The sequence below is a fragment of the Hydra vulgaris genome, chromosome 02 (genome assembly GCF_038396675.1).
Source record: "Hydra vulgaris chromosome 02, alternate assembly HydraT2T_AEP".
NCBI lineage: Eukaryota > Metazoa > Cnidaria > Hydrozoa > Anthoathecata > Hydridae > Hydra > Hydra vulgaris.
Window position 1 is genome coordinate 31,539,622 of NC_088921.1, and position 55,778 is coordinate 31,595,399.

A 55,778-nucleotide genomic window follows, 5' to 3' on the forward strand; every position below is an offset into this window, starting at 1 on the left:
TGTTATAAGAGCCTAAATCTTCTGAAGGTTTTGCCAGGTTCCATTTACAGCGAAGCACTCGAGTCAAACCAAACTTTTTGAACCCTATGAAAAAGAGTTTGACCCTATGAAAAAAGCCAATTTTTTTTTAAGACAAATTTTGTTTAAAATGAGCATGAATCACATTTTTATATATAAAAGCACATAGTTAAAGAATTGAAACTACTTCTTCTAATACTTAGAAAAAAAAACATGAAATATTCCGTTAACATTCCACGTTCAAAGTAATTAATTATAAATAATTTATAAAATTTAAAAAATAGTTATATTGCTTGAAAAAACAAAAGCTCCTACCCAATGTTAAATTGTTAATTTACACGTAATCTAAATCATAACGTTATGTGAAAAAAACGTTTTTCCATGAATTTAACTACAAAAAACTCAAAAAAATTTGCGAAATCTTTTTTGGGTTGCCAAACGTGTTTTACTTATTCATAATTATATATAAAAAAAATTTTATTATTATTATTTTTTTTATATTTTATAAGTATACGCCAAGTAAGGAATAATACTTTCCGATTTTCCTTATAAGTTACTAAAATAAGAAATGACATACATGATCACTTTATGAAAAAATTTTTGCATTTCGATAGATGCTATTTTTTCAAAAAATTTTTAATGTAAGGTTAGGGGTAGTCCAAAAAATACGCGATGCTAAAATTAATTAAATAAACTAAACCAAAAAGATCTCAAGTTTTTCCTTGCAGATTTTAATTGAACTAAAACTTAAAATAGCGCTTTAACTTCATAGAAAATCGCCGCGCCAAAAAGCAAATTATCTTGAAACTTATAAGTTTTAAATAAATGTAGCGCTGCAACTAATGAGAAATCGTACATAAATTACACACACGGTTGCGTAATTTATGGGCGATCCCTTATTAGTACGTAAACAAAAAATAAATGAATTTAAGGTAATTTTAAATAAAATAATTTCAGTTTTACGGAGTTTAAAAGGAAGATTTATAAGATATAAAAGCAATAATTATAATAATTTATTCGACATTTAAACTTTAAATATTAGTGAGCGGAATCACGTATGAAAAAGAGTCAAAAAATGCTGACGTAACTATAAATGTTGTAAAAGTTGTAACTGTGAGTATTACGTCATAATTGTGAGTGTATTACACCTTACATGAAGCTTATTCTTCGGAAATATCTGCAATGAATTGCCTTTTTAAACCTGCTAAATATAAACGAAGAGTTTCTTCATCTAAGCGAGAATTTTTCGCTGCTTGCAATAGTCGAGTAACGAGCCTGAATACAGCTTTCTCTCTTTTGGAGGATTCCAAAGATTTTTGGTTTTCCTTTAAAAAAAATCAAATACTATATATATATATATATATATATATATATATATATATATATATATATATATATATATATATATACTTATATAGTATAGTATTTATTAAATATATATAATAGGGTTGATACAAAGGATAGTGATGAAAAAGGTATAGATATCATTATAATTATTATACCATAATAGAAACATATATACCATATTACCATACATACCATATATACCATATTACGAACAAAACATTCGTTTTAAAAATGCGATTTCCGCTGCTATAGCAGATAACATGAGAGACTCAACGAAAAAAAAAACACACACAAACGTTTGTTCTATACTGTGTTAACAAGGTTAATATATATTTAAAAGTTACCATAAAGTAGTTTTATTTAAAGGGGTGAAGATAGAACTCCTGCTCAACAAGTAGAATCTACTTACCTAAGAGCTAAGTTGAAAAAGCGTAATGATCTTTTGAAGAAAGCAGATATCCTAGATAAGCCGTTTCGAAATGTTATCCACAAACGTACTAAAGTCATGTTGCATCAACGTCATTTTCTTCAGAGGCGAACAACGATGCACCTAGGGATCTTCTATAAAGTACGTACGCTTGGAAGAAAAGAGGGGGTCTGCAAATGGCGTATGTAAGATGTGAGGGCAGTGGGTCAATTATAAAAGTAAGGAGACACTAAATTAAAAAAAATATCATAAAATGTTGGATAAATAGGTTAAAAGCGTATGTAATTTTAGGGAGGTGGAGGGTACTCAAAAAAGCGTATAGCAACACGGGGAGGGAGATTGAAATAAAAACGTACGTAGTTTATGGACGACCCCCTATGCCTTAAACTCAGTTCTATTCACCATGCTCTCAGAATATCACAAAAATAATAAGCCTTCCAATACCGCCTATATCCAATAATCGAACACTGACCCAACTTCTACAACCTCCGTACTATTAACCAAAAGCAAACACAAAAGCAAATTCAAAAGCAAATACTTTAGACAGAAAAAAAAATCGGTTGTTTCAGGAGCGCCTTTTAGGAGGTTAACAAGTTTGATCCAAATTTCACGTTGAGAAGATTTTTTTATAGTTAGAAAAGGAAATAACTGATAAGGTAATGCACAATTACATCCAATTTCTTCTTTTTTAAATTTATGTTCTGTGCATATTTTATATTTCCATTTCATAAGTTTATAACTTCCATTTGAGCAACTTTTTATGACACAATAATATACCATTGCACCAATAACTACTTATTAAAATTAAAGCAAGAATGATACAAGTTAAAACTCTAAAAGTTTCAATTTTAAAATAATTATTTCAGTTTAAAAAAACATCTTCTATTCGAAAAATAACTTGACTCCTTCATAAATATACCATTTTTAAAGTTTGTTTACTCGAAATATTTTTTTTTTTTACATCTTTCGGGAATATCGAAAACCGTGTATTGCCGATTAAACTTACTACCAACACACGTTCGATTGGCATTAAAGTGCCTTGAAATGCTTTTAGCATTTACTGAAAAACTTTTACTGAAAAACTTATTTACTTGAAAAACTTTTAGCATTTACTATCTCAAAGTTTCCAAAACTTTGAGATAGTAAATGCTAAAAGTCGTCCACATAGGCTACCACGTGGATATTCATGTTTCTTAATGGCTGCTGTTTACATACTAGAATGGCTACCAACTAGATAGTAAAGCTTACAACTCTCTTACGCACTCAAAGATTCAGTAGCCTATTGTTCCGGTAACAATCCACCACTGATTTACATAGCTGACGGTTTTAATGGATGTGATGTTAAACCATTACGCAAGAAATAACACTTATGGCAAATAAAGCATGAACCAACTTGAGTAACGGCATTTAAATCGTCTTGCCTTGACATTATTCTAATAAACGCCACGAAGTAATATATTTTTGAAATTCTAAAACCACTGGGTCCATCCTAATCATAAATTGATCAAAATCCCAATGCTAAAGATAAAAACAAAGCCAACATTAACACAAAGCTAGGCTTAATAACCAATGCAACATCTTGGCTAACATTATTGCTTAATTTACTGCCACCCGGAAAGCATCTTGCTACAGAAATAAATATAAATATCCCACTAATAAGAAAAAGTATGTGGTCACACCTACGTCGGCTATCAACCCAAACTCCCAGCTTACCCTCAGATACTGAATTTTGTACAAAACTAAATATGAAATTCTCAGATGTAGTTTGGCAAGACATTAACAAACCAGATTTATCAGCTTTTATCGAGCCAATTTTTAATACCGGAATTGCCCAATTTTTCTAATGTCAGTGAGCAACTCAAACGCATCAAAATGACATCAGCCAGGCATAATGGCATATCTGGAAAATTACTTTCTGCTGCTTTGAAAAAGTTGAAGCTAGTTGTTATTTTTAATCATTGTAATAAATGTATTGTTCCATCTAAATAACTTTATGCAAACATCATTTCTATTCTAAAAGTTGATAAACTGTCCTACCAACCGACTACTGACTAATCTCTATAACGTGCAAATTAGTTGAACAAAACATTTTATATTGTACATCCAAGATAAACTATTATCAAATAGCCAATTCAGTTTTCTTCCTGGGAGAAGTATAACTGATGCCATCATACAAGTATTAGATGACTGGAGATATGCTATTGACCGCAATATCTCATTACTTTACGAAAGCTTTCGACCTAGTTGACCTCATTGCAAAAGCTTTCAACCTAGGTTTGACCTAGTTGACCACATTGTGAAAACTTTCGACCTAGTTACCTAGTTCAACTTAGTTGACCGCATTATTTTCATGCAAAAACTTGAGATTAATCTACTGTCTCGCTTATCATCCTGAACTGCAAAATGGCTTTCAAACCGTAAAATTTATATTTAACAATAAGTCTACTGAATGGAAAGATGTACTATCTGGAGTGATGCAAGGAAGTGTCCTTGATCCAATTCTCTTTTATTCTATGTACTAGAAATAAACATCTCTTGACAGGTGTTACCCATTAAAAAATCCAAATGATAGCTTACATAATTGGTAAAAATTCTTCCTTTCCACAAAAAGTAGCAGGTAGTATTCAATGATGATGCAATGATAATAAAATGTTTCTAAACACAGCCTAATGCAACACTCGGAATCAGGAAAAATAAGATCAGCAATAATTTGCCGACCTCAATCTTTTAGAGGTTGGCAAAAGAAATTTGATACAAAAGTCTTACTATAAAACATAGATATGGGGTCGGCAATTTTTTGCCGACCTCAAACACTTTAAGGTTGGGAATAAGGCCAGCATTGCCGAATGCCTACCTTAATTCCGAGGGCAGAGTTATTTATACAGCCCGAGGTGCTAAGTCTGTCTCAAAATTAAAGAACGAAATTCTTGAAGTTGTAAACTCATATAAATACTTTGGTATCAACCTGAACTCAATTCTAAAATTTAAAAAACAATGGTCAAGCTTGTATAATAAAATGGCCTATAACGAGCATTTTTTTAAACAAGCCTCTATAATAAAATTGCCCATAACTAACATCTTTTAAACAACTCAGAACATTTGGAGGATGGTCTACTTGGTCTAAATCTATGCTTTTATTTTACCTACATTGTAGTTGTCATCACCTCCACAAATAATAAAACAAAATCCAAGATGCAAGTCTTTTGGAACCATTTTCTAAAAGCAGCTAGTTTTGATCCTCATGATACAACCAACTATGGTATTCTTCTAATTGAGGAACATCTTGATACTGTATACATTAGTACACTTAAATTTTTTTTTTTTTTTTAGATTATTCACCTCTTTAAGGCCCAAAGGGGGCCACTACAGTCGAGGAAGCAATTCATTTTTTTGAGTTTTTATTTTTTAATTATTATTCGTGGTGCAACCCTCTCTCAACTCTTTAACTCCGAAACACGAACCTTGCCAAGCAAGGCTGTTGCGCGGAGAAACTAAGTTGAGCGCGGTACTTCCAGGGACATTCTCAATACACTCCATTAAAATACTTTATCATTAGTTTTTGTAAATTCAAATCAATAGTTATTTAAATAAAAGATTTAAATATATATATATATATATATATATATATATATATATATATATATATTTATAAATTTTTGTTACTATAAGTAACAATTGTTTTGTGCTTTTTGAAACAGGAAGTGCTAGCAAAAGGTCATACTTATGAAGTATGATATATTAAAAATAATATATCATACTTTTGTTTATGTTAATGATTTTAATAAATCCAGATGTAACCCACTAGGTAGGATTTTTAGAAAGAGAATTGTTTCTTCTAAGAAGCCAATTGAAAGACAAGCATAACTTGGTGCCAAACCTGTCCCCATGGTAATACCTGTAATTTGGCGATTTAGTTGGTTGTTTAAGAGAAAATTGGTATTTTTAAAAAAAGGATGCAGATTCTAGAAAATATTGATGGTAATTCTTTTGGATACAAGATCTTTATATTTTTTTAATCCAAGATTTTAAAGCGTCTAATCCTAGATTGTGTGGAATGGTTGTGCAGAGATTAACAATGTCACATGTAAATGTAATACAATCTAGATCAAATTTTCTTTAGATCTATAACAATAACAGACAATATTACCTATAGAAATTGGCGTAAATAAGATGTTGGTGAATCTATTCCTGCAATAATGGGTCCATTGTTTAGATGGTTTGGTGGTTCTAAATCAATGAAAAGAGAAATGGACTCAAACTTTTTTAACAATTTCTTTACATTCATAGATTTTGAGAATTATATAAAGATTGTTTCATTTTCATTCAAATTTTGTAATATAGTCAATCTCATTTTGTGCTGCAATAATTTTTTTTTTTCAACATCTTTTTTTTTTCAACATCTTCGCTTTCAACAAGGCTGCAAGTAAACACTATTAGAGTCGGAAGTAACAGGAAGTGAAAAGATTATAGTTTATAGAGCAAGATAACGATTGACAGATAACTTAAAAGATTTCAAATTATACAAATTAGGAAAGCAAGATGAAGGAAGTGAATTCCAAAGAACTGATGTTCGAGGAAAAACTTAAAAATAGTCACAGAAAAAGGATGAAACTTAATTGAATGACGAGTAACACGAGAATGAATTTTAATAGATGGCACAAGAGACGCTAGTTCTTTAGAGCAGTGCCCATTATAGTATTTAGAAAAGAGAAAGAGGAACAACATTACAACGATTTGATAATGGTTGGAGGTTAGCTGCAAGAGCAGGTCTAACTATATTTACAATCCATTTTTGCACCTTGTCTAAAACAGAAAGAGCATCATTTGAAGATCCACCCCAGATATGGCAACAGTATTCCGTACAAGGACAGATTTGAGATTGGTAGAGATAAAGAATAGAATCCGGAGTAAGAAAGTGTCAAGCAAGGTAAAAAGATGCAACCTTAGCAGATGCTAACTTTACAATGGATTTGATATATGGTTTCCAAGATCGGAAGTAAGAGTTAACTCTAGAAGAAGATGAAGGGTAGATGACTCATCAAGTACATTACCGTTCATAAACATAGGAAGATTTAAATTATTGGTTTGAAAAAACCAATAATTTAGATCTTATATTGATTATTATTGATCTTATATTGATTATTGAAACCAATAATTTGATCTTATATTAATATTGATTGGCTGAAAAAAATTGGGTTTTATCTGAATTAAGGTTCACTAGCCACTGTGAGCTCGATGCTGTAGCAGAAGTGAGATCTTTTTCAAGCAATAAGAGAGTATTGGCTTCTTATCAAGACAAGAATAAATGGTAGTATCATCAGCAAATAATGCCACCTTAGATGAGAGAATATCTGGAAGATCATTAATGTGAATTAAAAAGAGTATAAGGCCAAAGATAGAACCTTGAGGAACCCCTGAAGTTACAGGATATGAAGAAGAGTGCTGTCCCTCAAGGAAAACTTTTATACTACAATTGGAAAGGAAGGATTCAATAACCTTAAAGATGTTACTTGATACAACGTATGGAGAAGACCAGCATGCTAAACTTTATCAAAAGCTTTAGAAATGTCAAGAGCACTTGTTAAATGTTAAGTGCCTTAACCTCTCCACCTCTATCAAACCTATCAGTTATTACTGTTAGCAAATCAGCTGTAGAATGAGAAGATCAAAATCCATATTGATGATCAGAAAGTTATTAGATTCAAGATGAGAGATTAGGCGTTTATTAATTAAAGACTTAAAAACCTTGCTTATGATGGGAAGTAGACTAATGGGACAGTAGTTAGATGAGTCAGATTGCTCTCCAGAATTTTTGACAATAGGGATAACAGATGCCGGTTTCCAGCAGGCTGGAAAACAAGACTCTGATAAGCACTTGTTGAATAGTTTTGAAAGTATAGACGACAGCTCTGGAGAACACTTCTGCCAGACTATAACAGGTATGTTGTCCGGGCCACAAGCTATAGAAGAGTCTAAGCAGGAAATCACTTTACGAGTGATACGAATGTCAAGCAATGGATCAACCTGTTTGATGGCAAAATCAGGTTGAACGCAACTAGTGGAACCAAGAGATAATATTGATAAAAAGTTCTTAGCAAATAATTCAGCTTTGTCTTTAGGTGAGGTGACAAAGTCTGAACCATACAAGAGAGGTGGAATAACAGATTTGCCCTTATTATTGATACTATTAAAGATTCTCTGGAAGTCACAAGAGCCTAATTTTTGTGATGAAATATAAGATATCATGACCTGAGAATAGCGGACTTTGGCGTTAGACAAAATCTTTTTACAATGGTTTCTATCAATAGTAAACAGACATCTGTTTTCCGGAGAATTGATTTGCTGATAGATATGGAAGTAATGGTTTCAATTGGAAATTGCAGCAGCACAATGTGAGGTAAACCAAGGAGAAGAGTGAGGCTTGACTTGGAACTATTGAGAGAGAATAAAAGAATCCATGCCAGCCTGAATCCAAGAAGCTATGTAAGAAGCACATTTATCAGCAGGAAGATGAAAGATTTCTACCCAAGGGCCATCACAAAGAAAATCATTGAAAGTGTCCCAGTCAGCTTTAAGGTAGTTATAAAAGGTATGATGATAGGGGGATTCAGATGATGAAGAAGAAAGAGATAATAGTTTTAGAGAGGTCAAACCGTGATCAGAAGTACCTAAAGGTGAATGTGAAGAAACTGAACACTGACTAGAATCAGAAACAAGACATAAGTCAAGTAGAGAAAGTAAAAGATTCTGGTTATCTGGAAAACAAGTTGGAAAGTTGACTATTTGAGTTGGAGATTGAAAAAGGCAAAAATTATGGGCCTTAACGCCTGCAGAGTCACTGACACTAGAGCTAAGCCATTCAGTGTGATGAGTATTTAAGTCACCAACAACAACAATATTGGCTGATGGATAAAGTGAGAGGGCTCGGTAAATTTGATCAGAATTAACATCAAAAAGAGTGCAGTCTTGAGATGAAGGAGAGCAATATAGAACAAAGAGAAAGGCAATAGAGTGAAGTGGTGCTAAACAAAAGCACGTAAAAGAATAGTCGGTGGATTCAAACCTAGTTTCCCAACAAATGGGTGAACTCTTGAAAATGTAAATGTCCAAGCCAAACATGGGACTATTGGAGTCTTTACGAATTAAAGGATATATCTGTAACTTTTGTTAATTAAAGATCAACACTAAGATCAGAAAATGAAACAGCCTAACTCAAATTTGCGTCACAAAGAGTAAGTAGGTCTGGGTTTTTTTTTCTGAAGACCACGAAAAATAGTGAATGATAGGTATAGAGAAGGTATAGTGATGACAATGGTTTTTTGTGTTTTAAAGTTTTTGGTACTTTAGTCATTTTTAAATTTGTTAAAGAACTTAGCTCAAACACATATAGTACTCAGTACACTATTTAATAGCCCAAGCAATTGCATCTTTACTATTAATAAACTCTAAGCTGTAACAAAGGGCTCCAAATGTGGCCTTGACAATGCACACCAAAAGTATGAACAGGAACACCATCCATGCGCAACATAGTGCTTTTAGTACTCTGATATTTTACAGCTGTTGATGGAATCAGCCTCTCTGAGAGCTACCACAGAGTTCAGGAAACCTGACTCCCAGCCGGCCTTAGAACCATAAAACTGAGTTTCAGAGCTGTATCCTCATTAGGAAATAAAAGAATGAGTTACCTAGACATAAAAACAGAGACACAAGCAAAACCAATGCATTGAGTCAAGAAGATCCAGCATTCAACATCCTCAACTATAAACAATGTATTATAAATACATCTGTGCCAGCCTAATAGATGAAGAAGGGGTGCGATGCTGGTTAACAGATAGAATCTGTTTACCCCTTGAGTCTTTGCCTAAGAGGCCTTCTACAAGACAGTAGCCAGATGCATTTAACATCTGCCCAAAGGATGAGTAATTTTATCGAGACACCATCTCTAGCCTTTACTCAACCAAGAGCCCCAAAGCAGGTGGTGTTTTAAGTCGGTTTGGCTTCTCCTAGCCTTTGCCTAAAAAAGTGTATCCTACAAGGCAGCAGGACATGAAGCAGATTGTACTGGGTTACATGTTACCAGTAGCAGGATAACCTGACCTGACGTTTAATATTGTCATTCTCTTCATTAAGCCTCGTCATTATATTGATTAAGCTTGTCATCATCTTGATTAGGGCTGCTAGTTTGAACTTATTCGAGTTCTAATGTTTAAATTTTACGTAAAATTTTTTTATCATATTTATAATCTTTCTGGAAACTAACTTATTAGAGTTTCTGCTTTTTTGTATGTTGTTAAAGACGATTTAATGATATTGATTTACAAGTTTATCACAACAAAATGTTAGAGTCCACTAGAACTAAAATACTATTTGAGATTATTTGATAATTTTATTTGAAAAATAGAAACTGTATTTGTTTTATAGCAGTTAACCAGTTTTATCTATAATGAAAAGAAAGTTTGACATCATTCATTGTTGTTTGCATTTTTAATGATGGGTTTAAAATGTCAAAAAAAGTCTTCATGATAGTTAATTTTTTGTGTTTACATTCTGCAAAATATAAATGTTTATTTGAACATTGCTCTTTTATTATTTTTTATCTTATTCTTTTTAGATTTAAATAGTTCTTTTTTTTATTTGATACCTGTCTTGTAAATTTTTTTAATAAATTGTGCTAATTTTTATCCTCTCTAATTGCTTTTAAAACCACAAAACTTGAAATTTTTTCTCTAATTCTCCATTTTCCTGATAACATGTTACAGGGTTTATGCGAAATATAAAACATTTTTTAAGAAAATATAAAACAAATTTTAAGAAAATATAAAATATTTTAGTTGATTTAATAGTGCATTTATGATATATAAAGTTATTTATAAATTTCTAAAGAATAAAGTGTATTTTTTTATATAACTATAAGTCATTATATTTAAAGATATAATATAAATAATAAAGCATACACTTTAATAAAATTCTTGCCTTGCTATACCTTTCAAAATGAAAATACATTTTCTCATGCTATCATACCAACCACAAAAATCACGCCAATTGTTGGTATAAGCGAATTTAAGGTAGCCTTAACTTCATTGCTAGTTTTTGGAAACGGTCTTATAGAAGTATAATTAGCTTTAAGACAACTAAAGTATTCCTCGATCAGGTTCAATTGCAGTGAATAAGGTGGCAAAAAGTAAACTGAAACATTGGATTGGCCGAGCAAATTGATTACATCACTTCGGCGATGAAATGCACAATTACCCAATACTAGTACAGAATGGGAATTTGTTTGGAAATACGGTCTTAAATTGTAGATTATAAAATCACAAAAAAGATTGCCATTATAGACACCATCAACTATCTTAAAGCTTAGAATACCATTAACTGTTATAGTGGCCATTTGCTGGCACTGTAACAAAAAATTTTATATTCTTTATAGAATAGTCATATTGCTTAGAAGTATGTAAGTTAAAGCCTGTTTATCTAGAAACGCTAATTTATTGTCAACAATCGAATTATTTGTCCTGCAGAAACTTTGTCTCAAACCAACGTTTTGCGGCGAATTCATTTCTTTTTGTGCTAATGTAAGTCATTTTCTAGTGATTCCATCGACTTCAAATACTTAGATACTGTTGGCATAGATGCATTTATAATCCTTTCAAAGAGAATGTTTCTCAATGATGCTAAAGTATGAGATGGATCATGCTCAACTAAGAATCGAATTTCAGATCTAAGCGTCTCTTTATAAGAACTGTGCCTTCCTTTCTTTCCTGATGCAATTTCATCATCACTAAGTTCTTTACTGATTTTATCAGAAATAGAACATGTTGCAGTAACTGATATTTCAACTTCTTCCGCAATTTCTTTTAACTTCATTTCTTTAAGAATTGACTTCCTTATGGATCTTACAATATCCTTTGTAATAAGTTTTTTTTTCTTGCTCTCTGATTTTTTAATTATCGATTAAAACAACAAAAATAAAGTTTGAATAATACATTTTAATTACAAGCATAGTAAGGCATGATTGCATGTGTATCGCATTTAAAATGTTTTCTCTTGATAAAAAAAAGTGTCTATTTAATAAGGATATAGTAATTTTTCTATTTTTAATTGTACTTAATATAAATTTAAAATTATAATGAACATTATTCACCATAATAAATCTAAATATTTTATAAATATAAAACTTTTATTCCAAACTTAAAAGTATGATGAAAAGTTTGATAACAGACTCAAAAAATTATTCTTTTAAGGTACTTACAACTACCAACTAACTACCACCATTTTTTTATTTATATAGTTCTTATCTTTGTTATAAACCTCAAAAATTCCAAAGTTTTATAAAGTAATTGCGTAATTAAATATTTTATATTTTCTTAAAACTTATTTTATATTAAAAAAAAAAGTTTTATATTTTCTTACAAATTGTTTTATATTTTCTTAAAAAATGTTTTATATTTCGCATAAGCCCTGTAGTTCTCTCTTCATGTTGAAATCTGACCTTCATCATCAATTCATCATCCTCTTGAATTATCTACTAATTAAATAGTCTTAAGTTGTACTCCATTATTTGGAAGTCAGTAGATTTAACCATAAATAACCATTTTTTAATTTCTAACCATAAATGTTTAATTTCATAGTGCGATACATTTTGATTAAGTAAATAAAAAGCACATAAAAAATATATAATAAACACATAAAAATGTTGAAAAACTGAAAATTTGATTTTATAAAATTATTTATTTCAAAAAAATTAGACTTCTACATGTCTAATTCTATATTCTAGTGAGAAAAAAATAAAATAAAAGCATTTCTTATTACCAAGGGAACCAAATGAATCAATTTTAGTGCTAATTTATATATATATATATATATATATATATATATATATATATATATATATATATATATATATATATATATATATATATATACATGCAACCCTCGAAATTAGGAAAAATGAGGTCAGCAATAATTTGCCGACCTCAATCATTTAGAGGTCGGCATCAGGTCGGCAAAAATTATTTGATAGTCTTATTTGATGGTCTTATCATAAAACAGAAACGAGGTCGGAAATTTTTTGCTGAATGCCGACCCTAATTCTGAGGGTTGTATATGTATGTATATAGTGTATATAGTATATATGTATATAGTATATATATATGTATGTATATAGTATATATATATAGTATATATATATATATATATAGTATTTATATAGTATATATATAATATATATATAGTATATACATATATATATACACACAATATATATATATATATACATACAGTATATATATATATATATATATATATATATATATATATATATATATATACTATATACATATATACTATATACATATATATACATGTGTGTGTGTATATATATATATATATATATATATATATATATATATATATATATATATATATATATATATATACATATTCACATATATAATAATAGAAAATAAATATAGAAAAATATACATTTTTTCTCTGCTGAAGTTGCAATGCTATTTCTTTTGCTTTTTCAACTAATTCTACTGGTAAAGTTGACATTTCAGCCAATTTGAGCCCTTAACAAAAAATAAAATCTACACAAACTGATCACAATATTTATAGGGCCATAGCATGATGAAAATATGGTAGATGTATAATACTAGAGTAAATTTTTTTTTTTCTCAATCCTTTTTACATTTTTTTTTAATTTAAGATAAACATTTAAAAAAATATATTTTTTAGTTTTTTTATTGCTTGCTCTAATTAAAAAGTCTTAAAGTGCTTGCTCTAATTAAAAAGTTCTTAAGTCCCACCACATCCCTGGTAGTAGCACACTCAACTTGTTTCTTCGCGCAGCGGCCTTGTTTGTCAAGGTTCGTGTTTTGGAGTTATAGAGTTGAGTGAGGGTTGTAACCGCAAAAGTAGCCTCTTTGACTGTAGTGGCTCTCTCGGCCTTGGGGAGGAGAACTTAAAAAAAAAAAAATTTAAGATAAAAAAAAAGAAAGCATTTAACTGATAGTTTAAAAAACTTTTTTCTAACTCATATGTATCAATTTAATAAAAACTGATTTTTAGTTGCAAAAAAGGACTTTTTAATTAGAATAGCAATCTGTTTAAATTTATGTTACCATAGTTTTCGACAGTAGTTCTTCCCTTCACTAATACATGGGTAAATTGCATGTTTTCAGTGCTTTGAGTTTGGTCAACAACTTGCTAAAACAATTACTTATTTACTATTACAATCAAATAAAACCCTAGTACTAAGTAAAAGACTAAATCATAACAACAAAATTAAGGCATATCTATAAAAGATACTTGAGTAATGACGCAAATAATAAAAGTTACCTGAACTTCAAAGTTATAACTAAAACAAAATTTTTATAATAAAATAAAATTTTTATAATAAAAATAAAATTTTTATAATAAAATGTTAAAGAATGCTATAGTCATAAAAGAATAAAAAGTTTACAGTTGCCATAGTTATAAAAAAAATAAAAAGTTTATAGTTGTCATAGTTATAAAAAAAAATAAAAAGTTTATAGTTGCCATAGTTATAAAAAAAATAAAAAGTTTATAGTTGTCATAGTTATAAAAAAAAATAAAAAGTTTATAGTTGCCAGTTATAAAAGAACAAAAAGTTTAAAGAATATTTAAGTTATAGATTTTTTATTTGACAACTTGTTAAAACATGTTTGTATATACTATTTTTATAGTTATTAATTTACACTTATTTATGTAGAATAATTATTGTAATAATTTGAATAATTTAAGAATAATTATGAATAATTTAAGAATAATTATTGTAATTCTTGATTTAACAAAAACTATTTCTAAAAAATCAAAAAAATATTGCTAAAAGTGTTTCTAAAAATCAAATCAATACTTTTCCACATTGGGATAGAGATTTTCCAAATCGCAAAGAGAATGAAAGTGAGTAGCAAAATATGTGAATGCCTAAAAATAATCAGGAAAAGCATTTTATAATGGTCTGAATATAAAAAACCATAAAAAAAGGGGTGACACCTATATAAAAATAAAGAAGTCACCAAAATTCATGAAAATTTAAATAAAATATAAGGCAAAAAATCATACAGAAGGGTTTAAAAAAGTTATATAATTTAATTCGAGAAAAAAGGTACAACTGATAGAAAATGAAGATATGGTATCTCTGGGTTTATATTTAGAAAATTTAAAACATGAAATTTATTACAAAGAATGAAATAAAAATTACTAAATAACATTCAAATCATATTTAAAATAAAAACATGCACAAAAAAAAGAAAAAAATTCTGTACTTAAAATTCCAAAAAAAAAGTAAAAAAATGAATTATACTTTTTTAGAGAGCAAATATTCACATATACTAAAAGTAATTCCAATGCCTTCTTCAACACTGGTGCCTTAAAAACATCAGCAAAAAAAAAAATAACACAAATTTTATTTGTTGTCATTATTAACAAACATTTTATTATTGATTTTGATCATAATTACTAAAACGATGAATATTTACTATCATAGTAATATTTAATGTAAAAAAAAAAAAAACTAAACCTCGACCAAGTTCATCAACAATAAGCAAAGAGTCATCCCTGATATTCTAAGACAAAGCAAAATAACGTTATTTTAACCATATAACAATTACAAACAATAAAATGATTTAATTTTTATTACATCAATACAACAACTAAAATGAATCTTTAACAAGTTGAAGGAACAATATACTGTCATTTTCTAGCAAAATCTTATTTTGCTTTTATTGAAACTCATTGACATGATGTAGTGATACTGAATATGTTTATGTATTTGTTTGATGATGTAGTGATACTGAATATGTTTATGTTTTTTGTGCAAAAGTTTATAAACTAATTGTTACTAGTTATGCTAAAAGGTTGCTAAGTGACTGCTAAGAGGTTGCTAAGTGACTGCTGAAAATATTTGATGAGAAAATATTGTAAAAACATGTTTATTACTTTGAGTAGTCAAAAAATTTCAAAATAAAAGAAAAGCATAACCATTAGATATAAACGAACAATTATAATAACTAATAGTAACTAGATATCTAGTATGTCACTAACAAAAGTAAATAACTAGACATCTAGGCAATATTTTTCTCTGCTAAAAAATCATTATTTAATAACCTTTTTTATCATTTTAAAATATACAAAGGATAATAATTATCATATACTATTTTAAAAAAAATTTGTCCATTTACCTGAAGAATATAATTCATCTCCTTCATCTAAAGAATATGCAGAAACATATAAATCCAGTAAATAATAACTTGAACGGAAAAAAAAAAAAAGAAAAGAAAAAAATGAAACCCTTTACCAAACTGTATGAAAAATGACAGCATAATAAAATATAAAATTCTACCCTTGGTCCCATATTATTTCTCATTGACATTACGAAGATATATTATATCCCTATGAAAACCTTACTTGTGTCTCTACTTACTAATGGTACAATCATATTTTTATTTATTAAATAAATATGCTATATGCATATGTTTAATTATTATTTTCTAATGGTTTATTATACAATATTCAACTTATATTTGTTAGTGGTGATTTGTTAGTGGTGATGGCAATTATTATTTGATAATAGTCATATATACAATTATTGTTTTTCATTACTAACCTCTCATGGAAACCACACATAATCTGTTAGAAAGTTAGTATCTATTAGTACCTGAAATATTAGTATGGGACGACTGAATAAGCGCAAATTTCAAGTGCAAACTGGCATAAGTGCGAATGGCGTAAATGCAACTAAAATAACTGCGAATTGGCATAAGTGCAAAGCAGTTACAAAAACTGGCACAAGTGCAAGCTAGCATAAATTTGAATTGGCACAAGTGTGCTAAAAGAATTTGCAAACATTGGCATGAGTGTGAACTGTCATAAGTGCAAACTAGCATAAGTGCGAAGCAGTTGCAAAAACTGGTACAAGTGCAAACTGGCATAAGTGCATCAAAAGAATTTGCAAACATTGGCATAAGTGCAAATCGGCATAAGTGCGAACTAGCATAATTGCCAATTTGCAATATATTTATATATATATGTATGTATGTATGTATGTATGTATGTATGTATGTATGTATGTATGTATGTATGTATGTATGTATGTATGTATGTATTTATGTATGTATGTATGTATGTATATATATATATATATATATATATAAATTATGTTTGTGTATTCTACAAATAGAATGTTCAATTTTCTTAAAGAACAGAGCAATAATAAATTAGTAAAAACACTTATCTAATTTTTAGTTGTCTTCAACAGCATGTTTCACCATCAGTAGATTCATCAGGAAGCTTCCTGATGAACCTACTGATGGTGAAACGTGCTGTTGAAGACAACTAAAAATTAGATAAGTGTTTTTACTAATTTATATATATATATATATATATATATATATATATATATATATATATATATATATATATATATATATATATACAGACTTTCATAGTATTTGTCAAAATCTACTTTCATATAAGGAGCTTAATTGGACAAATGAATGCTCATTTATACCAAGATTTACATCTACACCAAGGTGTAAGAAACACCTGTGTTTATTAGAATATCTTTGATGCAAATGCTAAAGCCTATCTTATTCTCTTCTGACTGGTTCTGAAAAAAACTGCTCAATTTTAATTTTACTGAGGTTTACTGATTCAAAGCTGTTTTATAAATAAATTACATCATGTGTATGTAATAATTTCCAGGTGGTTTAGGAAGTATATGAGAATAAAAAGTTATTGAACATTGAAGCTTTAATGTCTGCAAAATTAAAAGTCTAATGTCTGCTAAAAAGGTATTCAGTGAACCAGTTTAGAATTTAAAAACAATTTTGAAATGACACTAGTTTTATCATGTAAAATTTTAGGAGAAATATTATTATGACCAAAAGCTTTCTAAACGTTTCTTTTTCAAAATATGATAAATTCCTGTTACACTGACTGTTTTAAACACACAAAAAAGTTAAAATAAATTAATTACAACAGCAAAAATCTTTTAGTATAATTGATTTTGACTTTATAGTTAGATTTTGACTTTATAGTTGAGGCAACAGCTAATATTTACAAACAGCTTTTGATATTTTTAATAATAATAGCTTACCAATTAAATTGAACAATTTATAAATAAAGAGTAAAATGAAAGTATATATATACACATACATATATACAAGAATTGAATTGTTATATAGTTTATTTTATCTGATACCTCTAACTTAAAAGTAGAACAGTTTGTTTCAATGTCATCATCACTTCCAATGCGAACAAATATTTGATTTGTTAAACGAAAAGATGCATACTCAGCTGGGACAAAAGAACCGCATTGAGCCATAATTTGTAACAAAGCTATTTGACGCAGGTATGTAGATTTACCACTCTAAAATAAATTTTTCAAAATGTTTTTAATAACTATATAAACCAATGTATATAATAATAAAAGTAATATAGAAATAATATAAACTTATAATACTATAACTATATTGCGCATAATATAATATGTCACACAAATGCAAACTTATAAATATTACAACTATATTTATGTTAAAAATTTTATATTATTACTAAAATAAAACTTTTAATACTAAGTGCAACTTTTTATAATACCAAACCAATAGTAAATAATAAAAACAAACTTAAATACACGTAAGCTAACCACAATACTATTAACTTAATAACTATATCATATCTTTATACCATATTTGGTCCTGTTATTAATATAAAGTTGGAAACATCAGATGCATACTAAAAAAATTAAATAAAATAATAATTATAATATTTAATTACTAAACTTACAAAAATAATTTATATAAATAATTTTATTTATTTGCATTATTCTATCTTAACTGTATTTACTTGTAATATTTAAAGATCATATCTTGTAATTAATTATTTATTTTAATGATTTAAAATTGTAAAAAATTATATTTAATAAACTGTAAATGAAATCTAATTATACCACATCATTTGGAATAATAGGCAAGGATGACATGCGATCAAGAACTGGATGGCGAGATTGTTTTAGGGCAAGAGTATCTGTAAACTCTGGCCGTACTAAAATGTTGAACATAATCATTTTTGAAACTAAAACAGATATAAATTCTTCTTCTACCTGCAGTAATTTAATTAAAACAGTTTTAGCAAACATAAACATTTTCTCACTGTAATTAGAGAGAGTGCAAGCGTGAGCTAAAGAAACAAGCAGATCCAAAGTTGATATACATTCAGCCAGCTTATATAAACAACCAATTTGATCTCTGATATTTTTCATTAGTTCTCCAACAACCCTAACAATATTTGTACAAAAATATAATTAAAAAAAAATTAGCAAGCAGCCACAAATACATTTTTATAGCTAAAAGGAAAGAAAAAAAATTTAAAAACAAAACATGTTTAAAAAATTAACACAGTATTACAAGCATTATTGAAACTGTATACTTGTTGGGATAGCAGCACTGGAGTGAGGGACTGAATAAGTTAACCCCACACATGACATGATCAAGGTTTAATAATGACAAAATTGAGTAGAACTCTTAATTGTAGTAACTTCTCTAACCAATGTAGAGTATGTAAAAAGTATGTAAAAAGAATTTACGAAGAGAATTATGGGATGTAAGTTGATAGCACAACAAATAATACAGCCACGAATATAAAATTAAAAAAATCACACATGTTTGACAAAAAGTATATTTCTTCTAATGACTCGTCCAATCTTGCTAAAGAAAAAAAATTTGAAAAATGCAACCATAAAATAGTTTTTAACTAAATAATAAATGTTAGCTAAAACTTAATGTTTAACTGGTTAAAACTAAGTTAAAACTAGTTAACTAAGACTTACTGTTTAACTTGATCTTTCACAGACCAAAAAAAGAATAGAAAAAAAATAAATAAATAAAAAAAAAAAAATTAAAAAAAAATGCATTTTAATAAAATTTATTAAACTTAACAAAAGAAAAACAAACATATCTTTTTTAATTTGAATTTTTTTTATTTAAATTTTTCGTTTTAAATCACATTTACCAAGAGAAAGTGAAAAGCATGAAATTATTACAAAAATACAAAACTTACCAAATCTTCAGTAGTGCAACTGATCACAGATTTCGCTCGAACAATTTTTATAAAATGTGAAGGAAGAGCATCAACTAAATTGTTGTTACCATTAGTGTTGAGAGTGATGTGAAAACCTCTGGTATTGTTATAACTTGGTGTTAGCATAAGACCTGTTGATGTAGCTTCTTGGTGAATCATTTCTAATCATTTTTTAAATATAATTTATCACTTAACAAGCATAATGAATAAAATTTGTACGCAGTATCTTATAAATTTATTAGCATAAATATTATTTACTGTAATGTAATTATAATGTACAATAAATAATATTTATGAAATAATCGAATAAAAGCTAGTGATAGTGTTTCAATAAAAATACTCATCTTGGGTAGATGCTAATTGCACCCAGCTATTGTCTTGTTGGAAGTGACCAGTGCCTGGCCCTGTCCAAATGTGAGGTTTTCATAACCCCGGCCTCAATTGAAAAAAAATTCTAGCAGGGGTTATTACTCAGGACTAGGACACTTAAACACATTATGTTTGTAAATTCACATTATGTTTGTAAATACATATATATATATATATATATATATATATATATATATATATATATATATATATATATATATATATATATATATATATATATATGTATTTACAAACATAATGGAATTTCAATCCAAGATAAAATATTCATTTCATTTATAGGGCTTGTCAAGATTTAGGCAACCCCAGACATAACTCTGTCCCTGGCTATGGTTTACCAAACCAGGCTCTGGCCGCGATCAAATATCAGTTCTGGTCATTACTACTGTCTTGTAAAAGACCTTCTTAGCTAAAGATTTAATGGGTAAGCAAAATAAATCTATTGACCAGACTTGCACCCCTTTATTTATTAGGTTGTGTAAATGTAAACCTGTTGTGTAAATGTAAACCTGTGTTACATTGTTTCCTGCCTAGAGTGATAAATGCTGGATCTTCTTGACTATACTCATGGGTTTTTGCTTGTGCCTCCTTGATAGTGGGTATTCTTACTATTATCTCCTAATGAGGAGGATACTACATTAAAACTCAGTTTAATGGTTCTAAGACTAGTTGATAGTAAGGTTTCTGGATCTCTATGAAGGCTCTCAGAGAGACTGATTCCACCAACAACTGGAAAATATCAGAGCATTAACAGCACCATGTTGCGCAGAGTATCCCTGTTAATGCTTTTGGTGAGCATTGTCAAGGCCATATAAGAAACCTTTCATTAGGACTATGGGTTATTTAGCAAGACTTAGAGACAACTGTATAGCTCATACTTGGGGTACCATGCTCATTCTATGATTGAATCAAGTTTTTTTATTTGAAAAAAACTTAAGCTAAAGACCACAACAACATAAAAAACCATCGTCACCACTTGTTTTAATCTATCTTTCACTAATGTTTGTGGTCTTCCAAGTAACTTTTCATTAGTTGAATCTTACATCTTGCAAAATTTATCAGATTTACTTGTTCTTTGTGAGAATAATTTGTGGCTGTTTGTGTTTGTTAATTTGTGGCATCTTTGTATCAATAGCTATTATCCTTTGTTTCACAAAGACTCCAATAGTCACAAATTTGGCCATGACATACTTATGCATCAATTCGCATATACTTAGGACATATACTAAAATCAGGAATCCTCTGAACATTCTTTTATGTGGTTCTCTTCTTTTCTGTGCTTTTATCTTCTTTTTTATTCAATCATTTTTCTCTTAGATCTTTATTGTCCTCCTACTTCTCAAGGGTGCACTCTTTTAGATATAAATTTGGATCAAGTTAACAAAGCCCTTTCTCTTTATCCCCCGGCAAAAATTGTTGTATTAGTGATTTTATTGCACATCAAACCAAACGGCTCAGCTGTAACACCCTTCTGACTGGCAGTAAAGCTCATAACTTCTGTATTTCTCAATTTTTTACTCAGATAGTTGACTTTGTGACTTATTTTATACTCCTTGATTTGTGTCTTGTCTCTGAACTTGTCTCAAATCTAGGCAGGTATGAAAGCTTTTATTTCTTCTTGTTTTGAGACAAGCTTTTTGAGACATTCTACTTTACATTTTTGAGACATTCTAAATTACATTTTTGAGACATTTATTTCTTCTTGTTTTGAGACAAGCTTTTTGAGACATTCTACTTTATGGTTTACTTCTTCTTGAGCAGTTGCTATTATTAATTGTAATCATTTTTTTACAAGAAAAATTATAAACTTTTTTTCACAAGTTGTCCAATTCTTCTGAGAAATGGACATCTTTTTATTATTAACAGAACTAAATATTAAAAAGGAGAATGGTAACCATTCTGATGCTTTATCAATACTCCCAGTTTTTCTTATCTTAGAAGTTCTAAGTGTTTTTCAGAACTCTTATCAATTTTCTCTAAACTATTTATAAGTGTTTGGCTAAATCTTGTTTTCCTGCCAGCTGGAAAAAAACATGGTCCCAATTTTTAAAAGCTCTGGAGAACACTCTGGCCACTGTAACTATCATCCAATCAGTCTTCTCTCTATTATTAGCAAGGTCTTTAAGTCTTTATTCAACAAAATTCTAAGATCTCATCTTTAGTCTAATAAAATACTCTTTGACAATCAATACAGATTTTATTCTTCTCATTTAATGACTGACTTGGTGTAACTGTTGTAATTAAAGGATTCTATTGTGAATTAGTTGGGGATGGCAAGGCAAGGGCTATTGCTCTTGACATATCAAAAGCTTTTGATAAAGTTTGGCATGCAATATTTTTAGGATTATTAAATCTTTTCTTTCTAACTGCAGTATTAGTCATCCCTAAAGGCCGACAATCTTCTTTATTTCCAGTAACTTCTGGGGTACCTCAAGGTTCTATCCTTGGTCCTGTTTTGTTTTTATCTACATTAATGATCTTCCCGACAATGTTACATCTAAAGTAGCTCTTTTTGCTGACAATTCAACTTTATACTCCTGTCTTCACAAAAAGCCTTCACTTTTTGATTGCGTAGAAAAGGCAGCCAATTTTAAATCTGATCTCTCTTCTGTAAGAGGCTTGCAGCATCTTGTTAACATTGACTCCAACAAAACTCATTTATATACTGCAAACAACTATTGCAATGTTGTTGAAATTTCTATATTGATGAATAACAACTCTCTCACCAACTTTCTCACCAACCCTCTCATTTGTTCTTCTATTTTATGTCTTCTTGGACTATCATTCACTACTGACTTCTCATGAAAACCAAATATGCATTCTATTGCAAAGTTAGCATTTGCTTAGAATGCTTCTATTTATCGTGCTTGCCATTTTCTTACTCCCAATTCCATTACTCTATCTCAACCCATCTCTTATTTGTCCCTGTATGGAATACTATTGCCATAATAGGGTTAATTCTTCTAATGATGCTCTTTCCCTTCTAGAAAAGGTCCAAAAACACAAAACAAATGCAGTTGGACCTACTCTATCTCCTTGGCTTGAGCCTTCTAGAAAAGGTCCAAAAACACAAAACAAATGTAGTTGGACCTACTCTATCTCCTTGTCCAATCGTCATAAGGTTGCTCCTTTTTCTACAAATTGCTGTCTAATCATTATAAGGTTGCTGCTCAAACAAGCTGTCATCTCTAGTACCATCAACCCAAAGTCATTTTGGTTTGAGAATTTTATCATTCAGCAAGTCACATCTTTTCACTGTATCTGTCCTTTTATGATCTAAAAACCTTTAATCGCCTAGTTTCTTTTCCTGCACATCAATGCTTAGGAACTCTATCCCATCTTTACATTTTCCTGACACATACAACCTACAAGTTTTTGTTTTCTAGTAACTCCCAACCTAATAGTGGTTGCTTGCAGCCTTGTTGGTAGTGAATTTTTTTTTTTTAAACATCTTTACTTCCAACAAGGCTGCAAGCAACCACTACTAGAGTTGGAAATTACTAGAAGAGAAAAGATCAAGTTTATAGAGCAAGATAACCATTGACAGACGACTTAAGGAAGCGAATTCAAAAGAACTGATGTTCGAGGAAAAAAACTGGATGAATAAGAATTTTTAGAGCACTTAGGAACAGTCACAGTAAAAGGATGAAACTTAAAAGAAAGCAAGTAACACCAGAATGAATTTTGTAGATGGCACAAGAGACGCTAGCTCTTTAGTGTAGTGCCTATTATAGTAATTATAGAAAACAGAAAGAGAAGCAACATTATGACAATGTGATAATGGTTGGAGGTAGGCTGCAAGAGCAGGTCCACTATGTTTACAATGCGTTTTCAGTATTCCATACAAGGATTTTGAGATTTATTGAGATACTATATATAATATATAGAATCTATTGTAGCGAAAGTGATAGTGGTAAGCACAATAAAGAGATGCAACCTTAGCAGATTCTAGATGACTTTTAAAAAAGAGAGGGCATCATTAGAAGATCTGCCCCAGATATGGCAACAGTATTCCATACAAGGCCAAATTTGAGATTTATTGAGATAGAGAATAGAATCCGAAGTAAGAAAGTATCAAGCTCGATAAAGTGGGGCAACCTTAGCAGATGTTAATTTTGCAATCTATTTGATATATGGTTTCCAAGAAAGATCAGAAGTAAGAGTTAATCTTAGAAGATGAAGGGTAGATGACTCATTGAGTACATTACCATTCATAAATAAAGGAAGATTTAGGTTATTGCGATAACAATTAGCTGAAAGTTTTTTTATCTGAGTTAAAGATCACAAGCAACTGTGAGCCCCATGCTGCAACAAAAGTGAGATCTGCTGAGATCTGATGTTGAGATATTAGTATACAAACAAAAAAACAAAACAAAAACAATAAAAAGCAATGGAAAAAATATATAAAGAACTTAATGCAATAGAAATGTATTATTTATTTTACCTGTTATATCATCAACTACCTCACAGTGAGTGCGACGTGCAACATCTAACAAACCTGTCAAAAAACCAAGATATTTTAGTTACACAATAGAACTAGTCCATCAGTGGGCCCTAAATAAACCCGCTGTAGATTTTAGAGATAAAGTTAAATAATCCCACTGTGAATTTTCTCAATTTAATATTTAACATATATATATTTTAACATGGACAATACTGAGATAAAAAAAAGGTGACTTACATTATTTGCTTAATAAAATTGATAATAAAAAGCATATCAAGAGGGAATTAAATTAAAAACTCACCATTGACGTTTGGCTAAAACATAAATGCAAAAACTACATTTAATATTATAATTGATTATTAATAAGCTTTTTTTTAAATAATAAAAAGCAAATGCGCTAAAAGAGAAGCAAAACAGATATAAAAAAATTTATATTGGCAAGTCAACCTTAACAGCAAACAGTTTTTGTGTGCGCATGTTAAGAGCACCTTTTTGGTAACGACTTTCATCATGAATGACAGTTTTGATTTGCTCCAAAAGATTTACAAATCGAGAATCATCTAATGACTAAGGTTAAAAAAAGTTGCGCTTTAAAAATTAAAAAAAAAAAAAAATTAAAAAGTTAAATACAAAAAATCCATCATCATTTGCTAACATTATCAAACAATCATTAAGCTAATCATTGTAATGTACTAACCATTATAAACTTATTGAATGTTAATTAAATATCATAAGTCAACCAATCATTTATTATGTGTTAATTAAATATCAATTAAAAGTCAACCAATCATTTTACAGTCATTATCAGCCAATCATATATTTATTCAAATTGTTCTTTTTACCTGATAATATGCTTTAAATAAACTATTTTGGCCATCAGCTAATGCATTTTGTAGTATTTGAACAAGTTCTATAGTGTGTTTTAAAAAAATTATTTCTGCTATTTTTCTTTCAAATACTTTTATGCCTTCTTTCTTTGGAATTTGAACAGTAGATGATATCAAATGATCAACATCAAGAAACTTGCCAATTACTAAAAAACAATACTCCTATTAACATACTGATAAAAAAAATTTAAAAAGATTTCTTTTTTTTATATTATGTTAGAAAAATTAATATTATCAATATTTTCATATTGTGCTAGAAAAATTTGCAACAAGAAAAAATTTCAACATATTTACAACCACTTTTAATTATTGTTATATAACTGTTACTTAAATTCCTGTAATAATTATTAAAAAATTTTTTTTTACTTCATTTATATCAATTTCAAGTTAGTGTCAAGTTATTAGCTTGCAAATTAAATTACTTTCAAGAAATTTAATTTACAAGATAGTAAATTAATTATTTAATTAGTTACTAGCTTGTAAATTAACTTCTTAAAAACTTACTAGCTTGTAAATTAAGAAAAAGTTCTTCTTTCTCTACAAGTTCCTCAATACAATCGAATCTTGTTTGTATCGTTTGAAGATCTACAGATGAGTAAAGATAAATTGTAAACACTGTTATATGTTATACTATATAGTTATGTTAGTGAATCTATTTAAACTGTGATGAAGTTGTTCATTCTTCTGTTTTTATTTTAAAAAACTACAAAATATTAATTTAATTTAAATATTATTTTCGTTTTTCCTTTTTTCTAACATGACTTTTTTGATACTTTAAATATAAAAACATACCTAAATTTTATTTTAATTTCTTTTTAATAAACTCCTTTACACAGAGTCCATTTTTATAGATGCACCTATCTGCAATCCAGAGGTCTTGAAATTTAAAAAAAAATTATATTTAAAAGCTTTGAAAATATACTTATTTCCTTTAGATAAATTAAATAAATATGAATGAAATAAATGTTTTGTAAAAACTAATTATTCTACAATGATCATAATGGTGATACACAAATTAACTATTTTCAATAGTTAATTTGTGTATCACCATTTCTATTTTTGACTTCTAACAATTAGATCTCTAATTTTAATACATTTCAATATTTTTTATTTTTCATTTTATGATACTCAATCTTTTATTATGAATACTGTTGCTACATCTGGATATATATATATATATATATATATATATATATATATATATATATATATATATATATATATATATATATATATATATATATATATATATATACAGTTATATATGTATATGTATATATGAATATATATATAACAGCTGTATCTTTGGCCATATGATACAGCTATTATATATAAATGCTATCATTTAATTAACTCAAGTTTTTATTTGATTTTTAACTTATTATTTTTTGTAACTTATATTTATATCGTACATATTTTACATATAATCTGCTTTAAAAATTTTTGTAGGATTTATAGTAAAAATATTTTTCAATAAAATATTCAACAACAATTAATTCTTACCACAAGGAGGTTGCAAAATGTTTGACCTCAACAAGCGAGCTAAAAATGAAAACACCAATTACATTTTCATTACATGTATTTCACACAAAATCAACAATAAATAATAATATTTCAAAAGTTTGTTAGTTTAGTTTTAAATAAAAACTTGAAAAAAAAAGTTGTTTTAATTTTAAAAAAATTTAACAAATTAAATATCTAACTCAATAAAAATACTAGAAATTCTTCTTTATCTTTTCCTATCTTTTTTTTCTAACATATGTTTTCCTCTTTTTTTAAAAAAATATAATATGCTTTAGTGTTTCAACCATAAATTTATGCACCACTGAATTATTAGATACTGCCGGTTACTTAGTTATTGCTTGTTACTGTTGCCATTGTTTAAACATAAATCATTTAATAGTAATGATCAAAATTAAACCACATAATTTATATGTTTGATTGGCAAACTGGTATCTTTGTTACTGAGTTGATTGTCAAACTAGTTTACTTACTAGTAAGCCTATTGTTTGCATATAATAAGTTGAACACTTATTATTATTGAATAATGCCACAAATGTCAAAAATATTTACAAGCCATTTATTAGGTGCAACAAAAAATCTATTTTGTTAGAAAAGTTGCTTTACTTTTTTTGCAGAAAAAATTTAAAGATCTAGTTTCAAAATCTAATTTCAAATATTTTTTACTTTTAAAAGTTTTACATTTTACTTTTTGACTTTTCCATATAAAAAATCTCAATCCATAAGGAGATTTATAATCACTATAAAGTATGAAATTCGGAGCTACAATTATTTGTTAAAAATATGAATATTGCATTTAATAAAAACTTTAAAACAATTAAGAATGCTTGAATAATTAGTTAATGTAATATTATTAATTATTTTGCTATTTAGTAATTATAATGGTTGAAGGTTGGCTGCAAGAGCAGGTCCAATTATGTTTACAATGCGTTTTTGTACCTTGTCTATAAGAGAAAGGGCATCATTCGAAGATCTGCTCCAGATATGGCAACAGTCTTCCATACAATGGCTTCTTATCAAGACAAGATTAAATGGCAGTATTGTCAGTCACCTTAGATGTAAGGTGGCTGACAATACTGCTAAGTATTTAAGGGTAGAACCTTGAGAAACTCCTAAAGTTATAGGAAATGAAGAGTGCTGTCCATCTAGGACAACTTTTATAATACTATTGGTAAGAAAAAATTCAATAGTCTTAAAGATGTTAGCTGATACACCATAAGAAGAGAGGTTATGGAGATTGACCAGCATGCTAAACTTTATCAAAGACTTTAAAAATGTCGAGAGCAATAGCCTTAACCTCTTAACATCTATCTAATGCATGATAAAAGCTATCTGTTATTACCCTTAGCAAATCAGCAGTAAAACAAGAATCTCAAAATCCGTATTGATGATAAGAAACTCATTTATTAGATTCAAGATTCAAGATTAATTGTTTGTTAACTAAAGACTCAAAAAATTTGTATATGATAGGAAGAAGACTAATGGGACAATAGTTAGACGAGTTGAATTGCTCTCCAGAATTATCCATAATAAAACTAAAATTTTCTTAAAATTTTACATAATGTTTTAGTGTTTGTAACATTATTTTTAACATTATATGTTTTAATGTTTGTAACATTATTTTTAACATTATATGTTTTAATATTTGTAATATTATTTTTAACATTATATGTTTTAATGTTTGTAACATTATTTTTAACATTATATGTTTTAATGTTTGTAACGTTATTTTTAACATTATATGTTTTAATGTTTGTAACATTATTTTTAACATTGTATGTTTTAATGTTTGTAACATTATTTTTAACATTATATGTTTTAATGTTTGTAACATTATTTTTAACATTGTATGTTTTAATGTTTGTAACATTACTTTTAACATTATATGTTTTAATGTTTGTAACATTATTTTTAACATTATGTTTTAATGTTTGTAACATTATTTTTAAAATTATATGTTTTAATGTTTGTAACATTATTTTTAACAATTCATTTAATTCAAACCATTCTAACTATTAATAACAAATATATTAATTAACAAATCTTATCCATGATTTCATTTTTTCATTTGTATAAAAAAATAATATTTGTACTGATGGTACACATATTTCCCATTCTTTTTTAAATGCACAAAACACCTAATATAAAATGAAACAAGAAAAAAAAGTAAAGTTTTTTAAAAGATTTTTAAATCATTTAAAATTTTGAATTCAGAACTAGATAAAAAAATTTTTTTCAAATAAATTCTAATGCTGGGCATTATGCAGATTTATGTTAATAAAAAAAAAGTTTAAAAAACCTAATTGTCAATAAATTATTAAAAACAAAGTTGGTAAAAAAAAATGACAATATAAGAAACTTCATCATTTAACTTAAAATGATGCAAAACAAAATTGTACCTCCCCCAGCTGTTTTTGTATAATTCAGTACTCCATACAAAGATTGCTTGCTTTTTGGATTTCTTAAGTTGTGAACTAGTTCCAGATGACGTGCAGCAGTCATGTCTAAATTTCAACCATTATTGAAACTTAAATTCTTTGGTATTTATAAAAACTTTCAAGTAATCAACTCTCCTGCAACTTTGTCCAAAAATTAAAAAAAATGCTTTCTCTCTTTCTGTGTAAAAAACTTTATAAGTAAAGTAGAAATGTGCAAGATATATAAAAAAAAATAGGTTCGTAAGAAATTTAAAAAATTAAATTAAAACACCATTAATTTTAATTTACATTAGTTAAATAGAACTGCTTATTTTCTGAAAAAACAAAACTTTAAGATTTTTTTTCCTGCAAGTAAAAAATTATTAAAATACTACTAGAATACACTTGGCATTACAATAAAATTACTTTGCATTATAATTTATTATTAGGAGCAATAATAATTAAATAATAACATAAACAATTAGGATTTTACCTAATAGTAAATCTTACCTATAAGTGCTGTTTTTTCACCTCCTTTGTAAGTAATTTTTAAGGAAGCAGGAGCAAAAACCACATTTTGAATGAACTCAACATATTTTAAGAGTGCCTAAATATAAAAGTAAAACATAACAATAAATATTTCTTTTAATTCTAATTATTATGATTGACTTAATAGATATGCAACTGTTATTTATCTATTTAAATAAATCTACCAAATAACATAACTTGGTGATAATTATGTTAAACAACACAAGTAACAGCTGCTGTTGTTAATAACTTACTGCTGCTGTTGCTAATAACTTACTGTTGCTGTTAATAACTTACTGAATCGCAAATAACTTACTGCTGTTGTTGCTAAACAACACAAATAACTTACTTCTGCTGTTGCTAAACAACACAAATAACTAACCACTGTTGTAGCTACACAACACAAATAACTTACTGCTGCTGTTGCTAAACAACACAAATAACTTACTTCTGCTGTTGCTAAACAACACAAATAACTTACTACTGTTGTTGCTACACAACAAAAATAACTTACTGCTGTTGTTGCTACACAACACAAATAACTTACTGCTGCTGTTGCTAAACAATAATACCTAAAGCAATTCATAAAAAACTTTAACATAAAACCATACAAAAAATATTATAAAAAAAAAATAACATAAAACCAAACATAAACTGAAAAAAAAGTCGAAATACTTTGACTGAACATCCATTTCAACAGTATTAAATTCTGGTACACAAAGCTGCCTAATGTACTGGAGACCTAAACATTTAACACAATTTTATAATATTATTATACATAAACTGTATGTATGTATATATGTATGTATGTATGTATGTATGTATGTATGTATGTATGTATGTATGTATGTATGTATGTATGTATGTATGTATGCAGTGAAGGACCCAGAGTTTATTTTGGAATACCGCTTTTTTTTTTGGCAATATTGGGTGAGGGAGGGGGGGTGAGTTTACCCTCCCCCTAGTTAAAACCGGTGTTGCAACAGTAATTTTTTATCATCATTTTCAGTAATTTTTTATTAACATTAACACAATATTCACATTAACAGTAATTTTTTATCATCATTTTTTCAACCATCATTTGTGTTTATCTTGTTTAGTTTTATCCTAAGATAAGGAGTTGATTTAAAGGCATTTTTTTGAATACATGAATTTAGCGGTGGACAATGTTACTTTAGTTACGATAAGAAAACTATTTTACTTAAGACTTTAATAAATGCTTTTGTTGCTATTAGTAAATAATTATTGAAAATTGTTCAAATTCTTAAACATTTATTAAATATATTTTAGTAAATATAGTTTTAGTAGTTAATAATGTTTTAAATAATTAGTAATTAAATGTTTAAATACTTAAAACAATTTTTAATCAATATTTACATTACATAATATATTTACATTACATAATATATTTACATATATATATCATTACATAAGATATTTACATTACATAATATATTTACATATATTAAATCGTGTTATATCAGCAAAATTAACAAAATAGTTTTACAACTTGTATTCAAATAACAATTCGAATAAAAAACATTCGCATTTAATAAATGTATTTAGTATTATTTTATTTTTAATTTTTGATTTAGACATAAGCAAATCTGTTCATTTAACTTTTACTAAAGGTTAATAATTTTTAAAGTGATTTTAAGGCACCTTTCAAATTAAAATAATTAAAGAAGAGATAATTACAGTAAACAAAAGTTTAAAAATGTTACATTTTTTTGATTAAAAAGTATATTAAATTTTAAAAAATATATCACGTTTTTTTAATCATTAAACATAATTTAAAAAATTATGTTTAATTAATAACATTTACTAAAGGTTATTTTAAACAGATCTTAATAAAACTTTTATTTAGTTATTGTAATCGTTTTTTTTACTATTTTAAAAGTCAAAAAGAATATAAAAATTTTTCTGAAAAAATTTACGTTTCATTTTTTTGTTTTCCTCATGTAAATTCAAATAGCAAGCTAAAGATCAAAAGTTCATTTATTCAAAAATTAAATATGCGTGAAAGTTATTAAGACTAAAATTTTTTACTTTTGTTCATTATTATCAAAAGCAGTTTACTATTAATTGCCAAAAAAACAAAAGTTAACTTTCCTCTGAATGGATATTTTAAAATCGTTCTATCGTTCAAAAAACCAAATTTTTTTATACATTCCATTCCTAAAAAATTTTGCTACAAGTTTTTTAAATTAAGTTTCGTAACAACATACATTTTTTAAAACTAACATTCAGTTAGTAACCCAAGGATAGTTACGTCGCTACGTAAAAAAACAATTTATCTTTAATTCATTTTATTGTCCTGAAGAAAAAATGAGGTAGCTAAAATAAACTGAAAAATAATTATTTACTACTGCATTTAAAACTGTAATTTCTTTTTTCTATTTTTAAAAAAAAAGCAAAAGAAAAATTAAAAAATAAAAAATTTTGGGCCCATATTTTTGGGCGCCTATACCGCACCAGCGGTACTAAAACATGTCTGGGTTCGTCCCTGGTATGTATGTATGTATATATGTATGTATGTATGTATGTATGTATGTATGTATGTATGTATGTATGTATGTATGTATGTATGTATTTATGTATGTATGTATGTATGTATGTATGTATGTATGTATGTATGTATGTATGTATGTATGTATGTATGTATAAATGCATGTAGGAATTGTAATTTTTCTAGTAGATTGGGTCTCTGTGATATCTGAAATATTTTTTTTCTTCCACAGCTCTAATGACCCATTAAGTGAAGAAACTTTGAAATTTACTTTTTCAAAAATTCTGTTGCTCTTCCACAAGCGCAATAAGTTGGTGCTCTTTATCATCTTGCCTGAGATTCTTCACATAGTTGGCCATCATTGCAATTCCACTTCTGCAATATAAATTGCAGAAAGTGGAATTAAAATGATGGCCAACTGCATAAATTCTGCAGGAAAGAGAAGATTTATAATAAAGAGGCTGACTTTGTGTTAGCACTCATTGTATTCTTATTCATCTAATGCTAGAAAAGAGCCATGTGAAATCTTTTTTATAGTGTGAGATAAAACAGTATTCCTGCTCTAACTTTAATAGTGTGAGATAAAACAGTATTCCTGCTCTAACTTTAATAGTGTGAGATAAAACAGTATTCCTGCTCTAACTTTAATAGTTAGAGCAGAAATACCATTTCTTTATAAAAATCAGAAGTGTAAAATTTAGAAAAACTGTATTAAGAATATTGTAACTGGTGTTTGAACAGAAACATATATGCATTCTAAAAAAAGAATGGCTAGTCAACAAACTTTGTAGAAGAAAAAGGTTTATAGAAAACAAATCCATTTGGTTGTTTCTTTCCAAGTAGAACCACTTTCAGTTTGTATTAAAGTTTCATATAGTCACTTCTTGGTTACTTTTCTTGAATGGTTGTTGATTACTGACAAAACTGCTGACATAATTCTTTTTCCGTATCAACTAAAGGTCTTAAACTTGGTGCAAAGACTTTTTGACTTGTGTTGTCAAATTTGATATATTATGTTGTAGACACTTTTAAAATCAGGAAATGTATCTTTTCCAAAAAAGAGTCTCCAAGACTTCCTTTATGATATTCTCGTTAAAACAATATCTACAAACAAAACAAAATTTTTTTTAGACACTTTTTGGTGTATGTAGCATGTCTGTCATAAGCAGTGTATCCAAAGCAGCTGTTGCTTGTGCTGTGACAGTTTTTGTGACAGTTGTATCCAAGCAACAGCAATGTTTTGTTCAAGATTCCATTGCTGCAAAAGAATAATGTATTTTTTGTTTCTTTCTGATTCGGGAATCTTTTTTTACACAAGGCATTCCTTATAGAAATGCACAATTTTGTTGCAAGCATTCTTGCAACAAAGCTTTGCATTTTCAACAATCTATGACATACCAGAAGTTAGGCCTTGACATAACTTCCAGTATCTCATAAATGGTTTTTGCTTCATCCACTTCTATAGCAATTGTTGAGATTGAAATGTTCCTGACTGGATAAAAGAAACCACAAATTTGTAATTCTCAAAAGTAAACCTTGATATGTAGGAAGACTCTTTTCTAATAATTTTTCAACTGATTGTCTAATAAGCCAATTAATTGCTTTTAAATAGCTTATATATGTGCATTTTAAAGGTTTCAGAAGGTTTAAAAAGGTTGAATAACCCACCAGAAAATTCTGATAGTTTCTACAAGTTTCCAGAATGTGGATGGTTCAGAAAGATACTAGAACATTCTGGAGGACACTTGAATTTTCTGAAAGCTTCTAGAACACTATAAAAAGTTACAATTAATAAATCAGTTCTTTAGAAAATTATTTTAGTAAAACAAATTAAAAACATTTTTTTTCTATTTGTGAAACAATACAGTTTCAATGAGGTGCAGTGTTCCACAATGTTTGTGAAGTGTTCCACAATATTTGTGCAGTGTTCCACAATGCTTGTAAAGTGTTCTAAAATGTTTTGTGCAGTGTTCCACAAAGCTTGTGAAGTGTTCCTGCAGTGTTCCCCAATGTTTGATGCTAAAACCAATACTGTTTACCTTTTTTATTAATGATGTGCCAGATTTATCTTCACTAGCTGAGCAATGAAGTTAAATTTAGACAAATGGTATGATAACTGATATGGTAATACTAAACCAATGCTCAAGCTCAATTTTTAAACGCAAAACCAAACCAAGCTCAATTTTTAATTATACATACACTCTCTGTTAGTTTTATAAATAGGTGTACCAGCTAAAGTATCATAAACATAAATTTGGTCATTAAAGATCTGGAAACATTTGGATATTTAGTTTGAGATCATTTTAATATTCAATTAGAAGACTAAAAATTAATTAGTATAAAAAACAAATATCTTTTAATTACCATTTTGATGAACTTTTTAGTTCTAAAATAACTTAACAAAAAAAAGAGTAAAAATTAGCTGCTAAGACGCATTTAATAGCCATGGTAACCATGGGTATACATATGCATGATACTGCTGATACTCAAAATTGAAATTAAATAAATTTATAATGTAAAATGTATAAATTAAAAAAATATATATTTTTCTTAAAAAACTATTTTCACCTTTGCTTTCGTTAAAATATTTTCTTTGAACAGTAGTCAGTGTAACATATGGGAATTGTTCACTTATTACTTGAAAAAGCTGTGTCATTTTGCCATTTTCATAGGAAGTGTTTGGCATTATAATCTAATAAAAAATAAAAAATTAATTATTATTATTACTTTTAATTATTAGGAAATAATAATTTACCATTTTTAAAATTTGGTGGTGGTGCCCAAAGAGACCTCCAGGTTTTATGTTTTGTTAAAGAGACTTCCAGGTTTGTATTGTGTCACATGAAAACTTTTTTTATTCAAGAGTATTTGTCTTGTAACAATGATTTTTTTAAAATCCAAACAAAGTGCTAAGTCAAATTGGGATAAAAGGGTAAAATGGAGCCCATTTAAGCATTTTTTATGTATGTTGCTTAAAAAAAATGTTTAATAGAGTATTTGTTATATAAAAATAAAAAACTGCAATGAGATCTTGGATAGATAGAAAAGAGTCTCTTAATACACCTTTATATCTCAACTTAGGTCTAAAGTCTAAGTTTTCTCAACTTAGACATATAGTTCAGTGTATAAAAGACTTTAAAATAGAAAAAGATTCTTGTCAAACTCTTGGCACTGAGCATAAGTTAGCATTTACTAAATTAAAAAACTTCCTCCGGTCTACCCAAGATTTCATTTAAGTTTTCTAAACAGTTTACAGTCGGTTTGCTGAACAGTATGAAGACTTCATTATAAATTTAAACCTACATGGAATAGATTTAAACATATAGAAAAGTATACTCAACACTGAGAGAGACTCTATAGTTACTTTTAATGAAGTTTTTAGCGTTTTCTTTTACGTGCTGTTCTAGAGCAGGCTAAAAAATTATTTGATTTTTGTTGGATTAAGTACTATATATACATAAGATTGTAAATATTTTTGTTGTTTTAAACTTTGTTTAAAATAATTGAAATTTAATTTATGTTCTTTTTTTTGTAATGAGTATTTAAAATGCTTAAATAGGCTTCAGCCCCCTCAATTTTGCCCTTTGCCCTTTTGGTGACTCTTTTTTTTTTCCAATTTTATAAACACTTTTCAATTTTTATAGAACAAATGCCCTTTCTTAAAAAAATGAAATATATTTTTTTAAGATGATGTGTTAGTATTAGGCAAATATAACAAAATTTTGGAGAAATAACTTTACAAGGCTAATGGTTTGTTTAATAACTTTGGTGATGAATAATTTTAATTTAAAAATAAAATAATAGTTATATAAAGTTTTAATATCATTGTAACAATAAATACAACATTCTTCTATATTTAATATTTTTTAATATTAAACATTTATATATTCATGCTTTTAAGAGAGAGAGAGAGAGAGAGAGAGAGAGAGAGAGAGAGAGAAAGAAAGAAAGAAAGAAAGAAAGAAAGAAAGAAAGAAAGAAAGAGAGAGTGAGAGAGACAATCCTATAATGTTCCTCACATATAAACATAAATTGTGTTATATTTTAAACTGTCTAAACATAAAAAAAATTAATTACAAACTTCAAAATTTTAAATTTTTTCAAAATTTACCCGGTTAAACTTACCTCAACTGGTTGAATTATTTGTAGTTTACACAATATTTTAACATATGTAGGACCGTCTGAAAACTAAATAGTACTATAATATCTACCATCAATAATAAACAAATACTGTATATTATACTAATTAACAAATATCAACAAAAAATATCTTACATTATTCAAAAAAATAAATTAAACTTTTGGAGTCAAAATAAAGTTATTTAAACAGTACCTGTGAAATAATCAGTTCTGCCCCCTTAAGATCAATGCAAGCCATGCCTATCTCTCCCTTTGCCATACCACGACCTTCAACAATGGCTTAAAAAAAATTAACAGTGTAAAAAATTTCTTCTAAAACAAATAAGATCCTTTCAAAAAATATTGTAAGAAAGTCAATAATAAAGATGTATTCTTTATCCATAGTTTTTTTCAATGTATATAAACTTACATTATAGCTTTTAAACAATTGAAAAGCATAATGTTCAAACTATACAAATTCTATGTATGAAAAAAAAAATCATCGAAGGAAAAATAATCAAAGGAAAAGCTGTACACAAAGATACACATTTAGTTATACAATTAACAAAAGTATTTTTATTATTTTTTCATTTTGTAGCAAATGTAAAAATAAAATCCTACCTACAACATTGCTGGTTTGAGCATTATTTCCTAATGGTGTTCTAGAAGCAGGTGTTTTTGGAGTGTGCTTTGAACCATTTGAGCTGCTCTCTTGAAAAGGAGTTTGTAGAGAGCTAAAAAAATTTAGATTCAAAAAGATTAAAAAATTTAATAAAAAAAAATTAACAAAGATTTAAAGTTATATACAGGAGCATGTAATTTTAAATTTTTGTATGAAATAAACATAACGCTAAGTAAGTTGTACACTAAGTAAACATTTTGTACAAGGTGCACATTTTTAAAATGTGTTCTTAAACACATCACATTTACTGTATTATAGTCAAACTTAAAAGTTATAATTATTTTATTAGAAATTTAACTTAATATGATTTTCTCATTTTGTGTTCATATTTTCACCTTTAACACTGGACCATGTCTTTTGAGTTAACATTAACCAGATATACAAATTTTTGTTATGTCCTAATTTTCTATAACTATATAGTCTTTTACAAAAACATACTTACACCTATGATAAAAGCTTCAGGTAAAACGTGGAATATAATATCTATAATATTTAGACTTCAAATGAAATGCATATATTACAAATCAATTTCAATATAAAAAAATATTGTGCTCAAAATTTTGAGCTTGTAGAAAAAAATATTGTGCTCAAAATTCTGAGCTTGTAAAAAAAAAAAATTATTGTCAGCAGTTGAAATTGTAAATCACTTACGTTATTTTGTTTGAAGTTGCTAATGCATGCACAAAAAGCTTACCTTGCCAGACCCCAGGATCTAATGTCATTATTGAAGGTCCCATTGAAGCAATTACAATTGCAGTATTTAACAGCCACCAATTTCACCATCTTCCAAACTCGATTTACATTCATTCAGCTTTCACACAACAAAAATATTCAGTCAATCTATGCAATCACAGGTATCATTGCTTTTAGAGAGGGTAAGGAAATGGCACAAAATGCACTAGGCACTAGTTCAACAACAATAAGTGTATAAACTTTCAGGAAACAAAAAAAGAGCAATACACAGTGTATTAAAGGGACCAATATTACAGCCAAATGTCCAGATAGCTGAAAATCTGGAACACAACACCTCACAAGCTGTGTCTAGACTGTTGGAAGAAACTTAGATTTTGCACTTCTAAAGCTAACAAGGGAATCATCCCAAATGAAGTGAAATTAAATTTAACTAAAGATGCTGAGGCCAGCAGACTGTTAAAATTGAGCTCAATTGAGCATTTAAATCAAAAAATGATGGTCAATGTAAAGCGACAGAAATAAACCATCACATATTTACCCATGATGGATGTGTCACAACTCAATCGCTTGTTCACCCTGCAATTCAGCTGCTCGTAACCACTAATAAATCAGACTACAACACATTTGGTATCCCATTTTCTCTCATTATACCAAAATATCTACAAGTCATTACAGATACCAGCCCACAGCCTTGCTTATGGTCAAGGAAAGGGTTTGACAGTACAAGTTTTAATACAAACAATTTAATACCTGTGAAATGTAGCATGTCAGCAGCCAACAAAACCCAATTTCATATCGAAGGTACAATTCTTTTATGTCTTGAAGAACAACAACCTAAGAGCAACAAAGTTGAACGTGCAGTAGTAGTCTACATAAGTTCAAGTGCAAACCGATTCTACTTATCTAAGGAAGCAACAAACCAATAGGATATCATCTCTAAAGACTTTCCAGAGATAGGCAGTGCCCTCCATGGAGCTATTAACTTAGGCCCCACAGATTAAAGGGACCAAAACATCCAGTGAAAATAATACCATACATGTGTGCAATTGCCCCAAAAGAAGTCTCCCACCAGGTGCACCCATTAAACTTCCATTTGATTGCTCTCCTTAAAACAACGAACAGATAAGCTTGGCTTCTAGAAAGATACTCTGCCTCAATGTTCAACACATGCTAAACCAGATTTTACCTGATATGGAGGGGCCTCCAGTTATTATTTTAATCCAAGACAATGTCAAACCAGTTGCTGCATTTACTCCAGTCACCATACCAACCCATTGGTAAGACCAGGTGGAAAAGAATTTAATTTATGATGAATCTCTAGGAGTTATTGAAAAGGTACCTTAGAAAAACCTAAGAACCTACGACATGGTGTCACAGGATGGTCACGGAATAGTGGGCCTCATCACACTGTTGATATATCTCCATTGAACAAATACGGCTACAGAGAAACTCATTCAGTCCCAAGAAATTCATAGAAAACTGTAACCGACGCATGGAACGGTTATCATTGCAGTTGGATACGCATTGAAGATAGGCATCATACCATCTTCATTTCCTCTTTTGGACGCTATAGATACATCTAAGCTCCTAAGTTTTGTATCCAGCGGGGATGGCTACAACAGACATTTTGACAAAATTGAGGCAAACTTCAGTGACAAGCAAAGATGCATAGATAACACCCCCCACTACGATGAACTAATTAAACATTGGTGGCAAACAATTAAATTCATTGAGCTCATTAGTAAAGCTGGAATCATTTTAAATCCACAAAAATTCTAATTTGCTAAAGGAATAGTAGACTTTGGAAGTTTTAGAATATCTGAAAATGGAGTTAAACCACTGCCTAAATTATTGACGCTATTAGATCACTCTCAACACCATCCTCAATAACAGACATAGGATCTTGGTTCGGCTTAGTGAACCAAGTATCACATTATGCCAACTTTGATAAATTCAGAATTCTCCTCAGTCCTAAATCAAAATTCTGTTGGTTTGATGAACTAAACACTTCATTTATTGTGTTGAAGGAAAAGATCATCAATACAATTAATTTGGGGTCCAACTATTTAACATTATCATGAAGACCTGTTTAAGATGGGATTGGTCAAAATCGGGGATAGGGTATTACCGAAGCCAAAAACATTGTGAATGTAAATCGGACTCCCCAGATTACTGTATAGATGGATGGAAAATAACTCTTGCAGGGTCCAGATTCTTGACATCTGCCAAACAACAATACACACCAGTTGAGGGCAAAATGCTAGGAGTGGCATGGAGCCTGGAGCAGACTAAATATTTCACACAAAGGTGTGATAACCTTTTGGTTGTAACTGACCATAAACAGTTTGTCAAACTATTAGGAGATAGGACCCTAGATAAAATTGCTAACACACGACTTTTCCAACTAAAACAGAGAGCCTTGCCATGGAAATTTATCATTCAACATCATTGAGGAAAAACAAACCTGGCAGCAGACGCTATTTCTCGTTATCCTGCAGAAAACACGAAGAAATTTGTTAATTTAGCTATCTGCAATCAATGAACTGATTTTGACATGGAATCACTTATTATAGCCTCTCTATGAAATGACAGATAAAATGATTGCATTGACATGGGAAAGTGTAAGAGCAGAGAGAGAAAAGGATACTAATTTTAAAGCTTTATTCTTAGCAATTAGAAAATGGCTTCCCAAAAGATAAAAATAGTTTCATACAAAACCTTTTAGCATTCTGGGAATACTGCAATGACTTGATGGTGTCCATTGGGGTTGAAATAGACAATGACAGAATTGTAATCCCACCTACTTTAAGGAATGAGATATTGGATGTACTGCACTTAGCCCGCCAAGAAGTATCAGGAATGACAGCCAGAGCTCAAGCTCCTGTTTTCTGGCCGGGTATCACTTACAGCATACAAAGTAAGTACGATAACTGTTGCAGCTGTAACAGAAACGTACCTTCTAATGCATGATTACCACCCATCCAACCTTGCATCCCAGTGATGTAATTTGAATGCATATTTGCTGATTATTGTGAATTCTGTGGCTAGAATTATCTGGTCATTAGAGACTTTCTAGATGGACCGAAGCCTACAGAACAAAATCAGGAACATCAGAAATAAACGCATAAGGTCTTATCATGTGCTTACATAAACTATTTACAACAATTGGATCAATCAACAATGATCCTCAATTTACTGCTGGAGAAACAAAAAAGTTTCTACAACAATGAATATAACTCATCACATTTCATCAGCCCACCACCCACAATCTAATGGAAGAACTGAACTTGCAGTTAAATCAACAAATCACCTCGAAAATAATGTGGGACCAAATGAGGATCTCAATAATAACACTTTTATGAGGGCAATGCTCACAATAAGAAATACCAGACCCTACTTGTCAGTTGTCCCTTGCTCAGGTTTTATTTAGCTATTCCATTTGTGACACTATGCCCAGGATAAAAACCAGAACACTTATGCTTGATAATGACTAATTCTTAAAAACATGGAGACATGCATGGTCTGCGAAAGAAGAAGCATTACAATAATATGCAAAGACCCTTTAGATGACTTTAAGAAATGAACCTGAAAATTATGTTTATATTCATTGACACTTAAAAGCATTTCATGTTACATTTGCTTTTATAGTTGTCGTTTTTGTTTATTGTTATTCTATTTACAGAAATATTGTTTAAGATATATAATATGATCTGGAGCAACAACTAACTTTTGTTTAGAGCTATGAAAATCATAACAAGTAATGACCTCTAATCACTTTTTATTTGAAACTAAATCAACATATTTCATTCAATACAGACCATTTTGTGTAAAGATATTACTAGCCTAAGGGTAGTTTTATGTAAAAGTAGGACAAAAAATTAATATTTTTCAGTCACTCCTCCTCCGATTTTTTTTTTAAATTGGTATTGGACCATTTTTGAGGTTACTGAATCTAAAAATAAAACTTTTCTTTTCTAAATATAAAAATTTTCATTAATTTCTGACCATAGTATAAAACTTATATAAGCATAATAAATACTATTGAAACTATGATAAAACATCTGTTAATAAATGTGCATTAGACCACAAGCCACACTAGAGTTAAATTGTGTTCTGTAACAAATTCCTCTGTGAAATTGATCTGTGTTCTGTAACAAATTCCGACCCACCCTTTTATAAAGAAACCTCCCCCTCCCTGTTTATTAGATCTGGACTGAAATTCTCACCCTTCCTTTTATTCCTACCCAGACTACTTTTTGAATTCTGTGGCGGACTATTTTGAATTTCGTGGCTGGAACTATCAAGAGTATATGCAAGAGTAATCTAAAAATAGTTTTATGATGGCAGTTGTGATATACAAAAAGTAGCTTTTTTAACTTCATTAAATTTTGATTAATTTAGATTAAGTTTATTAATCTAAAATTAATTTTTAGAAGTTTAAATTTCAGATTAAATAACTATTGAGTCTTATTTAGAAATTTAGTTTCTTAATTATGGAACAGTCAACACAGTGTTCTATTGGAACTAAACTAAAAAATGAATACCATCTGACATTCATACACACATCTGCTTGAAATTGAATCATTTAAATATATTCCTGAACATGAAAGAAAACATCAATGTGGCAACCCTCGGAATTAAGAAAAATGAGGTCGGCAATAATTTGCTAACCTCAGTCTTTTAGAGGTCAGCAAAAAAAAACTGATACAAAGGAGTTACCATAAAACATAAAAACGAGGTTGGAAATTTTTTGCCAACCTCAAACACTTTAAGGTTGGCAGTTAGGTCGGCATTGCCGAATGCCAACTTTAATTACAAGGGCTGATGTGGAGAATTAGGCAAATAAAAATCAATGCAAAATTAACAACTTGTCTCCATCATAAACATGTTTATATGAAGCACTACACAACTAAATTAACTGGTAGTTGTTGATTCTAGAACAAACTTTCTTAGGTTGGATAAAAAGAAGTTTTATCCAACCTGAGCAGATGTTTTACTAGCAGAAAAAACTAAAGTATAAATAAAGAGATAAATATTTATTCTTAAGATGATTATTGCTAAAACATTATTAATTACATGTCATTTACAATGTAATAATTACATGTCGTTTACAATAGTTATGCATAATACATAATTTTTGAAAAAATGATCAGAAGTTACCATCAATTGATTCAAATGGTTTCAAGAACAAAGCTCAGTGATGATTAGATAGCAAATGAGATTGATGCTGCATAACATTGAGATAAGAAATATTAAAGGTGATACTCTCTTATGAAAAAAAAAAAGTGTATAATAGAAAGTAAAAACTAAGTAGAAAAAAAAACATAGGATAAATTTAGCCATTTGTTAGTTGTAAGCCATTTGTGTGTGTTGGCCAATTATGAGCAAAAAATAAAAAAACGTAACTAAAATATTATGAAAACTCTGAAGAGTAAAGAGTAAAAGTAAGAACAAGCAAAAAAATAAAAAGTAACTTGATAGTGTTGATAGCTCTGGGGTGTAGTTATTTTATTTATTGGGCTTTAGTTATTGGTAGAGTTATTGTTAAATTTTTAAACAGTTTTAAAGCTGTTTAAACATTTTTAATTATTTTTTAAAACTGTTTATTAATGTATAAAATATCTTTATCCCTGGTAGTACTGCGTTAAACTTTTTTAGCAGCAGGAAATATCTATCAAAGTTTGTATCATTGGGTTAAGAACAGTATGTAACAAGATTAATGAATAACATGTATTGGTTTCCTTATAATAAAAAAAAAGAATTCAAATTCAGAGATGATTACCATATTCCTGAAGATTTCTTGGTAATTTTTTTACCGTCATGATCCCAACTCAAATGAGGTGTTTCTAAATTAAATGCTAAAAAAAAGGCGGTTAATAAAAAAAACTTTAAAATTTTATAAAACTTAAAAATTTTTCAAAAAAAAATAAATTAAAACCAATACAAAAATACAATAAATTCTTACAATATTTTGCACTTCTATCTAGACTGGTACTATTTGATGATGTAGTATAGAAATCAGAACTTATCTTCTGGCGTTTTGATGTTGAGTTAGCAACTGAAAAATTACTATTTGTAAAGATTGATGACATTATTATAAAATTTTCTCTGAAAAGAAAAGTTATACTATACAAGGTTAAACTTATCATATTACTATCATTCTATAAAAACTTCAAATATCTTAAAATATATATTGTTATAAAACTAATATACAACCTATTAGTTTATATGGTGTACCACAGCATGCCTTTAATAAACTTTACCTTTATGAAAATAAACTTTACATTTATGAAAATTTAAAATAAAAACCTAAATTAATGTACTAAATGCAGAGTACACCAGCCATTATTATAACCTAATGCATCTTTTTATTTATTGGAATGACACTCTACAGATTTAAGTTTATCATTGCCTTGTCTGAATAGTGCTATAACTGTGTTATTTAGTGGTCATGGCTGAGTGTGGTGGTAACAAGGACTTATAATATTATTACTAAGGAAAAACTACAACTATTAGGCTAACAGTAAACAATCATCTTAATATTACTTACCAACTTTTATTGCTAATATTAATAGCAGTAAGACTTGTTAGTCTTGGTAGTTAGAATTTTAGTATTATTAGTTATTAGCATTTATTAGTTATTAGCTTTAGTAATTTGTGTTACTAGTTATAAGCTTTAGTATAGTTAGTAATTAGTATTTAGTAATTAGCTTTGGTAATTTATAGGTTCGGATTTAGCCCTTTACTTCCTTTATTAACTTTACTAGGCTATATAGTTATAACTTCAATACCTTAAATGAAGTTAGAAATCACCACCAGCTAGTTTGTGGCAACCAATGCTAGATTATTTTCATTGTTATTATAGTTATTGCTATTATTATTGTTATCATTATTACTATTATTACTATTATTATTATTATTATTATTATTATTATTATTATTATTATTATTATTATTATTATTATTATTATTGTTACTATTGTTATTATTATTATTATTATTATTATTATTATTATTATTATTATTATTATTATTGTTACTATTGTTATTATTATTATTATTATTATTATTATTATTATTATTATTATTATTATTATTATCATTATTGTTATTACTATTATCATTATTATCATTATTACAAGTAAGTAAATAATTTTTTAATTTTTTTACAATTTTAACTTTTTAATAAGTTTATATTTTTTAATAATTTATCAAGTTATTTATAAATTTATTCAACTATATTGTTTACTATTATTCAAACTTGAATTTTTTTTTCGCGCCAAAACAATTTTGTTTATATATACGGCTGGTTATGTAAGGCGGGTTATCTTAAACGATATCTCGTCAAGTCTAAAAAAATAAAACTTGATTACATGGCAATCGGGCTACCCCGGTCAACTTAAATTCACTCGAGATCCCATTTAAGGGCTTATATGAGCAGTAGCGTTTCTACAAATAAAATGAGGGAGGGTGAATCCTTTAAAATTATCAACTGGTTTCCTAAAAAAAAAAACATTTCCTCAAAACTAAAATTTACCTAACTGAATTGTGTCAAATACCCGACTAGCCGACTAAGTTCGTAAAAAAACCGACTACAACTTGAAAATCACCTTCTTTGGGGAGGGGGTGAATACACCCCGTATAATTACCTCTGTATATAAGTCGGGCTGGCCCGGTTAACCAGGCTGGCTAAAAAATTAAAATGAAAAAAAATAAATGTTTGCATTGGAATTTTAATTTAAGTTTGAATTACCCAGTTTTCTTTAAAATTTAATTTGTTGTTTTAAAAACAATTGTGAGTATCTTTGATTGGATAAAAGAAATGGCGTGTTTTATTTTATCCTACATTTATTGGCAGGGTTGGCTCACTTATTCGTGTTTACATGGAAAAAATTCGTCTCACCTGAGTGGGATCCCACTGAAATTAGGCTAGATCTCAGTTATCCGGGCTAGATCTCAGTTATCCCAATTGTAATGAAAACAAGTTTAGTTTTTATAAGTAAATATTAAACATAGCAAGATCTTAATTAAGTGAACCAACCGTAGTGAAATGCTTAGGCAGTATGCTTGTAACCTTTTAATAAGAAAACTACATCAAGGCTATACTTAAACGCCTAATCATTATACTTTGATGCAAATATATACGTTTAAAAATATAGTATTTTGACGGTTCGCCAATAATATTCCTGTATAAACGATAATCCAAAAAGACGTATAGAAGAGGACTAAGTGAAAGGGTTCCCATTCAACAATATAGAAACGTTTACAGTTCTGCGATAGTTGTTTGCAGTAAATAACTGAGTTTTGTTAGAGTTAAAATTTACAAGCCACTGCAAGCCTTAATCTGTTACAGAAGTGAGATCAGATTCAAGATTGGCTGACTGTCCTAAGCGATCGATAAAAGAAGACTTTTTGTCAAGACAGGAGTATAAATTTGAATCATCAGCAAAAAGATTTACTTTAGATGTAAGGTTGTCGGGAAGATCATTAATTCATATAAGAAACAAAACAGGACCAATGATAGATCTTTGAGATACTCCAGAAGTAACTGGAAATGAAGAAAAGTGTTGGCTTTCGAGGATGACTTTAATGAAGCAGTTAGAATGAAACAATTTGATAATCTCAAAAAAAATTTTTCAAATACACCATATGAAATAAGCGTATGAAGACTTTATTGTGAATTAAATGAAGGCCTCTCCGCCTCCATTTAATTCACAATAAAATCTTTCAGTCACAGCAGTTAGCAAGTCAGCTGTAGAGCGAGAGGATTGAAAGCCGTAAGTAATTTGACTCAAGATGGGATGTGAGATATTTGTTAATCAAGGACTCAAAGGGTTTGTTAATTACAGAAAGAAGACTGATCGGACGATAGTTGAAGGGGTCAGAATGTTCTTTGGAGTTTTTCAAAATCGGTACAACAGATGTCATTTTCCAGCAGGCAAGAAAACAAGACTCAGTCATATGCGTATGAAAAAGTTTAGAAAGAATTGAAGAGAGTTCAGGAGAACAATTTTGTAAGATTATGACAGCAATGCTGTCTGGTCCACAAGCCATAGAAGAGTTTAATTGAGATATGACTTTAGCAACAAAAGCTGGAATGATTTGAATGTCTAACAATGAGTAAACCTGTTTAATTGGGCTAAAAAAGTCGAATTAGAAGAAAAGCTCTTTGCAAATAGTTTTGCTTTATCCTTGGGATAGAAATGGATTGTTATACCTACCTTTATTAACAACGCTGTTGAAATTTCTCCAAAAGTCTCTAGAGCCTAACTTCTGAGATAAGATTTAGTGAGCTGAGAAAATTGGAGCTTAGCATCTGACAGCACCTTTTTACATCAATTTCTCGCAATAATAAATAGCCGCTTGTTCTCAAGAGAGTTGTTTTTTATTAAAAAAAAAAATGATTACAATTAGATATAGCAGCTAAAAAAAGAGGAAGAAAACCATAGAGTAGAATGAGGCTTGACTTGGTACCGTCGAGAAGGAATAAAATCTTCCATTCCTGCCCAAATCCAGGAGGTTACGTAAGAGGCGCATTTTTTAGCTAAGAGGGAAAGAAAGAGGGAAGAAAATCAGGAAAAGAATCCCAGTCGGCTTTAGGGTAGGAGTAAGTAGTGCAATGATAGGGTGAGTCCAAAAATGAAGTACGAGATGAAAGATCTAAAGAGACCATTGCATGGTCAGAACTACCTAAAGGAGAAAAAGGAGAATCTGAACACAAGCTAGGATCAGAGACCAGGCATAAATCAAGTAGTGAATATAAACTATTAAAATTGTCAGGAAAACAATTCCCAAAGTTAACTTTCTGAGTAAAAGAATAAGAAATGCAGAAGTTATTGGCTTTAGCTCCAGCAGAGTTAGTGGCATTAGAGCCAAGCCATTCAGAGTGATGAGCATTAAAGTCATCAATAAAAACAATATTGACTGAGGGGTAAAGAGAGAGGGCATGGTCAATTTGATCAGAAATTATATCTTAAAGAGTGCAATCTTGGGATGAATGAGAAAGATAAAACAAAAAAAGAATGATGATGGAGTGAAGAGGTGCTAAGCGGAAGCACATTAAGAATGGTCAAAGGGTTCGAACCTGATTTCACAACAAATATGTGAATTGATGCGTATGTATACCCCAATCAAAGGATAGTACCCATCAACACTAAAATCAGAAGAAGAAATAGTAGAACTTAAATTAGTCTCACTAAAAGCATGCAAGTCTGGTGAATTTTGCAAGATATAAGATTCAACTGATGAAAGGTTGCTTCGCAGACCACGAATATTAGTAAAAAATATATTAAAATAGTTAGGTGGTGGGGATGGTTATTATGTTTAATATTTTAGGTTACTTTTGGCATAATTTAAGTTTAAAGAGAACTTGACTCATTCATAGATAGAGCACAGCCTCCTATGCAATGAAATATGTGATTTTTTCAGTCCTGCTAATTAACCCTAAGTCGTAAGATAGGGTTCCTTATATGGTTTCGATAATGTGTACCAAAAGCATTAAAAGAGACATCATCCATGCGCAGCATGGCACTGTTAACACTCTGATATTTTGCAGCTGCTGACGAAATCAGCTTCTCTGAGAGCAACCACAGAGTTCGGGAAACCTCACTAACAGCCGGCCTCAGAACGATTAAAATAAGTTTTAGAGCTGTACCTTCATTAGGAGATAACAGGAAGAGTTGCATAGCCACTATCAAGGAGCCACAAGCAGAAATCTATGACAGGAGTCATGAAGATCCAGCATTCATCATCTTAGGCAGGAAATAATGTAACACAGGTTTACATTTACGCCAGCCTAATAGATTAAGAAGGGGTCAAGGCTGTTTAATAGGATTATTATGCTTACTCATCGAGGCTGTTTAGCAGAATTATTATGCTTAAAGTCTTTGCCTAAGAGGCCTTCAACAAGACAGTCGCTGGATTTAGTTAACATTGGACTAAGATGAATATTTTTATCGAGACATCATCTCTAGCCTTTACTCTACCAAGATCTGGGATACACTATTGAGTTTTAACCAAGTGGTTAAAACTACTTAGTGTATTCCTGAAGCGGATTTAGACCATGTAGTTAGGAGGAGTAGGAAGAGGAGGAGGGGAGGGATTGATTAAAAACCTTTAATTCAGTGCATCCAGGATATTTAGGAAATGAAAATATTTGATTATAGTTTTGCTGCTATTTTCAGCACAAAATCTAGAATAAAGTTGAATTGGCTGATATATGTTATAAATGCTTTAAACCTCAGCAAACATCTTATGTATGAGTTCTGGTACAACCAGCATTGATGGAGCTAAAGTTGTTTTTACCGTTTTAATTTCATTAGTTGGTTGTTCACTTAGCAAACGAGTTACACTGTTATTAATTGATTTAACTACGGCAGATAAAACTTTAAACCATTCAACCGATCTTCCATAATACATTAACAATTCGTGAGCACATTGGCGACCAAGAAGTTTAGCAAATAGCCCTTACCTTTGGTTTGCTTTTAATTATTTTTACTCTTGGTATGTAAATTGGTGAGAGGAGATAAATTTGCCATATTGATTTTTTAAGCCATCCACCAGCATATTTTTAAGACACATTTGCAGCTGCTGCAAGCTTTTTAATTGCGGCAAACTTTTTCCAATATCCTTGAGAGCTACAATAAAACTATAGCCCTCAAGGGTATTGATAGAAGACGACTTTATGTAAGAGATAGATATGAGGTAGATAGAAGAGATAAATACTTATGGAAGAGGTAGATATATATAAAAAAAAGCAACAGAGCTTGTTTTATATATGCCTAATTTTAATTACCTAACAATAAGTTTAAATATCTATTACAAAATAAGCAGATCAGCTGTAAAACATATCGAAAAATTAACGGTCATTGATTTATATGATTACGAAAAATTAAAGATTTTATATGGACAGTTGAGTCAGCACAAAGCTTTACTAAAGCTCTTATAAATTATTACAAAAAAATTACTTCACAGTATACATCAGTAGTTAAGTTTTGAAGAGCTTTAAGTCAAGCTAAAGCACCTGAAGAAGTTTTAGAAGCTATTTTATATCCTAACTTAATTAATGAATATAAGAAAGCCATTGCTGAGAGAAAGCAAAATAAATATGAAAAAAAATTAACTAATAAAAAAAAAAAATAAACTGCTGATGATAATATCAAGCAGTTAATGAAAATGAGTCCTGAAGATTTAAAACTTATTCATCACGTATGCAAGACAATTAAATTTTCAGACACAAAAAATTTACTGACGCAGAATTTATTCGTGTATGCAATTCAGTTTAAAATAAACTCTTGATAAGGCGTAATGAAAAATAAATCTGAGCAAACTTGATATATCTTTTAATATATTTGCTTGTTAGATGCAGGTCAGGAGCTAAAATTTGTCGAATGGCCGCATCAACTTTAATAAAATAATACTATGTAATAAAAATTAAAGTAATACAACGTAATAAAAATTAAAATAATACTATGCATTTCTTTTTACAATGTAAGCTCTTTAAGAGTTAACATCATTTTTTACACAGCTTCTGTAGCTTCAATGTAATCCATCTTTATCAACACGGGCACCCGTGTTCAATAAGATATTCTGCAACTGAAAAGTTTCCTTGATCAACTGCTTCAGCTACCCAGATGTAAACTTTAGAACAGCCGCATTCATTAATCCATTGTTTAATGTCATCATGCAATCCATCTTTTATCGCAAGACAGGTATATCGGTCCCATTGGTGGTCAACGCTATAGTGGTAAGAGACAGTTTCTCTTTATTTTTTTCTTACAGCCAAGGCAAATACTGTATAATCCCACTCGCATTTCTATCTGTGAGAAAATTTACTATTTCAAGATTGTTGACATATACAGCTCCTCGAAAAGCTTCAACCTGCCATCTTGCGTCAAATTTTCGACTAAAAGGACATTTTTCATATAAATCCTTAACTATTTGAAGATGCTCATATCTCATGGCTTCTATAAAAAAGCTTTCATTCCACATTAGAAGATTTTCATCAAGCATCACTTTAACAGTTTTAAGATTACCTTTTTGAATGGCGAGTAGGCTTTTATATCTTCTTAAGGGCCGAGGCTTAAGATGTTATTTTCTTTTGTAACAGTTAAACCCATTTTTATTATTACCGATGATACAGACTTTCAATTAAAGATCTTAATATGATGTGTATACAAGAGCAGGAAAAACTTCTCGCGATGACTCAAGCAGTATTAAATTTACAAGCTAGATTTTTAAAGTTAGTTAAAGCTGAGTTCGATAGAAAAGACTTGCTTGAACAACAATTTAACACAGCTCATCAAGCATGGTAAGCAGCAGTAAATACTTGTTTAGGACTTAATAATGCAGCTCTTGTTGCTGTAGGATAGTCTGGAAATCTAACTGAAATAAACACTGTTATAAATTCATATCAAACCGCTCTTGGTGTAAACGCGGATCCTACTTTATTATCACCTGATATTATTATTATCACCTGATATTATTATCACTTTATTACTAATCTGAACCAGTTTTTAATTACGTTGCCTCTAAAGCTATTGCATTAATCAGAGACTATGTTTTAAAAAGCAGCTTGGTACATCCGGGCTCGCAGCATTAATGCTTAATTAGATAAATGCAATTATATTGTTACCCGGCAAAAAAAAAAAAAGAAAATTGCAAAAAAAAAAAAAGAAAAAGAAAATTGTTAACCGTACGTTACATCCGGCCGGGTTGCAAAGAGATAACTTTTTCGTTCTTTTTTTGTTTTGTTTTGAAAAACAAAGAACTTTCCAATATCACGCAATTTGAAATCGAGCTAAGTTTGTTTTGCAATCTTTAACTTTTCAAAGACTACGGCGACTGCAACAATTCCAGCTCCTACAACAACGCTGTGATATATTACATCTGCAGCCTGGTTTTTACAAGGATCTGGATTGCTTCTTACTGTAGCAGAGACAGTAGTAGTTGTTGCTCCTGGAGTTATCATAGTTTGTCTGTTTAGTTCAGATATTACAATAATTTGTTGTATTATATAAAACATATTACGCTTAAATTTTAAACATATTACTATTAAATTTTTTTCGAGAGACTGGTATTGAAGAATTCAACGCTTTTTAACCACTATTCTGTAACAGTATAATCAAGGCAGAAATGGCGAACAAAATTAAAGTTATTCTTTTTAACCGTCTCGGCAAATTGCATAGCTTGGTTAATATTAGGAATGGGCGCTAGAGGCGGAATTGAGTATTGCATTTTAACAAATGTATAATATGCAATACTTTTCTTTAATATGGCAACAAAAAATATTGAAGGGCGTTTATTAATAAAAGGGGAAAAAATGTTCTGGTATAACAGAATTTGTTTCCTCTTCAACTGCTAGAAAAAAGACCAACCGCTTGAATATTTTTAATGTGCCCAACTAATGACTACGATAAAACTTAAAAAAGTAATGAAGCAATAGTTTCCAATCAAAGGTTCTATGTCATGCCTTCGTTTTAGATTGATCGATGTGGCGTTCAATGTGTTCTAGAGCTTACCAGCAAGGTTATTGAAGAAATCAAGTGCATTTTTATTGTAGACGACTGCCTTTCTGAAAATGACTAGCTAGCAAAGCTCACCATATCAGTCCGCCATGTAAATCACTTGTTGTAGCTTCTTGCTCAATGGTATACAGGGATACCCCTGGTTGTTCGAAACAAGCTTAGTTGCATCAGCATATTACCCCTAAAAGATCGGTCAAGCTAAAAATGATTATAGAAGAATGTGGTTAACTTGTAAGTGATACTTAAGCGGAAGCAATAAAAAAATATCTTTATTCTAAACCTTAGGCTGCTGCCTTCTTCTTCTTTTGCATTCTCATATGCATGAAAAGGTAGAGCTATTATGATTCTAATAAATATAGTGTAAGAGTACCTAACAAATCTGAATAATAAATTCAGTTTTGTAAGGTACTCTTACACTATGTATAGTTTTAACTATAATAAATTTTTTTTTTAATGTATTAAAAATTGAATGATGGAGTAAATTTTTGAAGAGTTAGTGGGTGATGAAGAAATGGAAAACACACTAGAAACAGAAACAGAGGATAGCTCTGTTAGTTTGTATAGATCAAGGCTAGCAGCTTGCGTTTCAGGAGGAAATAGTTTAAAACTTCTCGGGAGAAGGCTGACTCACCAAGAGCTTAATAATATGACAGCTAATAAAATAGTTTCATAATATAGCGAATACACAATGTGGATGGGTAAAAGCATGGTTACAGGAGTTTCAAAAATGGCAACAATAACTAATACAAATTTTGTAATAAAATTTTCTTTAATTGGGGATCATAAAGGTTTAAGAGCTGATCTTGATAATAACCCAGTGCTTCGGCAAGCTTTATGTATTTTGGCTAGTGGGTTTTACCATATATTTTGTATGGGTCTTGCACCTCTTACTATTATGTTATCAACCGCGACTCATGTTGACGTTACCCGCCCATATTGTGCTATTAAACAATAACCTGAAGAAATATATAACTATTCTGAACCTTCTGAAAAAAAAATAAACGAACAGTTGGAAAATAGTAATAATCAATAATAAAATGCCAAATAAAAGACACTTTATTTATTTGGCCGATAAGGAACAGTCAAGCGTCAAATATACTTTGAAAAAACTCTTCGTACTTATTATAGTTCAAGAATTGGAGTGAATAAAATTATATGGAAAGTTGTCTTATCAACACCACCAAAAGTAATGTTTTATATAGAGTGTCCAGATGTTGATACAAATTATATTACAAATAATGGATTGTCGGGCCAAATAATACATGCTAGCTCTTTTGAAAATGATCGAACAAAATCATTTATTACTTGAAAAGTAAATGAAATTTGTTGGTATAATTTTAAGTTTGAGGTTACCATAAATGAGTTAAAGTTTAATATTCTTTCACCAGATTTACAATATTTAATAATTGGTGATTGCATACTGGTTATTGAGACACAAACTAAATAAAAACGTTAAGCAATCCTAAACAAATGGTGAGCATTTCTTAAAAATTGTAAGCAATTGTTAGCAATTTCTCAATTAAATATTAAAAAAATCTTTATATATATAATATTAGAAGGAACACCTAAGCTTTAAATTAAATCTGAAAAAAAATGCTAGCAAGACAAGTCGCTGCTGATAAACGGAAAGAAAAGCACCAGACTCTACTCTCGAACTAAGTAAGCAGAAAGAAAAAATCTTGAAAATTGAGGAAGAGGAACCTAAAAAGGAAGAAATGTTAGCAAAAAAAGAAAATAAAAGTAAAAACTCTTCTATCTTCGATATTGAAAATATTAATCTTACTTATGCTGCTCTTGGAGTAGGAACTATTGTTGTTGTATATTTTTTCATGCAAAAAAAAAGAAGAGTTACCTCCTCTAAAAGTAATAAAAACAGCGCCTGAGCCTATGTTGGCCCCCAATGACAGCGCCTCCCGAGACAATAAGAAAACTAGTTCAATTAGTAAACGATTGCTTGAGTTTATAGTTTATAACCCCCTCAAATTGAGGGGGGTTTAAACTTTATATGGTCATAATTATTGAAAGCTAAAATATTTTACTATGAAATTTAAAATTTATCGATGAATATTAGTCTAGTTAAAAACAGTACAAAAAATATTTCATCAACTTGTTGCTCTTACGTTTGGGGCAGGGGGCGCAAAATTTGGAGCTTTTTTGTTTCCAGCCTCCAATCATCGCAATTTTTTGCAAAGCATCCTTATTTGACATAAGTATAAACATATAAATGTTTGGAGTTTGCTCCATGTCTGGAAGTTAGCTATTTCAAAGACCAAAAAAAGCTGGTTCCGGCTCTGCTCTTATTTTCAAGATCTACTACAATTTTTTCAAGAGATTTAACCTTATCTGACGCTAAATTATTTTTTACTTCCGCATCTTCTAGTATTTCTTTAAGTCCTAAATTTTATGTAATTTTAAACCTTAACACCTGTTCCCTCGCTAATAATTTCCAAATTTTCAGCTGCATCAATTAAACTTTTTGGTGTAACTTTTCGATCATCCGCATTTTTAAAAATATTTTTAAATATTTATTTTAACCGTTCAAAAGCGTTCATAGCTTTTGATGATATAATTGGTTTTTATTCATGTAAAAGTAATACCTATTGCTTTAAAATTATTAATGGAAAACGTTGATGGCTGTGCCCATTGTAAGCCTCCATCACTTGTTATAATAATTTTTCCAGGTTGTTAATAAAGATTATTAACTTCATATTCATAATAAAATTCATTTTTTCGTTCTCTACCAAACTTTGTTTTATATTCAAACCTTTCTTCAAAATTTGGATTAAATTTAGTTTTGTTTAATTTTAGATTGTAAATCAGTGTTGAATACCATTGCCTTACTTTATCACCTATTTTAACTCTTATTGATAGATAGTCTGTAGATGTCATAATATTTTTTATAACATCAAGTGTTGCATTCAGAAAATTCCTAAAAGATTTTTCAATTTGCTCTTGTTGTTCTCTTTTTTTTTTTCTCTATCAAAGATATCTACCACATCAATGGGCCCGTTCGGGTAGCATAAGTAGCATATTCCAATTACCCCAATCACCACAACCTGAATGGGGTCATCTCTTGTAAGCAATGAAATTTCTTCGGGTGGAACAACTTTAGCCATTCTATTGTTTTTTCAATTAATAAATGGGATACTTCTCCTCTAGTTATATCATAAAA

At 29.2% G+C, this 55,778-nt stretch overlaps 1 protein-coding gene across 4 annotated transcripts; it reads right to left on the reverse strand.

The window, feature by feature from the left end:
- Positions 1-940: 940 nt before the first annotated feature.
- On the reverse strand, positions 941-44,203 carry LOC100208154 (mutS protein homolog 4). Of its 4 annotated transcripts, none has more exons than XM_065790608.1 (31): positions 44,047-44,203; positions 43,864-43,939; positions 37,328-37,440; positions 36,921-37,006; positions 36,713-36,775; positions 35,156-35,279; positions 30,754-30,820; positions 30,626-30,650; positions 30,061-30,157; positions 29,533-29,637; positions 27,116-27,154; positions 26,117-26,197; positions 25,568-25,758; positions 25,173-25,292; positions 25,027-25,039; positions 24,726-24,779; positions 19,874-20,055; positions 19,644-19,656; positions 19,476-19,521; positions 18,968-19,092; positions 18,765-18,859; positions 18,503-18,550; positions 18,018-18,185; positions 15,997-16,023; positions 15,336-15,381; positions 15,120-15,184; positions 14,670-14,740; positions 14,132-14,150; positions 13,915-13,999; positions 13,274-13,362; positions 941-1,343 (listed from the first exon to the last, which is right to left on the reverse strand). In XM_065790608.1, exons 1-31 carry the CDS (start codon positions 44,171-44,173, stop codon positions 1,179-1,181), a joined length of 2,625 nt encoding a protein of 874 aa, XP_065646680.1. In that variant the 5' UTR covers positions 44,174-44,203; the 3' UTR covers positions 941-1,178. The 4 variants fall into 4 exon arrangements, with proteins under 4 accessions (XP_065646680.1, XP_065646679.1, XP_065646681.1 ...); XM_065790607.1 differs by having other exon boundaries at positions 18,765-18,889; XM_065790609.1 differs by lacking the exon at positions 13,274-13,362 and having other exon boundaries at positions 18,765-18,889.
- Positions 44,204-55,778: the final 11,575 nt, after the last annotated feature.

Coding starts and splice junctions, on each gene's coding strand:
- LOC100208154 (XM_065790607.1), bottom strand. CDS start 44,173: ATGTCATCAATCTTTACAAATAGTAATTTTTCAGTTGCTAACTCAACA. Junction 37,007..37,327: donor TCAAACCAGCAATGTTGTAG/GTAGGATTTTAT, acceptor ATTTTTTTTAAG/CCATTGTTGAAGGTCGTGGT. Junction 20,056..24,725: donor GGTAGTTGATGATATAACAG/GTAAAATAAATA, acceptor AAAAATGATTAG/AAATGATTCACCAAGAAGCT.